The sequence below is a fragment of the Pleurodeles waltl genome, chromosome 12, assembly GCF_031143425.1.
Source record: "Pleurodeles waltl isolate 20211129_DDA chromosome 12, aPleWal1.hap1.20221129, whole genome shotgun sequence".
NCBI lineage: Eukaryota > Metazoa > Chordata > Amphibia > Caudata > Salamandridae > Pleurodeles > Pleurodeles waltl.
In genome coordinates, this window is record NC_090451.1 from 471,509,960 (window position 1) to 471,582,048 (window position 72,089).

Here is a 72,089-nt window from a genome sequence, read left to right on the forward strand (position 1 = left end):
CCCACGTTGGGAGGCCATCCCCAGCTGAGCCTCCGCCGTCTTCCTGCTCCAGCGTCGGATGTCCTCCCATCTCTTCCGGCAGTGGGTGCCCCGTCTCTGGTGGACCCCCAGGGTCCGGACGTCCTTGGCGATGGCACGCCAAATATCGATTTTCTGGTGGGCGCTGACCTATGTGACATGTACAGGGAGAGAAGAATAATCATCACCTTCTGCATGCTCGATGTGAGTGGCCCCCCCATCCCCACCCTTGCCATGTGGCACATGCTCTCATCTGTCATTTGATGCATGCCTCAATCGCTCCCCTCCCCACCATCTTTCATCCACCCCACTCAACACAGGCATTGGCCACAAAGCATGGTCCCAGTGTACTTACCTGTTGGTCTGGAGGACCGTAGAGTAGCGCATACTGGGGGAGGACCCCATCCACGAGTTTCTCCAACTCCTGAGCAGTGAAGGCAGGGGCCCTTTCCCCAGTCGCATGAGCCATTGTCTCTTCCAGACCGTGGTCACAGCAGCACTTGCAGTGTAGGTCCTCTCCTGTCGAAGATCAGGTATCGAGTGATTAAGCAGATAGAAAATGGCGGTCACGCCCGCGGCGGTGCGTACCGCGGCGGTGTGTACCGCGGCCGCCGGCGCACATCGTCATTGGCTCCTGAGACCCTTAGGGTTCAATGTTAACCAATGCTGCTTTGCGCCGCGGTCTTCAACCTCCTACCGCCACGGTGTGCCACGCCAGCGCATTGACCTCACATCCCATTGTCGCACTTCACAGGTCAGGCAGCCGCCATTTCAAGGGCCCACATGCCTTATTTTCTACTGCGTCACACATACCTAGGCCTTGCATCGACACTCATACAAGCCATTCAATGAATTGGGAATCGTGTTATGTGCAAGCTGTGGTTACGTACCTGTGGGTAGATTGACTCTGTGCTCGCTGTTGTCCTTCATAGGCAGATGAGTTACTCCATCACAACAATGATGGATATCCCGTCTGCCGAAATCTAAATCCCATAGAATATAATGGGATTTAATTTTCGACAGATGGGATATCCGTCACCATTGTGATGAAGTAACCCATCCTCTGAGTTCTAAATCAGGGCCAAAGTCTCCAGTTGAAAACCCTTGTTTCAGTAAATTCCATAGGGGGCAGGGAATAAATAAAGGAAACTGCTTGATGGGAATGAGGTGCATAACCTGCTAGACTGCCATATGTAACAGGAACAGGGAAAAATCAAAAGAAAGAATAAAAAAAGAAGTCAGAAGGGAGTGAAGCAAGGACCAATAGATGAACTGATGATAGAAAGGGATATTGTATGAATTCATGGACAGATTAATAGATGAAATAGTAAATGGGAATATGTAAGAGTGACGATATTGGTTACATGCATGAGTGAGTGACCAGCATATTCTTATTAAAAATGTCTTCCATATTCCTCTGAGGTCATCTGAACCGTCAGCCACTGAGTGTAGATTTAAATATAATACATAGGGGGTTATTCTAACTTTGGAGGAGGTGTTATTCCGTCCCAAAAGTGACGGAAAAGTGACGGATTTACCACCAGCCGTATTACGAGTCCATTATATCCTATGGAACTCGTAATACGGCTGGTGGTATATCCGTCACTTTACCGTCACTTTTGGGACGGATTAACACTCCTCCAAAGTTAGAATAACCCCCATAGTGTGGTTAGTGTAACCCTCTACTCTATGCGATTCATAGCTCAGCCTAAACCACCAGGTATGTCATTCTCACTTGAAATGATGTTGGGCCATGTGACCATGGAGTGTTTCAAGAAGTAAAGGAAGTTGATTTGACAGACAGGCAGCACACTTCAACATAACATGGTTCACACCGTAATGGATTTGAGCGTGGCTTATGGGGGGAGTGTTGTGGTGTCATGTATGATGATCAGATTATGCTTTTATCCTTCAATCTCTTGCTACATTTAACTATCTAGGGAGGGGAGGGAAGAGGTGTGAGGCAAAAATTATTTTGCTTTATAATATTTTTGTGTCTGACCAGAAGGATCTGGGTTATGAGTGAGCCATCTGAAAAGGGTTTTGTTTCTTGAATGATGAATAGCAGATTGCACTTCTGTTTGTGTGATGGTGTCGTTAAACTTGGAGTAGCATGAGAGAAAGGTACCTATATGGGCATGTCTAGGATTATTGTGGGGGAATTAGGCTCTGGTTTTGGGGGTTATGGGCACCAGTCATCTGATGTTCTAGTGCACTTTGTGAAGGCAATTTAATCTGTTTATTGATTGGTGCCATTCTTCAGCATCGGTTGGGGTAATGATGAGGCAAGGGGCCAGAGTAGATTGCAGGGTTCTGTTATTTTAGAATGTTTGAAGCCTTCCTTCAATGAAGCATGCAAAGTTGCTGTGATTGGCACTGTGGGCACATGAGAGTTCTTTGAAGCTGGAGTAAATGGGAATAGGGATCCAGTCAAGTCTTGGGTCAAGGGTTGCATGCATTTCCAAGGGCAGAAATGTAGGATCAGTCTTGTTGCCACATTGTGGATCCTTTTCATTCTTAGAGTAGAAGGAGAAAGCGCCTTAGGCAGAAGCATTTGCATAGTTTGCAGGTGAGTGCAAAATGTGTGTCATTTGCTTCGTGTAGTCATGCTAAGTGTTGGGGAAATTACATGAAATAATGCATAATTATGCAAAATTAAAAGCCCTCAGTTTGTGCATAAAAAGTTCAAAGAAATAAAAGCTCTACAAGCAACAGCCTCCTATTTTCTGTTGTTCCAGTGTTTTTGCATGCATTGAAATCCACATTCCACAATAGCTTTTTTCCTTCTGAGTAACAAAGGCTCTGGCAGAGAGACACTTATCTCTACAGCTAGATCTGAAAATTAACAGATTCTCGAGTCTGCTTTGCATTGCAGAGTAATACAAAATGTCAATTAATAGCTATTGCTTCTAAACCAGCCAAGACACAGCTCTAACCTGGAAACAGTGAGCACTACTAGCTACAAGCTTCATTCAAGCTACACATATGCTTGATGCAAGGAAATGTTTTAAACAAAGGGTCTCATTTATGAGGCCCTAGCAGCACACTACGCCACCGAAGCATTATTTTGGTGGTGCAGTGTGCCAGTCCATATTTACAAGGCCACTCAGAGGCACCTTGCATGGCTTTTCATGGCCTGGTAAATATGAACCCATTTCATGCATAACTCATGCATGATTCTATGGGTGTTGCTTGTGGTGTTCCCCAAGGAGCCTGAAGGAATCTGATGGATTCCCAGATTTACAAGGAGTGACACAACGGGAAGAAATATATTTTTTTCTCCATGTTTTTGCCTCTTTCTATGTGTGTTGCATTCTGCCTACATATTTCATTTTCTGATTCGTATATATTATGCAGTTGAGTGCTCCTTAACCAGTGATTGTAGGGAAAAGGCAGAGTGTACACTGATAAGCCCTTTCAGCATGAGCACTTTTTTCATATTATGCCACAATACCGTTTTTCCAGGGTTTCATTGACAAGTAGTTCACTTTTTCCCCTCAGTTTGCACTGAGCAGTGACACCTTGGACGTATCACAAAGCTCACGTCGATGGATTCCCAGCAACAGTATATTTGATGGATACTTATGAGTCAGTTGTAAGTAATTTGCAGTTTTTTTTAGCAATGGGAATGTGCTGGGCTCACAGCCCCTGGTTGTTAACTATAAAATAGGCACTGCTGGTTTTAGTTCATTTGATTAAACTTCACTCGTATGTTTATCAGATGCAAGCCTGTTAGGCATTACATATGTTTCTCTATCAAAATATAAAACTGTGTTTCAAACATTTTCTTGCATCGTATGCATAGTTTGAATGAAGGTTGTAGCTAACCAGATTGTAGTAGGATTCCAAGGTTCACATAGATTACATTAGGGGTGCATTATACATCAGTCTAACAAATATTAGCTATTATCATAGGGAATAAAGTAATTTCACACTTTAACACTTGTGGCCATATTTAATACAATGGATGTATTAATGGCTGATATCATGGAATGTCTTCAGCAAAACGTTGAGCAGCTGAGTTATATATATATATATATATATATATATATATATATATATATATATATATATATATATATATATATATCTGCGTGTGTATATATCATGCATAAAGGTACTCCCAACTTTAATTTCAATTCCATACACACATTAGTGTTGAAAACATAACTCCAATGTTAACAGCAGATATAAACGATTATGTTAGTCACATTGTGCTGCCCAGAACACTTTTGCAGGATAAATTAAATCTGATAATGGCAAATATTTGAGATTTATGGCACGCAAAGTGATTAAAGTATTTGGAAGTCATCAAAAGAGGCTTACATCTTTCTTAAAGTACTAGTCTGGCAGGAGCCTTCATGAATACATTCATAGAAATGCCCAAGGACTGTCTGTTTGATGCATTTTCAGTGTAATATATCAAAATAAGAGAGTTGACGAATTTTTCTAACATTGAGCATGGCAGGTGAAGATCTGCACAACTGTATTTCCTATTTCACAACAGATCCAAAGTGGAAGAATATCGTTCTCCAGATCCAATTTATTTCTAATACAATAGTGCCAGATAGAAGCAGGTGTGTCTTGTCGTCTGAGCAGATGACGGGCATTTATAAAGCGATTCATTTTCACATTAAAGAATCAATCATGTATGAAAAGAGTGTTTTAAATGGATAAAAATTGATTTCCTATCAATATAACTTCATCATCGCCTCTATATTGGCCAATGCCTGTGGAGGAACCTGCTATAAATCATGTAAGTGTTTTAATTTGATTGCAAATAAGGCGAGCTTAAGCAGTATTGACAAACACCCTTCCACCTGATCATTTAGTGCTATAAGTGGTTCTGGGAGTTTAAAAATGTATTTTATGAAAGAGAAAAAAATCATCTTCCCGGATTCAACTGTAAAGTGAATGCTCTTAATCTGCTTTTCTCAGCACTGCCCTGTCTCCTGTTTCAGAACTCTCAGGGGTGTGGCACCTGTTGGAGCCTTACACATGTGAGATATTATCATAAATACTCATCCTCAGAGGTCTACTGAACCTTTGGAATTGATGAAACAATCAGTAGTAAGATTCTAACAACCACAAATCAATAACATAAAACCCAATAAACAATATTAGACACCATGAATGATTCAACACTGAAACAAAACTCCAAGCTGAATAAAGTTTCAAAGCTTTCTTACAGTCCCAAAATCAGTGGTGGTCATTCCAACCCTGGCGGTCAATGACCGCCGGGTTGGAGGACCGCGGGAGCACCGCCGACAAGCCGGCGGTGCTCCCAAGGGCATTCCGACCGTGGCGGTAAAGCCGCGGTCGGACCGGCAACACTGGCGGTCTCCCGCCAGTGTACCGCCGCCCTTTTGAATCCTCCAAGGCGGCGCAGCTAGCTGCGCCGCCGAGGGGATTCCGACCCCCCCTACCGCCATCCAGTTCCCGGCGGTCCGCCCGCCAGGAACCGGATGGCGGTAGGGGGGGGTCGCGGGCACTGGCATGGGCACTGCAGGGGCCCCCGTAAGAGGGCCCCTACAAGTATTTCACTGTCTGCTTGGCAGACAGTGAAATACGCGACGGGTGCAACAGCACCCGTCGCACCTTCCCACTCCGCCGGCTCGATTACGAGCCGGCATCCTCGTGGGAAGGGAGTTTTTCCCTGGGCTGGCGGGCGGTCTTTTGGCGCCCGCCAAGGTCCGAATGAGGGCCAGTGTCACATAAATGGTGTGCAAAACTAAATTATAAATATACATGCAAACCAAAGGGTGGCAAAAGCGTCAGAGAATTTAACTTCCTAAACTTTAATACTGTTAGACACTCCAAAAGAATAATTTAGATTAGCAACAACACAATAAGCACATTAAAACCACATTTTGAAGCAGATGATGGTGACAACAGAAAATCATCAAAATACAGTTTTAGCTATTCAGTTTCAGATTTCAGGTTTCAGAGCTGGGCCATTCCTTACACTAACCAGAACTGAGACTTGCATGTGTGGGAACGGGCTAACACATGCGGGCAAAAGCAAAAATAAAAGAAGGCAACAATAATTTGGAAAACATCTATCTAAGGTTACTAACTATAGAATATAGCATGCTTCTCCAACCAGTAGCTTGTGAGCTACTGTTAGCTCTCCAGCTACCTGTGAGTAGCTCTCCTGTGTGCAGCCCAACACACCAAATTAGAAACGTTTGCCGGTTGAATTAATATATGTATACCAAAATTGAAAAATGTGTATTTGAGGCAAGGTGCGTGTATATTCAGAACTCATAATTTCAAAAAAATATTTAAAGCTGATATTTGAATGAGAAATCATTCAGCATTGAGAGACGTATTACAAACATTATTCCCTTTGTGCTAGTGTCCATTGCAGCTGTGGCCATTAGGTATCACCCTTATAGAGGTATTCCGAACTGACTAGGCTTTTTTTACATTACTACGGGGGCACTTTTTTGGTGTCTGGGACTATTTATTACACCAATCCCACCCTGATGCGCATATAGTTACAGTTTTTTGCTGATTTATATAGCAAAAGGTTTTGGAGCATTTTACCCAAGAACCAGTTCCACTACTAGTGTTGCACATTCCAAATCCTGTTTCCTTCCAATGGTAGTGTAGAAATAGATTTTGACAACAAAGAGGCTGAGTTGCCACAACTGTTCTTGCCTTACATAGGGTCAAAGGTTATTGGACTGGTTCAAAAACACCTATATATGAAGTAGCATTTCAGGAGTACTTTCTTGCTTACTCTGACATGCCCTTGTGAGCTTGTGAATGCCATGAAATGTCCAACTTACACTGTATATGGGAATTCCCATAATATTCACATTTTATTTCCATGTTATATGTTTGGGGGCAATTCACAAGGGATTTAGAAGTGCATAACATAATTCTGCTGGAGTACTACGTTAAATACTTCAAATTGTTTTTGTGACTAGGCTGCATATATGACAATAGTTTCATCACAAATACTGAACATAAAAAGTAGTCATCATAGTTCATCTATTTGAAGTTTCTGTTTTAATAATACTTGTTACTGTTGTGAGTTAGAGAGTCAGTAATTTTAAAATAAATCCTATCCAGAAGTACCATTAATTGATACAATCATTAACATTCAGAACACAATCAATATAGCTATCAAATGTCTATTGCCAATTGGGATACCAAACACCTGCCTTGGTCTGCTAAACAATATCACTTTACATTTGAAGACCCACAGGTCCATGTAACTCTTAACCTCTAATACATAGAAAGTAAAGTGCTGTAAATTAAAAGTCAGTTTCAACGGGAGGTGACAAATATACCATAAGGCCAGTTTGCAGCTCTGAATATAAAATAGCTGATAAAACAAAAGCTACACTTTAACACAGATCCTCATCATCATTTGAAACCAGGCAAGGTCACAGTATCAAAGTCATGGAGATGAATGGCGTGAGCTTCAATAAAAGCACAACAATGATGGATGACTACAACCTTAAAAAAACCTTCTTGCTACCTTCTGGTGAAATATATTTGTTACTTTAAACAGACTTTTATATCACACTGACAAAACTGAATCTTGCTCTTTAACACTATATAATACCCACTCATTCCTACAATACACTGTATATGTTAACATTACCTTACACCTTCTACATGTTAAAAATGTTGGAAATTCGTAAAACACTGTGATATCCCAATAAACGTCACTAATATTCTATATAAAACAAATAAATAATTAGTACAGATTGTAAAAGTAATTAGATCTGTAGGAACTTATCACTTAATTTAAATTAATGTGTGTAATCAAAATAAAATGCAATTGATTGCACTCCAGATAACCTGTATAATCTGTTTGAATATTGCTTGGTAGTGGAGATCAAACTTGCATCAACTGTTTTATCTGATAGCTGAGAAGATAGGTTTCATGAAACAAAAATTACTTGAGTTACATAAACCTGACTAAGGACATTACATCATCAAATGTTTTCTTTTCCAAATGGAGTTTTCCTTCTGCCGTTTGTGAGAAAGACTCAACAGTTTCCTATTGCTGACTTAGGGAAATAAGAAAAATAAACCCATTATTCATCAATTCTATGACAAAGGGCTGTAAAATAAAAACAGGTTTTTCATAAATGGGCCTGTTTTTTAACTGCTCAGGAATTATTATGTGCTGAAAATAATTTCAGCAGGGCCTTCTAGTCACGAGACCTGCCTGGATTCGAGCCTTGCCCTGCTAGAGCATTTTGAGAATTTTGGGAATCAAAAAAGAGACTTACGGCCCAGTCATGAGTACAGCAGTGCATGGACTGCCATACCTGTGATGGCGGTTGGGCCACCACAACCTTGGCGGTCCAACCTCCACATTACGATGCTGGCAGTCGGGCTCCCAGCACACTATTACCAGGATCATGAATCCAATAGGTTTGTGGCGATGCAAGTCATGGTCAAACACGGCGGTGCTGAGTTTGGCACTGCCGTGCTGATTACGACTTGCTTTTCTGCCAGCCTTTCCATGGTGGGTGGAAAGGCATGGACGGGGCCACTGGGGGTGCCTGCACTGCCCATGTAATGACATGGGCAGTGCAGGGGCCCCCTTGTCAGCACACTTGGAATACACACTGTCTGCCATGGCAGAAAGTGTGCATTCTGAGTCTGCTGCCGTCACACACAGAGCAGTGGCATTGGCCTCGACTCTCCCTGAAAGCCAATGCCACCACACTGTGTCTGCCGACTGGTGTGGCGGGAAAATCATAAGGCGGTGGTAGGGAGGCTGCTGGCTTGACAGCTTCCTCCCCGCCATTGTATTGGCGATCTAGCAGTCGGACCACCAACATTTTCCTCAGGGCAAATCTATCTGATCCACAAAGTAACCTCAGCAGCAGTGAAATCAGGCTTTGTCTCTATCTTTAAGCTTTTGAGTTCAAGATAACTGCCATAGTGGTGCTAGATGATGGCACACTAAATTTCAAGGGACATTCACCAGCCACAGCCTTGGACTGTGCCTCACCAAAGGATTTATCTTCCATTATGGAATAAGTCAGAAAATAAAGACTTTAATGGAGATGGCCAGTAGTGTATCCAACGTCAGAACTGTTGCGCTTGGCCCAAAATCATACCTGGATAATAGGCAACTGTGAACTCTTATTTCAATGTTGTTTTACATTTTTAGCTGCTTTATGCTTTAAAACAAATTCAAATCTGATTCTTCTTATAGATATTAATGCATTTTTCTCAGTATATGTTTTCACTTTTTTTTTCTTTTCTATAAATATATTTGAGAATGTTATTGTGTTGTGGTATTTAGATAACAAGTGTCGGTGCTGCTTCAATTTAACACGCTCTTCTCTGGGAGTGGCCTGCTGTTTGAGGCATGAGTACCAGGGATTGAGCAGAGCTTAACTCAGAACTGTGTCATGGTTTAACCACAATGGGTTTGTTAATTTGTTAGGGGTTACTAGTCACTTACTAAACAAATCAGCCAATTTCTGTTACACGTTGACAAGTGAGCAAGGTTTATGGTGATTATAATTGTTGATTACTTTTCATCTTTAAACAAGCAATACTCTTTCATTATCTGACAAGTTTCTCTCTCTGTTAGAATGTATTGGATCATTTAGTTTTATTGGAGGGACACATTGAATTTAAAGTCCCTTGATGTATTAATAAAAATTTAAGTTTCAACTAAAAAGTGCATATTCCTAAACAGATTTCAATTGTAGCTATTAACTGTATCCAATTGCAACTATCTACAAACTGACAATTTGGAGTAAGTGAGTGTAAGAACACTGATTGAAAACATATACTATGCAGGAGCATCAATACAGTCGCCCAAAATTAATCTGAAACAGGAGGCCATGATTTTCTATAGCTGAACTCCGCTACTATCAAGATATCAATTGTACTATTAACTGCAAGCTGCTCAACATAGTATAGATTTTTTCTTCTCTCTGGTGTTCCAACTGTATATTATATTCAGTTACTATGTTATCATAATGTGTCAGTTTCTGCTGAAAATATTGAAGTAATTGCCATTTATCCAATTTGGCTTCACAGATGCACCCAGAACACCCCATGTAAATAACCTCTGCTACTTGTTCTGAGATTCATCTTAGTGCATCTGCAACATGATTTGTTTATCTTTAGTTTTTCTCTTGTTTGTCCACGCGCTGCAATCTCTGTGTCCCACGTACCTCTACACCATGTTCCCGTAGTGCAGATCTTGTATCTTTCCTGCCCTCACACCTCTTTTTCTATTGGGAGCCTTCCTCCTCCTATAGGCTGCCCTAAAATCACGTATTATTCTTGGTCATAGGAACATCATGTATTTTGAACAAACCTAAGTGAGAAAATAATTTCTTCATGCACCAAAGTACATCTTCTTCTACTAACATTTTTGTAATGCTTTTCCTCAAGTAATACTAGAAGGTTGACAATGTATGTTTTTAATCTAGCTAACTTAGCCTATGTATGAATATGTGCAATGCTTCTCAAAGAGATCACACTTAGCTGGGGAGTAGCAGAGTGCTGAACAGGGAGTGAAGTACATGTGGTAGAGGACATCATGGTTTGTAATAGAAGTTACACTGGGTTAGCTAGATTTTTCTCTGTTGGGTTCTGTACAAACACCAAAAACATGTCACCTTTTTTCCAAAGTACAAAAATTACAAAATTATATAATTACAAAATGTAGGCAACAGACTACATTCCATTCCACCATATACTACTCAGAATGAGAGAGTGAATATCTTAATGGTAATTCGTCTACACTAATCACTCTTTCCTATTGTACCTTCATTTTCCTCCAGTTCCACATGTTATATTCTCCAATTTTTACCTGGAAAAGGACTGTGTCTAGTTCCAATAATCCCATGCAATCTCATATCATTAAACACCTCTGTGGGTTTCCAATTATACCATATTAAATTTTGCCATAACTTTATACAAGTGTTCTTCTCCTTGATTGACAGAGAATATGTGTTCCAACTCTTCTGATCTCATTCATCCACTTGGTGGCCTGTCTTCCTTCTAAGTTTACATAATGACTGAATGGGCCACCAGCATGCAGATGAATATCAATGTCTGGTTGCATATTGACAAATGTCCTCCATCGAAAAATCTACCCAACAAGGTCACCAATTATCGGAACACCTGGGTCGAGTCTCAGCAGTAATCCCATTGATTTTATACATACTGAGTGAACATTAAATTCTCATATTTCCTTCCAAGCAGCCTGCAACATTGCTACACTTTTCTCTTGGTGACACGCTTGTCGCTATTGTTTCATTGTCATTTGACTTTATCTTTGCTTGTTCATATTTCGGTGTCATTTTTATTTATATTAACCATAACAACTGATTTTGTAACGATAGTTAGAGTTTGGTAGTGTTATGTTAGCCATAGTCACTAGCCTTGATTTAAAAGGCCTATGTTAAATGAAATGTTGTGTTTCTGCTTGCTGTGCATAATAGTTTCTCTTGTTCCAGAAATTAAGTTCTGGCAGTGTACCCATTAACTATATTGTTATTGTTAGATTGTGTGTGAAGGCCATAAAATGTATCTTTTAATGACCTGAACAGTAAATCTTAGCACCTGTGCTTGAGAAGACTGAATGGAGAATAATACTCTCTTGTGTGATATCTATGAAAGTCATGTTGCTGAAAATCTCCCATTGTATGACTCATGAGAAGAGGGCCGATGCCTTGACACTAGGAGTTTCATAAATGTTTAGTTTTGATTGGTTCCTCCATGTGGGAACCATAGGCGTGCCTTTCTGGTTGAAATTCATGATTTACTTGTACATTTATTTTTGTGTTAGGCTGTTAGATTGGCTCCTTTTCATCTTTGGAGGCAGACATTCTTTTGACACTCTTGAAACTTCATGTTCCCTTTACTTTCACTTATGGAGTTAATCCCTGTAGAAAACCCTTTTCCTTTCCTTGATTAGAACCTTTATCTTGTTCTGCCTTGGAGGCTCTATTTTGCTAACACCTGCTTCTTAAACTTCCCTAGCTTCACGTCTGAAACCATAGCTTACTATTTGGGAATTCCCTTTGAGGGAAACACATCTCTTATGATTTGCCTACAATAATAAGGAAATAACTTGGCTTTGTATTTGCTGTTCTGATCTGCTTGGATTATATTGATGTATGCTGTAGCATAAATGATTGTTGACTAAAGACAAATTTGACTAAATTCACTTTGTAATTTGCTAATCATAAAACAAACCATTATAGTTTGCAAATCTAATACTTTCTCTCATTCTTGTGTAGCAAACCGTGCTTCACTGTTATTGATAAGGCAAGGAACTGTTGATGATTAGCCATAGTTTGAGTCAAAGATCCCTGTACTTGAACACAGTTGAGACTCAACTTTTGTACCAATGTTTGTGTGGTGCAAACCTCATCCTTATCGGCAAAATCACTTTTTGTCCAAATCTTTTGTCTGTGAATATGTTGAGATGTCTCCTGAAACAAAAGTAAATACCCATTAAATCCATGCATTTTGGAAAAAAGGTGTATGTACTTTATAAGCTTCATGTCTCAGACAAGGACAGGGAGCAAAGAGCAGCTACAGTTTGAATGTGTGAAAAAACTTACACCACCTGCTTCTGATGCCTTCCGATTCATTTACTTACACATGAATGAGAAACTCAAATCTTTAAATGTACAAAAAATACTTGTTCTGTTTTGGGTGTTCTGTACCTTTAAGAATGAAAACACTACAGGGTATTCTTGGAGTCTATTTCCTGCTTGGATCATCAGGATATGAAACTGTCTATGTGGCACCCTCCAGCATTGTATTTTACCACTGATTATCTTGTACTAGACAGATTTGATATTGCATAGGAAAACAAGAAAAACAGCAACTAGCAACCTGCCTCTTGTGAGGTATGCTCCATTATCAACATAGTCTTACTGAGGGAAGCAAAAACAAAATTGAACAACCAAATGTAAGGAACACCATATAATACAATTTTAGGTTTGGTGAAGCTAATACAGTGTTTGACTTGTACAAAGGTTCAGTAAACTAACTATGGCTAATTTGGAGCCCCATAGAAAATCGTATTCAGCACCCTACATTTGTCTATGTAGTATATTTTGCTGTGTACATGGAAGTGAAGGAAGACGAAATATGAAATTAAAAGGACAGACATCTTTGAAAGGAACGCTCTTCCTATGGCTAATACTAACACATAAAAAGGAATTTTACAAAAAGATTAGAGCAACATATTTTGGCATATATTGATATGTTACATTTTTTGGTTAGTAAATGCAAAGTAGAATTTTGAACTGCACATATATTGTGTACATGGAAAAGTGTGCACTAGCTACAAATAACAGGACATTCATATGTGTTGTTGATGGAATAATCTTTTACATTTGCCAGTTTGTGACAAAAATGGTACTATGTTATCTCCATAAAAAGGCACTAGGATAATGTAGGGATATAGACCACTCCAGGAAGAGTCCCCTGGGTGATATCGATAACCCCTATCCTGGTCCATTAAGCAAACAGAGATTTCCAAAAACGAATATGTATTTGTTGTCAACTGCCTATTGGAGAGACACCCCTTTTTGGTCCTAGAGTTCTAAAAGCCAGACATCCTACACCATAGAACTTGCTAATGGCTTCCCAATATTTAATAATTACAATTATGAAGAATTAGTGTTCTATATAACGCAGGGTCATCTGCTGGTTTGCTTCATAAGACTGAATGAAACCATCCTCAAACAAATAGTTAAATATTTCAATGAAGGGGACCTTTAGTATTTTGGAAAACAATTTAAGATATACACAGTAGAAAAACATTTTATCGAGTGATTTGAGGTTAAGTAGAATCTTATTAAATCCCTCTATTTCAATCTCTGGGAATGGAACCATCAAATAAATCATGTTCTTGTTCTGAAGATGAGGGATATTAAATTCTTCAATTAGCCTAAATACAAGATATTCTAGTGGTTCTGCTCATTTGGTCCCTGCCTCTTTGGGCAAGCAATGTAATGGCATGTTCTCCTCCTCATACAACTGCTGCCTACTTGCTAAGAATGAAGTATTTAATTGTCAAGATCAAGTTATCTGAGCTTTCTTCTTGCAGCTTTCTATATCTTGGGAGGCATAGTCTTGTTGATTTGTACCCTTTCAACTTTGCTCTATGGAGCTCACTTCTCAACTCTTTCTATTGCAGTTTTCCTTTGCCTAGGGATAAAAGTGGATGGGGGGACCATTGATTATGGCCTGCCGGTGGTAACGTCTATGACATAGGGTGTGGTCATACTCTAATACTCTTGTTGAAGTACGGAAACAACATCATGGAGAGTGCTTGGATTGAAGTAGATGTGATGGCATCCTGATAAAATGGAGGATGGGGTTTTCAGCCTCGTCACACCAGTTATGTAGAAATTTCTTCCTTAAGTACCAATACTATGGCGGTCATTCTGACCGCGGCGGTCGCCGCCCGCCAAGCGGTTCCCGCCGAAAGACCGCACCGCGGTCAAAAGACCGCGGCGGCCATTCCGGCTTTCCCGCGCGGCCGGCGGCCGACCGCCACCCGGCCCAGCGGGACAGCCCCTTCAACAATGTAGCCGGCTCGGAATGGAGCCGGCGGAGTTGAAGGGGTGCGACGGGTGCAGTGGCACCCGTCGCGATTTTCACTGTCTGCTAAGCAAACAGTGAAAATCTTTGTGGGGCCCTGTTAGGAGGCCCCTGCACTGCCCATGCCAGTGGCATGGGCAGTGCAGGGGCCCCCAGGGGCCCCACAGCACCCGTTCCCGCCATCCTTGTTCTGGCAGTGGACACCGCCAGAAACAGGATGGCGGGAAGGCGTTCGGAATCCCCATGGCGGTGCTGCAAGCAGCGCCGCCATGGCGGGTTCCCTGGGCCAGCGGGAAACCGGCGGGAAACCGCTGGCTTCCCTTTTCCGACCGCGGCTTTACCGCCGCGGTCAGAATCGCCCAGGAAGCACCGCCAGCCTGTTGGCGGTGCTACCGCCGCACTCCGCCATGGCGGTCATGGACCGCCAAGGTCAGAATGACCCCCAATGTGTTTTCTCTTTGCCTTTTCTCCTGGTTAACTGTCTTATGATTGACTTGACACTATTTACGAATGAAGAGGACTCAAAGATGGCATTTGATGTCCTAGAACTTGAGAAGGATGGGTAAATTACCAAAATGACACAGAATATATGTGTGCATTAAAAGGAGGTGAGTGGACATTGCACACATACAAGAGACACCCTCTGTCAGAAGCAAGCTTGAGAAACTAAAATGTAGATGGTTGAGCACATTTTTGGTACCTTACACTCCTTGTATGCCAGAGGCACATTGATCCAGTTGGATGTCTCAGTCCCATTTGAATTAATTAAGCATAGAAATAATGTTGAGGTTGTATACAGTACGGGAGGATAATTTGGATGGGTGTTTTTTGTAGATTTGTGAATGCCTATGTATTGAATACTGGTCAACCTGAATTCAGGTTTTGATGGCTAGAATGGTCCTTCAATTAATACAGTGTGTTACAATATGGGGAGGGTACTTTAATTATGAACCACACAGTCAGAGGGACAGTTCACTGCCAGCTTGTCAAGGTTCACAGGTGGCTTGCTTGGCTTCCAAACTTTCTGAATGGTTGACCAATTGTGCGTTTGCTGACAAATGGTGTACAATGCATCCAGAGGAACTGGAGTACTCAGATTAGTTGTATGGCCATACCTTACATACAAAAGCTGACTTGTATCTGTGTGACCCATTACATCAAGTTATAATGCTGCACTTTGAATATTTAAAGAAAATGATTTTGGATCATGGTCCAGCTGAGTTTACATTAGAATGAGGGATATTTCCTGCTAGAATCCCAGAGTAGCATGTACAGCCAGCTGCCCTATAGGATGCTTCTTAGGCTATCTTAGAACTGCTATCGTACCCTTCTTCAGCGACAAATGTAACAGTGAGAGGACTGCCTGTGCGTATGACATGCAGAGTAAGGAAAGTACCAGAGAGTGATAAAGTGTCTCGAGAGTATGTTGGGCACTCTAAAACTGTCTGGTTCAAACAGGTAATGTGTGATCTCCAATAACAGCAATATGGGCTGGAAAAGACACTATTGTTAATTCAGAAACAGAATATTTATGAAGCTTTATTTGAATTTCACTCTAATCTGTATATGCAGTGTAATTAAAAACAGGTGGATAGTCAAAAAGAATATGCTCTCAAGGAGCGATTGAAGATGCTAGTCCCAGACCAGCAGTTTCAGCTGGTTTCTTTGATCACAGTGAGGGAAATTACACCTACTAATAATTTAGTGTTGGCCAAATCTCCTAGCATTGATGGAGTGCTGCAGTAATTCTATGTCTTATAAAAAAGGTAGAACCAGAAAAGCAATCATAAATACCTCTGCCTGACAAAGAGCCACTGGAATTGAGTCTTACCAACCTTTATCCATGTGAAACATGGACTACAAAATTTTGGACAAGTAATTGGCTATTGGAAAATGGGTTATTGGTAAGGGCAGGTAGGTACCTACATTTAGCAATAGACCACTAATCTCCACTTAGGTCCAGTTAGGTCTCAGTAAATTAAACCCAGCTCAACCCTTGGTAGCTTGGCAACAAGCAACAAGGCTTAACTTAGGCGACAGAGTGTAAAGCATTCAAATATCACAAAACAGTAATTAAATAAAACACAGGAAACAGTTTAAAAATCCAAAACCAATTTATAAAAATAGATTATATATTTATCTTTAAAATGACACAAAAACGAATAAAATCGGATAAGGGGAACCAGAGATATGAATTGTTAAAGAATTATTGTTTTCTAGCGCCTAGAAACGAAAAGCGCCAATCTGGTCATCTGGTCGCACCTCGACTGGGGCAAAGTCAAAGTTTAAGGCCAACAGCGATGGAGCCTGGCTCGGCAACAGCCCGCAGGCAGCCTCGGTCAAAAGTTTACCTTCGCACTTAGGGGGTCATTCTGACCTCGGCGGTAAAAGGCGCTTACCGCCGGTCAGAAGACCGCCATAACACCGCCGCGGCCGCGGTACACCGCCACGGTCATTCTGACCCGCAACTGGCAAACTGCCAAAAACCCGACATCCACAAAAGTCCGCCACACCAAAGGTCAGCGCAAAACTGGCGATGAACAAACCTCCACCGTGACGCCAACAGAAATACGCCCATACCATTCCGACCCACAAATCCACGCGGCGGTCTTTCAAGCGCGGTATTCCATTGGCGGTACACACCGCTGCGGTCAAAATGCACACACATAGAAAACTCAGCCACATTGGTCAGTTTGTAACACGCACACCTGATACACATACCAACACCACTCCCACACACCCAACACAATATAAAACACACACCCACATCACCCACAAGCCCCTACGACCCGAAATCATTGACTAAGGCTAGAGAGCGAGCACAGAATAGACAATCCCACAACACAGAGGCACACAACACCATCACCCACACAGAATCCACGCACCAAACACCACACACCACCACACGCACCACACTCATCACCACAAACGCCACCCCACACCTCATCCACACCTCCCCATGGCACCCCAAAGACACCCCAGGTTCAGTGACGCTGAACTCAGGGTCATGGTGGAGGAAATAGTCCGTGTAGAGCCCCAGCTCTTCGGGGCACAGGTGCAGCACACCACAATTGCCAGGAAGATGGAGCTATGGCAAAGGATAGTGGACAGGGTCAACGCGGTGGGACAGCATCCACGCAATCGGGAGGACATAAGGAAGAGATGGAACGACCTACGGGGGAAGGTGCGTTCCATGGTATCAAGGCACAACATTGCGGTGCAGAAGACTGGCGGCGGACCCCCACCTACTCCCCCCGAATGTACCGCATGGGAGGAGGAAGTCTTGCACATCCTGCATCCTGAGGGCCTCGCAGGAGTAGGCGGAGGAATGGACTCTGGTAAGTCAAATCTTCACTACTGCTTCCCACCCCCACCCCACCTGCATGCCAAATCATACCCCCACCCTCACCCCCACCCCCATCACACCAACACCTAGCAAAAGGCCCACCATCACAACCCACACATCCCAACACCAAGCCCTGCATGCGACCACAAAGCATGGACACCCATCACCAAAGCATGCCCACTGCACACAGACATCACCCCCACAAGCCACCCTCACAAAAGCCGCCACAAGGAAATGCCTGCACTTGGGTACACGGACACCCACCCATCACACGAAATGCCACACACAGAAGCAATAACCATACCTTTATACCCCTGCAGGACCCGAACGCCACCACACCGCCACGGAGGGTACAGAGATGTCCATCCCAAACCCAGAAGAGGCCCCCAGAGATGACAGCAGCTCTGTCTCCCTGGAGCCAGATGACCAGCCCGGCCCATTGGGGACCTCTGGACAGTCGGTTTCCCACAGACAGCCACAGGCTACACCAGACCCAACCCCCTCTGGGAACACCAGCACAGCTCCCACCCAGCGGGCCCATGCCTCTGTCTCCAGGACACGTAAATCAGCGGTGTGTCCACCACTACAGGGCACCCATGTTGACCCACCACCCCAACAACAACAGGGACCTGGGGGCAGTGGTAGTGGGCACACCGTCCAGGGGACAGAGGCCCAGGAACACAGGGGAACTGGGAGGGCTGCTGTGCGACAGGGGGGGGACAGGCCCGGGGAGCCGACTCTCCAAGAAGCCCTCTCCTCCATCATGGGAGCATACCACCGCTCCCAGGAGACGATGGCGACGGTACTGGCCCGGTTCCAGGAGATCCAGGAACTGCAGGAGGAACGGTACATGGGGTTCAGGGAGGAACTGAGGAACATCGGTTCCGCAATGGGGACCATCGTCGTGGCCCTTACCCAGATCGTCACCACATTGCGGGACCATGTGGCACCCCAAAGGGCCCCTGTCACTAGCCCAGGCCAGGAACAGCCCACCACCTCCGCCGGCGCTAGTGGACAGGAGGCCCCCACACAACGACAGGCCACCAGAACCCCACCTCCTGCAGAAGAAGAACCACCCCTCAAGCGGAACCTGAGATCTCACAAGAAGACAGAGTAGGATTGCAAGACCCCCGCCAGCCTAAGATACCCCCTGATGTCATCCCACTGTCCCACATTGTCACCCTGTCCAACCTTGAACTGCCCCTGCTCCATCCTTCCACAGGCATATGGACAATGCACCTGTGCGACTGAGAACTGGACTCTGCCATGGACATTACTCCACCCCCACCCATCACCGTTTCACAATCATTTACCTATTTGTAGCATCACTTATTGCACTTAAAATAACAGGAGTCTGCTTGTATTCTTAACAAATGTATTACACATAACGGTGCAATAATGTCCAGTTACTTTGTGATTACAACATACCAATTTCAATAAGCTTTAGTCCATGGGCAAACAAAGCTGAAGTCAGGCAGTGGGTCATACAGCTCTGAAAAGGGGAAGGGAAAGTCACAAATCAGTTAACAGGAACTGGGGGGAAACACAGACAGTGGAGACGCATGAGGCCTTAAGTAAATGTAAAATGGCGTGGGTGATTCTTACCTGTGTGCTACTGAAAATATTGTTGTATGACTGTATCCCTGTTGTCCGTGTCGTCCCCATCGTCTTCCTCCTCTTCACTCTCCACAGGCTCCACAGCTGCTACAACACCACCATCTGGACCATCCTCCTGCAGAAAAGGCACCTGGTGTCGCAAAGCAAGATTGTGAAGCATACAGCAGGCCACGATGATCTGGCACACCTTCTTTGGTGAGTACATTAGGGATCCCCCTGTCATATGCAGGCACCTAAACCTGGCCTTCAGAACCCCGAAGGTCCTTTCTATGATCCTCCTAGTTCGCCCATGGGCCTCATTGTACCGTTCCTCTGCCCTGGTCCGGGGATTCCTCACTGGGGTCAGTAGCCACGACAGGTTGGGGTAGCCACAGTCACCAATTAGCCACACACGGTGTCTCTGTAGCTGTTCCATCACATAAGGGATGCTGCTATTTCGCATGACATACACGTCATGCACTGACCCAGGGAACTTGGCATTTACATGGGAGATGTACTGGTCAGCCAAACAGACCACCTGGACATTCATCGAATGATAACTTTTTCTGTTTCTGTACACCTGCTCACTTTCTTTGGGGGGAACCAAAGCCACATGGGTCCCATCAATGGCACCAATGATGTTGGGGATATGTCCAAGGGCATAGAAATCACCCTTCACTGTAGCCAAATCGCCCACCTCAGGGAAAATAATGTAGCTCCGCATGTATTTCATCAGGGCAGACAACACTCTGGACAAAACCTTAGAAAACATAGGCTGAGACATCCCAGATGATATGGCCACTGTTGTCTGAAAAGACCCACTTGCCAAAAAATGGAGTACTGACAGAACCTGCACCAGAGGGGGAATCCCTGTGGGTTGGCGGATGGGGGACATCAGGTCTGGCTCCAGCTGGGCACATAGTTCATGTATAGTTGCTCTGTCAAGCCTGTATGTAAGTATGATATGTCGTTCTTCCATTGTCGACAGGTCCACCAGCGGTCGGTACACAGGAGGATTCATCCTTCTCCTCGCATGTCCCAGCGGACGGTGCCTAGGAAGGACAACATGGAGCACAGAGTCAAGCAACCCACAGGTTCGTTCACACAGCTTGCACAGTACACAAATCGCTATGCATTGAAAGGCTTGTATGAGTGGCAATGCAAGGCCTAGGCCTGTGTGACGCAGTAGAAATCATGCCATGTGGGCCCTTGAAATGGCGGCTGCCTGACCTGTGAAGTGTGACAGTGGGATGTGAGGTCACTGCGCTGGCGTGGCACACCGTGGCGGTAGGCGGTCGAAGACCGCGACGCAAAGCAGCATTGGTTAACATTGAACCCTATGGGTCTCAGGAGCCAATGACGATGTGCGCCGGCAGTCGCGGTACGCACCGCCGCGGTACGCACCGCCGCGGCCGTGACCGCCATTTTCTATCTGATTAATCACTCGAGACCTGATCATCCACAGGAGAGGACCTATACTGCAAGTGCTGCTGTGACCTCGGTCTGGGAGATACAATGGCTGCTGCGACTGGGGAAAGGGCCCCTGCCTTCACTTCCGAAGATTTGGAGAGACTTGTTGATGGGGTCCTCCCCCAGTATGCGCTACTCTACGGTCCTCCAGACCAACAGGTTAGTACACAGGGTGCACGTTGAATGGGCTATGCCTGTGTTGAGTGGGGTGTATGTAAGATGGTGGGGAGGGGAGCGAATGAGGAGTGCAACGCACGAAAGATGAGAGCATGTGCCACATGGCAAGGTTGGGGAGGGATGGGCCACTCACATTGACCAGGCAGAAAACTGATGCGATTTCCTTTACCACCCTGTACATGTCACATAGGTCAGCGCCCATCAGAAGATCGACATTTGGCGTGCCATCGCCAAGGACGTCCGGGCCCTGGGGGTCCACAACAGACGGGGCACCACCTGCAGAAAGAGGTGGGAGGACATCCGCCGCGGGACCAGAAAGACCGCCGAGTCTCTGCTGGGGATGGCCTCCCAACGTAGGAGGGGTGCCAGAAGCCAATTGACCCCCCTGATGTCCCGGATCCTGGCGGTGGCCTACCCCGATTTGGATGGGCGCGTGAGGACATCACAGCAGACACAAGGGGGTGAGTATCAGCACATTCTGCTATCTTTGCGCGCAGTGAAGGTGTCTGGGTGGGGGAGGTGGGCTGTGGCTATCTCCAGGCCAGGGCGCATTCTGTAGGCTAGGCCTCTCCGTTAGACACGGCCCTGTGCCCCCGCCCCCCACCTCTGTAGGGTGCCAAGTACAGCTATCCATGGTCCGGCCTCACCCATGTGTGCATTTGTCGTCCATAGACCTGTAGGCCTAGTCACAATAACTGAGTAGTGTACCCCGCTTGCGCGGCCTAGTTCAGGGGGCTTCTGTGTCTCTCCTCTCCGACAACGGTGTTGCCGATGCATGCACTCAACCTGTCTTCATTTCTCCACCCCCCCCAATTTCTTTGTTTTCCTGTTCATGTGTGCATTAGCATCATCAGGCGGAGGAGAAGTGGCATCGGCGCACAAGGGAGCTGCATCTCACAAGGTCCCGGAGGGCCATACAACAGACTCCGAGTACACCAGTGAGACGGAGGGCGAGTGGAGCTCCACAACGGGGACCCGTGGAGACGTCAGCGACACCGACACGTCCTCGGAAGGGAGCTCCCTAGCGGTGGCGCTAACATCCGTGCCCACCGCCACAACAGGTACAGCCACCACCCAGCGCACCAGCCCCGCCCTCCCAGCAGCCCCTCAGCCTTCGCTCTGTGCCCGCTCGCCCAGGAAGGCGGGCATCTCCTGCGTCCCAGGCACCTCAGGCCCTGCCCCAGTTACCCCTGCTGCCCTCAGTGAGGAGGTCATTGACCTCCTCAGGACACTCATTGTTGGGCAGTCTACCCTTTTGAATGCCATCCAGGGTGTAGAAAGGGAGGTGCATCGGAGCAATGCATACCTGGAGGGCATTCATTCGGGTCAGGCTGCCCATCAGCGATCGTTCAACGCTCTGGCCTCAGCACTGACGGCCGCCATTGTCCCTGTCTCCAGTCTCCCTCTTCTGACTCCCTCCACCCAGTCCCAGTCTCCTGTTCCTCTGCCTATCCCATCCACACCATCAGACCAGCCTGCACACACCTCTACACCCAAGGGCAGCTCATCCAGACATAAGCACCACAGATCCCACAAGCATTCACCCAAGCAACATCCAGATGCAGACATGCCAACAGTCACTCCCACCTCTGTGTCCCCCACCTCCTCATCTCCCTCCTCCCTCCCTGTGACGTCTCCACCCACACCTGCATGCACACCACCATCAGCCAGTACTTCCATCACCAGCACACCCTCCATTACAGTCCGCACATGTGCAGTCACCACCCCCACTGCCATTTACACGTCCCCTGTGTCCTCTCCCAGTGTGTCTGTCACCCCCTCTTCCAAAGCACACAAACGCAGGCAGCCACCCACCCAACAGCCATCCACCTCACGACAGCCTCCGTCACAAGCACCTGCACCCAAAGACAGCACACTTGACTCTCCGACAACCACATCCTCTTCCTCCACTCCCATACCCACTACACCTACCCGTCCCTGTCCTTCCCAAGTCGTTTTCCTTTCCAACCTTGAGCTCGTTCCAATCACCGACCCACCCCCTCCATCTGGTAAGAGTAAAAAAAGCACCTCAGCCACCACCAGCACTGCATCTACTGTGACCATAGTGCAGGGCTACTGGAGTCCACCAGCTCCTAGGGCAGGAACATCGGCCAGCAGCAAGGGGACAGCCAGCCCACCCCCTGGGAAGAGGACAAAAAAAAAAAGGGCCGGCGCGACAAGACTGAGACGGCTGCCACCAAGGACAGTAGCCTTGCCCCGTCACCTGCCACATCATCCAAGGGAGGCAAGGGCCACAGAGCCTCAGCGAAGGAGGGCAAGGGCGGAGAAGTCACGCAGCAGGCGAGCTGCCCAGGAGGGCCCCACCAGCCCCATTCCGGTTGTGACGGACGACACCCACGGGCCCAGGACTCCATCACAGGAGGGCCCAGCGACCGCAAGGTCGGATGGCGACTGAGCGGGAAGTCTTGCCCAGGTCTGGCTCACTAGACACATGACAAGAACCGCTGAACAGGGGCCCGCCGGGAGGAGCACCGCTGAACAGGGGCCCGCCGGGAGGAGCACTGCTGAACAGGGGCCCGCCGGGACAAGAACCGCTGAACAGGGGCCCACCGGGACAAGAACCGCTGAACAGGGGCCTGCCGGGACAAGAACCGCTGAACAGGGGCCCGCCGGGAAGAGCACCGCTGAACAGGGGCCCGCCGGGACAAGAACCGCTGAACAGGGGCCCGCCGGGACAAGAACCGCTGAACAGGGGCCCGCCGGGAGGAGTACCGCTGAACAGGGGCCCACCGGGACAAGCACCGCTGAATAGGGGCCCGCCGGGAGGAGCAACGCTGAACAGGGGCCCGCCGGGACAAGAACCGCTCCGCTGGGGCCTTCATCTCAAGCACCGCTCCGCTGGGCCCCGCCGTCTCTGCACCGCTCCGCTGGGCCCTTCATCTCAAGCACCGCTCCGCTGGGCCCCGCCGTCTCTGCACCGCTCCGCTGGGCCCTTCATCTCAAGCACCGCTCCCCTGGGGCCTTCATCTCAAGCACCGCTCCGCTGGGCCCTTCATCTCAAGCACCGCTTCACTGGGCCCTTCATCTCAAGCACCGCTCTGCTGGGCCACGCCGTCTCTGCACCGCTCCACTGGGCCCTTCATCTCAAGCACCGCTCCGCTGGGCCCCGCCGTCTCTGCACCGCTCCGCTGGGGCCTTCATCTCAAGCACCGCTCCGCTGGGCCCTTCATCTCAAGCACCGCTTGGCTGGGCCCTTCATCTCAAGCACCGCTCCGCTGGGCCCTTCATCTCAAGCACCGCTCCGCTGGGCCCTGCCGTCTCTGCACCGCTCTGCTGGGCCCTTCATCTCAAGCACCGCACCGCTGGGCCCTTCATCTCAAGCACCGCTCCGCTGGGCCCCGCCGTCTCTGCACCGCTCCGCTGGGCCCTTCATCTCAAGCACCGCTCCGCTGGGGCCTTCATCTCAAGCACCGCTCCGCTGGGCCCCGCCATCTCTGCACCGCTCCGCTGGGCCCTTCATCTCAAGCACCGCTCCGCTGGGCCCCGCCGTCTTTGCACCGCTCCGCTGGGCCCTTCATCTCAAGCACCGCTCCGCTGGGGCCTTCATCTCAAGCACAGCTCCGCTGGGCCCTTCATCTCAAGCACCGCTCCGCTGGGCCCCACCGTCTCTGCACCGCTCCGCTGGGCCCTTCATCTCAAGCACCTCTCCGCTGGGGCCTTCATCTCAAGCACTGCTCCGCTGGGCCCCGCCGTCTCTGCACCGCTCCGCTGGGCCCTTTATCTCAAGCACCGCTCCGCTGGGGCCTTCATCTCAAGCACCGCTCCGCTGGGCCCTTCATCTCAAGCACCGCTGGCCCATTGACAGTGCCGGTTATGTGTCAAGCAGGGCTTCACGAAGCACTCTGGGCACCATGCCTCCTCCATTAACAGTGGAGTCGGTAATCCATCTGATGGACTGTGGCTTGGCACTTCCCAGGATGGAACAGTGGGCAAGCCACCCACTGTAGAGACTTGAGAGACTGTGGCTTTGCACTCCCCAGGATGGCACAGTGGGCAAGCCACCCACTGTAGAGACTTGTGAGACTGTGGCTTTGCACTCCCCAGGATGGCACAGTGGGCAAGCCACCCACTGTAGAGACTTGTGAGACTGTGGCTTTGTACTCCCCAGGATGGCACAGTGGGCAAGCCACCCACTGTAGAGACTTGTGAGACTGTGGCTTTGCATTCCCCAGGATGGGAGAGTGGGCATGGAGGCCCCTCGTGGATCTGGCGTCAAGGACTCATGTGGCTGAGGTGCCCCCCCTTCCCTTCCCCCTGAGGTGCCTGTAGTTTTATCATCTGATGCCCCAGCAGTGTTCTCTCCAATGGTATCTGGTCTCCTGTGTGGGCTTTGCCCATGTGTTTGTGCACATTGGCCCAAGGACTATGGAACTTTGACGGAATGTGCAGGACTTATTGCCTATGTATATATTGTTGACTATGTTCATTCCTTATTTTTGTATCTTTCATATAGCATATTTCCCATACCTTTAATGGAGCTATTTATACATATATTTTATAGATCATTTTAATTGTGTCTTTGCATTTTTCCGGTGGGTTTGGGGGGTGTCACTCTGACTTGTTACTCGGCATTGGGGTGTAGGTATTTGTGGTGGGGGGGTGGGTGTATGGCGCATGTGTGTGCCCGTAAGCTTTCCTCCTCCCCCCTCCCCTGTGTCGTAGGTGCAGTACTCACCTTTGGCGTCTGCGCCGGCGTTCGTACTCCTGGTAGATGAGCAGGTAGACAATAGCTGGTAGGATGTTTAATTCGGGTTCCATGCTGTCCTCTTTCCTCGTGGAGTGTGTATAGGTGAGCGTTTTCCCGTTCGTAGTCTGTTTCCGCCGTGTTTTTAACGGCGGGGCTCCCGCCCCGGAAAAGGTGGCGGATTGGTGAGTTGTGATAGGGTGGGCGGTACATTGTCTGCCGCCTGCCTGTTGGCGGTGACCGCCGCGCTGTTTGTCTGTCCCGCCGTGGCGGTCGGAGTGTTAAAGTGCCGGGCTGTGTTGGCGGTTCCCGCCAGGGTCAGAATTCCTTTTTTTGGACCGCCTGCCTGTTGGCGGGTTGGCCGCCACTTTATCACCGCCCGCCAGGGTCAGAATTACTCCCTTAGTCATTTTTCTGAAGATTTTCTTCAGCAGGACGAACCTGCCAGTCCAATCCGACCTCCTGGAACTCTTCACCGGATACGCGTCGCAGGAGTCCTCGGTGGAGATTTTTACCTTCAGACTTAGTTGTTTTTTCGAGGTGAAAATCCTTCGACCGGGGTAAACCTGGATCTTGATCCGACGTCCCTGGAGCCCTCCTCGGATACGCTGGCTGGGAGATCCCGGTCAACTTTCTACGTTCGGACTTAAGGGGTCATTTCAACCCTGGCGGTACAGGACCGCCAGGTCTGAAATGACGGAAGCACCGCCAACAGGCTGGCGGTGCTTCCAGGGTCACTACGACCGCGGCGCTTCCACGGTCGCACCGCCGGGGCCGGCGGTTTCCCGCCACAATGGCCCCGGCGGTAGTAATCCGCCAGGGCAGCGCTGCTTGCAGCACTGCCCAGGGGATGACGAGTCCCCCTACCGCCAGCCTTTTCCTGGTGGTTTGAACCGCCAGGAAAAGGCTAGTGATACGGGGAGTTGCGGGGCCCCTATGGGCCCTTGCACTGCCCATGCGACTGGCATGGGCAGTGCAGGGGCCCCCTGACAGGTCCCATGCGGCTTTTCACTGTCTGCTCTGCAGACAGTGAAATGCGCGACGGGTGCAACTGCACCCGTCGCACGGCCGCAACACCGCCGCCTCCATTTGGAGCCGGCTCCCATGTTGCGGCCCACATCCCCGCTGGGCCGGCGGGCGGAAACTCTGTTTCCGCCCGCCGGCCCAGCGGGGATGTCATAATGGGCACCGGGGGGAGTGCGGCCACATGCCCGACAATGTTGTAATGAGGGCCTAAGTCTCTTTTTTGGGAGATTTTCTTCACCGCAATGAACCTGCAAATCAGGCCGGTTGAGGCAAGCCGGCTAGAGTTGCCATGGCGGGTCGGTCCCTCTATGGAGCTTTTTTTCAAAAGTTCTCCAAACTCCTCCAAACTTCTGGATCTTTTCCCAGATGTTCCTTTGAGATTCTTTTGGGGTTCACAGCTCACCCCAAAGTTCCAGAAGCTCTGAGATCATCCGTGGGGGTGTGGACTACAACTCCCAGAATGCACCTGGCGCACACTCCTTTATGGCCACTGGACAGTGGTCAGCTGGTTGATTTCTTCAGGAGTTGGTGCAGGGGACTCTGGTTAGCAATTTTTCACCTGTAGCAAACAGGGAGTCCCTCCTTGAACCAGTTGAAGCCAGGCAAAGTCCTTCTTGTGGTGAAGCCCAAGTGTGCAGCTGGTGCAGTCCTTCAGAGTGCAGGGTCCAGGTGCAGGCCAGGGGTCCAGCAGGGCAGTTTTTCCTTGTTGGAATCTGATCGGGATGTGGTAGGGAACTGAGGTGTGGTTGCAGGTCTGCCAGTTTTATCCTTGCTCCTGGGTGAAAAACAGGGAGGTCCTGGTTCTCCAATCAGGGGCAGGGTCCTTCCCCCTGTGAAGTGTGGCAAAAATCAATCCCAGGAGGCAACATTCATCAAAAATCCATCACGGCTGAAAGTGATTTTTGGAAGTTACATCTGGCTGAGCCCGCTCAAAAAAAATGACTTACACCAGGCAGCGCTGGCGTAGGGGAAAATGGAGCTTGGGCGCCAAAAAATGGGGCAAGTCAGGCTGAGGCAAAATTTTCGCCTCAACCCGATTAGCCCCATTTTGTTTGACTCCCAACCCCCATTGAAATGACTCCTGTCTTAGCAAAGACAGGAGTCATGCCCCCTTGCCCAATGGCCATGCCCAGGGGACTTATGTCCCCTGGGCATGGTCATTGGGCATAGTGGCATGTAGGGGGGCACAAATCAGGCCCCCCTATGCCACCCAAAAATAAAATAAAAAATACTTACCTGAACTTACCTTAAGTTCCCTGGGATGGGTCCCTCCATCCTTGGGCGTCCTCCTGGGGTGGGCAAGGGTGGCAGGGGGTGTCCCTGGGGGCATGGGAGGGCACCTCTGGGCTCCTTCTGAGCCCACAGGTCCCTTAACGCCTGCCCTGACCATGCGTAAAAAAAATACGCTAAAGCGGATGGACGTCATTTTTTTTGACCCGCCCACTCCCGGGCGTCATTTTTGCCTGGGAGTGTAAATACGTCGCACATGCCTCGGAGTCATTTTTTAGATGGGAACGCCTACCTTGCATATCATTAACGCAAGGAAGGTGTCCACGCTAAAAAATGACGCAAACTCCTAGATCTTTGGCGCTAGACGGGTCTAACGCCAAAGTATAAATATGGAGTTAGTTTTGCGTCGGATTTGCGTAAAAAGAAACGACGCAAATCCGGCGCAAACAGAGTATAAATATGCCCCTTAGTTCCCCATGCTTCCTTATTGTTGTTTTTGGCCATGTGGCTGGTGGCCATTTTGTGCATTCAACCAGTGTGCCTTTATCTTCAGTTTGCATGGATTGATGTGATATCAGTGTATATTGATGTGCTCGGGATAATTGTAGTAAATGTAATACGATTCTGATGAACATTGCTTCTATTATTTGATTATTTTTTTTTTTGCTTTTTTTTATTTTGGGCCTCATTTGGCTTTTCCTCACAATATTTCCTCCCGTACAAACATTGGCAATTATTGATCACTTGTTTATTTTAAGTTTACGTTTACATTTTTTATTTATTTTTTAATGTTAATTCTTTTACTTTAATTTAAAATTTCAATTTTATTTTTTTATTTCAAATTTTATGTTATTTTTTTATTTTATCTTTTAAATTGTATTTTTTAATTTTATTTTTTTAATTAAATTTCTTGTTTTTTATTCTAATTTTCTACTTTAATTTTTTAATTTTTGTTTTCGATTTATTTAACACTTTTTATTCTTTCAATTTATTTTATTCTGCATTTTGCCTTAATAGATCCATCCATCCATCCACCAGAAGCGCACAGCTGCGCTACAGCATTCGGATTCTTTAGGTGTATAATAATTCCATTTCTTCCAGTACACCCTGGCTGGGGTACACTGCAATGCAGACTCATCATCATCATAATTCTCTTTTTGATGATATTCCAATTACCCTGGACCACCTTGCCTCAAAAGTTTTTTTAAAGAATTATTCCATTTACTTATGCACCTCACTCTGAACACCACAGGTGTCTCTTTTAAAACAGATGGAGATAAAGCAAAGAGCTATATCTGCATGTTGTATTGCCTGATTTGAAATGAAAATTTTTGGTGAGGTGTTGTAGTTTGACTTTACAATGTTTGATTAAATTGAAATTATTACTTAATTAATCAACCACACTAATAGTACATTTTTCTGTGCTATTTCAACCTGCAACAATGCCACATTTCACTAACTACATGTTTTTATTTGCTTGGTTGTTTTTAGGTGCACAAGAGAAGAGACATCACCCATAGTACTGACAGAGAAGGCCTGTACAGTTCTTTCAGTCTTCTAATCTCTTCCGCTTGTGTATCTTAGAGCTACTGCCAACTGAAAGCTTTAAGATAGCCCTAAGGAAAGTTGCTCCCAAGAAAGTGGTCAGCGAGAAGAAGCAGCTTTCCAGACAACAAAAGTAGATATTCCAGAAGTTGAAGGAGAACAGGAGGTCAAGCTTCCTGCTGAGCAAGAACCTCTTCTCTTAGAATCAATGTCTCCAAGATCTCCAGCAAGAAAAAGGAAGGGTACTGCTCACCACCTTATCCAAAGACCATTTCTGATGATGATGTTAGGGATTTAGGGCCTCATTTGGAGTTTGGCGGTCTGACCGCCAGAACACCGCGGTAGTGGCTGCCAAAAGACCACCATGTTGATGGTCATACAGACCGCTGTCTTTTGAGTTCCACAGCCAGGACCGACAAAAGACAGTAAAAATCCTGACAACACCAGGACTCTGGAGGGCAAGAAAGAGATGGTCCGATCACTGGCACGGCCAGCCCGACAATCAACCACCAAACCTATTACAAGTTGAAAATCGCCATGGCTGTCTTGCCCTGGCGGTCTTCCAATGAAGGTGTGAACTGCGACGGTCGGCAGTCCCCACAGTAATATACTGCTCCACATTGGATTGATTTGAGAACAACACAGCTGGCACACATTCACACACCCAATGCACCAACCAAACACATAAAATGCACCCTTCAACACACCACAGTCCTTTGCATCTTCCACGCCAAAAACAGAGCAACATCATAGCAAACCAAACCATAGATTAGGCATGCCGCCATCTCACAAAAAGCACATATCACACATCCTCACAACACCCCAACACACATATCTGCACTTCATCACACAATTTACCCCTGTCACCTCCTCATCATACAACACCTACAAATTATTTCCCTCATCACTTCTTTAACCCCACCATGTCAGCACAAAAATATCCTCGTTTCACAGATGATGAGCTAAGAGTCATGGTGGCTGAAATCATTATAGTGGAGCCACATATATTTGGAGCCCAAGTCCAGCAGACCACTATCGCTACAAAAATGGAAATGTGGAAAAGGATAGTCGACAGAATAAACTCTGTAGGCAGCTACCCGTGCACAAGAGATGACATCAGGAAGAGGTGGAATGACCTCAGGGGGGAGATACGTCCCACTGCCGCCAAGAACCAGCTGGCAGTCCACAAGACTGCAGTGGTTCCCTACCTCCCCCCCCAATATTCACATCATGGGAGGAGAAGGTCTTGGCCATCCTGCATCCGGAGTGCTTGACATGAATACCTGGGGGAGTCTAGTCGGGTAAGTCACATCAACAAACTTTGCACACCAAAATGTATTGGCATGCTTGCTCACTGATCACCTTTCCTCACCTATAATGTCCAGTGTCCACTTGTCCATAAAACTCTTTCTGGCCTCCAACATGCCAATCACACCCACCTGGGAGAACAACATCTCCGTATGGTGGGTGTAGTACAGGGATTGACAGCACTACATCTCCCAGCAGGAACTGTTCCACTATCACTAAAACCAGAACAGTGTAGCCCAATCCAAAATTCCCCCCTTTGTCAACTCCACATTGAAGTGTACTCACCTGAGGGGTTTGTTCAAACTGTACAGTGTGTGGCTAGGATAGGCCAAGACTAAGCCAAGCAAGCAATGATAATGTCACTCTACTCAGCCAATACTTTGTTATCTGCTACTAGGACCATTCCCTCTCTACTCAGCTTTTGCCATGTACACACCCTTGGAGATATTAACTGGATAGGGTATGGCTAGGACAGGCCAAGACAGCAATGCTAAGCCCAGCAGGCACTAGTAATGTCATTCCACTCAGCCAATACTCTGTTCTCTGCTAATAGGACAATTTCCCTCTCTACTCAGCCTTTGCCATGTACTCACTCATGGGGATAATAACTGGAAAGGATGTGGCTAGGACAGACCAGGACACCGATGCCAAGCCCACAGGCACTGGTAATGTTACTCCACTCAGCCAATACTCTGTTCTCGCTACTAGGACCATTCCTGCTCTACTCAGCCTTTGCCATGTACTCACCCATAGGGATATTAACTGGATAGGGTGTGGCTTGGACAGGACAGCAATGCCAAGGTCAGCAGGCACTGGTAATGTCACTCCACTCAGTCAATTCTCTGTTCTCTGCTACTAGGACCATTCCCTCTCTTCTCAGCCTTTGCCATGTACTCACCCATGGGGATATTAACTGGAAAAGGTGCAGCTAGGCAGGGCAAGACAGCAATGCCAAGCCCAGCAGGCACTGGTAATGTCACTCCACTCGGCTAATACTCTGTTCTATGCTACTAGGACCATTCCCTCTCTACTCAGCTTTGTCATGTACATGCCCATAGCAATATTAACTGGATAGGGTGTGGCTAGGACAGGCCAGGTCACCAATGCCAAGATAAGCAGGCAATGGTAATGTCACTCCACTCAGCCAATGCTCTGTTCTCTGCTACTACAACCATTCCCTCTCTACTCAGCCTTTGCCATGTACTGAACCATGGCAATCTTAACTGTACAGGGTGTGGCTAGGACAGGCCAAGACAGCAATGCTAAGCCCAGCAGACATGGATAATGTCACTCCACTCAGCCAATACTCTGTTCTCTGCCACTAGGACCATACCCTCTCTGCTCAGCGTTTGCCATGTACACACCCATGGCAATAATAACTGGAAAGTCTGTGGCTAGGGCAGGCCAAGACAGCAATGCCAAGCCCAGCAGGTACTGGTAATGGCACTCCATTCAGCCAATACTCTGTTTTCTGCTACTAGGGCCATTCCCTCTCTACTCAGTCTTTGCCATGTACTCACCCATGGTGATATTAACTGGATAGGTGCGGCTGGGACAGGCCAAGACAGCAATGCCAAGCCCAGCAGGCACTGGTAATATCACTCCACTCGGCCAATGCTCTGTTCTCTGCTACTAGGACCATTCCCTCTCTACTCAACCTTTGCCATATACACACCCATGGCGATATTAACTGGAAAATGTGTGACTAGGGCAGGCCAAGACAGCAATGCCAAGCCCAGCAGGCACTGTCTACTCAATGCAAAAAAGACTTGCTCACTGTGAATCTGTTACAACATCCATTTACATCAACTCGTTATGAAAGTGTAGTCACCTGAGAGGATGACTTATGTATGGTGCGTATAGAACTTGGTATAATATGACTGTAAATCCTAGGAGGAACAGTATCTATAATTCCAATTACCTGGACAGTGTCCACATTGACATTATGCTGCTGTCTGTTAAATCACAAAAGCAGGTTACCCACTTGGGAGATCATGGTATACTCTGTGATCTACCTAATCAACTACATCCACCTTGGCCAGATAAGGCAAGATGTTGATAGTGTGGACATGAAGGACAGCCCAGCCTTTGTGCCCGGTGAATGTAGGACAACTCAAAGGTACCAAGATTCATCATCTAAAGGTTTGTGGCAGGACACATATTCACAGTGCACTGACCACATGATGACAACTAACATATGCAACAACAAAGATCCACATTTGCCCGCATAATAGTCCAGTAGGTCTTGGGATAACCTAAGCCACATTGTGCACATTCACTGTTTTGACTGCACTTCTGGAAAGGTACGAGTCCATGAGCAGACATCTCAGTGCAAAGATTCTCAGACATCCCGTGGCAAGGTGACTTGAAATGGAATTGGACTGTTCCCAAATGTCAGGTCTATACAGTTGACAGGAGGAGTGCCTCTCACATAAGGGATGCAAAGCCAATATGTACATGGCGTTAGTCAGATGTCACTGTAAACTGTTGGTGGTAAATGTCACAATGCAAACTGAAATATAATGACTCTCGCTCCAACAGGTTGAACTGACACTGGGTACACAGACACCTATCAAGTCACTGCTGCTCCCCCCATGGATCAAGCCCTCAGTGAGGTGACCACTCCTGGACATATGTACGTTGAGGGCAGTGCAGGCCCTTCTGGGTAACCTGGTCAGATAACACCCGTCAGTGGGCACATGGTTCAGGGGACAGAGGCACAGGATAACAGGGAAGCTGGGAGGCCTGCTGTGCGACAGGGGGAGGAGAGGCCCAGAGAACCTACTCTTCATGAAACATAATAAGAGCATACCACCATTCCCAGGAGACCATGGGCAAGGCATTGGCCAAGTTTCAGGAGACACAGCGGCTGCAGGAGGGACTATAGCTTGGGATCAGGGAGGACTTGAAGTCCATTAACACCACCCTGGTCACCGTTGCAGGGGTGCTGGCAGACATGGCCAACACCATGAGGGAGACAGTGGCATACCACTGGGACCCTGACACCAGCCCAAACTATGAACAGCCTTCCACATCCACTAGTGGACAGGAGGTCCCGCCACAGGACCAACAGGCCACCAGCACCCCACCCCCTGCAGAAGGAGAACCACCGCGCAAACAGTCCCTGCGATCCAAGCAGAAGACAGAGAACATTGCCAGGACCCCTGCCAGGAAATAAGACTCTCCTGATTGTCACCCTCCTGTCCCACTATGTCACTCTGTCCACCTTGAACTGCCATTGCTTCACTTCCTGTGCCCCCTTGGACAATACACCTGTGATACCAAGAGATTGAACTCTATCCTGGACATTTCTCCACTATCCCCCTAGCCCCTTCAACATACCCCTATACACATTAGCCCAAAAATAAACACCCTTCAATCACAAAACAATCTGGAGTCAGTCTGTACTTTCACAAATGTATAATTACAACTTCTTCGACAAATATCAATTTTAATGTTCATTTGCACATACCAATGTATGATAGTTGTTGGGCAGCAGTAAACATAGCAGAAGGCAGAATGAGGTACCCAGATCTGTGAAAAGGAAAGCCAAAGTGAACTGTCAGTGTCCATACACAGAGGTTAAGAGGCTGACTTATACAATGTCCAGAAGTAGTCAGATATGAGATGAGCAGTGCCAGTCTCTTACTTGTGTCTCACTGGAAGCACTGCATGATAATGTTGTTTCGGTTGTCAATATCTTCTTCCTCTGCCTCCTCTTCCTCACTGTCCACAGGCTCCACAGCTACCACAATACCCTCATCAGGCCCATCCTCCTGCAGAACAGGCACCTGGCGTCGCAAAGCCAGGTTGTGCAACATGCAGCATGCCACGATTATCTGGCACACCTTCTTCGGTGAGTAGTATAGGGAGCCACCTGTTAGATGGAGGCACCACAATCTGGCCTTCAGGAGGCCGAAAGTCCGCTCAATAATACACCTAGTTCACCCATGTGCCTCATTGTAGTGTTCCACCGCCCTTGTCCTGGCATTAATCATTGGGTTCAGTAGCCATGAGAGGCTGGGGTGACCAGAGTCACCTGCAAATGTCGAGGGACATCTGTTAGACACACACTAACCCTTAGGGACTACCCCATACCCAGACACCTATTCATACTGTGTGGGGAACCTGGGCTCACCTATTAGCCACACACTGTGCCTCTGGAGTTGGCCCATCACATAAGGGATGATGCTATTCCTCAAAATGTAAGCGTCATGCACAGAGCCAGGATACTTGGCATTCACATGGGGGGATGTACTGCTCCGCCAAACACACCATCTGCACATTCATAGAATGGTAGCTTTTTCGATTTCTGTACACCTGTTCATTTCTGTGGGGGGGGGGGGCAAATGCCACATGTGTACCATCAATGGCACCAATTATGTTGGGGATATGTCCCAGGGCATAGAAGTCAGCTTTCAATGTGGGCAAATCCTCCACCTGGGGGAATACAATGCAGCTGCGCATGTGTTTCAGCAGGGCAGACAAAACTCTGATCAACACGTTGGAGAACATTGGCTGAGACATCCCTGATGCCATGGCCACTGTAGTTTGAAAGGAGCCACTTGCCAGGAAATGGAGCACTGACAGGACCTGCACAAAAGGGGAGATTCCTGTGGGATGGCGGATAGCTGACATCAGGTCAGGCTCCAATTGGGCACACAGTTCTTGGATTGTGGCACAATCGAGTCTGTGGGTGATAATGATGTGCCTGTCTTCCATTGTCGACAGGTCCATCAGGGGTCTGTACACCGGAGGATGAAACCATCTCATCATCTCGCCCAGTGGATGTGCCTTATGGAGGATAATGGTGAGCAGAGGGTCATGTACCACATAGGTTGCACAAGTGTTTTTGTTGTAATGTGAGTAAATCCATGTGTGGCATAGTTTGTCCGTATTTCTGCCCAAATATGCTGTGACGCAGTTAGGTGCCATGGCATGTGCCACCCTGAAATGGCGGCTGTCTGACCTGTAAGGAGGGACAAGGGAAAATTAGGTAATTGCGTTGGCATTGTGCAGCGTCGCGGTAGGCGGTCGAAGATCACCGTGCTATTCAGCATTGGTTATCATTGGGCCCTATGGGTTCCAGGAGCCAATGACGATGTACGCCAGTGGTGACGGTACGCACTGCTGTGGACGTGACCGCCATTTTCTACCCATTCACTCACTTGATACCTGACCTTCAACAGGAGAGGACCTACACTGCAAGTGCTGCTGTGACCTGTGTCTGGAAGCGACAATGGCTCGAGTATCTGGGGAAAGGGCCCTTGCCTTCACTTCGGAGGAGTTGGAGAGACTAGTGGTTGGGGTCCTCCCCCAGTACACGATACTCTACGGTCCTCCAGACAAACAGGTGAGTACACTGTGAGAATGATGCGTGGGCCATGAACGTATGGAGTGGTGTGGATGGAAGATACATGTGGGGGTGGGGGCTGAGGCCTGCATGTGAGGATGGTGAGTGTATGTGTGTCAGGGCATGGGTGGGAACTGGTGGGGAATGAGTATTCTGAACCGGACAGGGGTGTAATTTCCTTTCATTCTATACCTTTTCTCTAGGTCAGCGCCCACCAGAAGAAGGGTATTTGGCGTGCCATCGCCAAGGAAGTGCGGACCCTGGGGGTCTATCATAGACGGAGCACCCACTGCCGCAAGAGATGGGAGGACCTGCGCCGCTGGAGCAAGAAGACGGCGGAGGCCCAGCTGGGGATGGCCTCCCAATGTGGAAGGGGTGCCTGTTGCACCATGACCCCCCTGATGTCCCGGATCCTGGCGGTGGCATATCCGGAGTTGGATGGGTGCTTGAGGGCATCACAGCAGCCACAAGGGGGTGAGTACAGTCTCATTCAGCTGACTCTGCGTGCTTTACGAGGTGTCTGGGTGGGGGATGTTGGCTGTGGGTTCCCCTAGGCCAGGGTGAACTTGGTAGGGTAGGTCCCTTGTTAGGCAGGCTCTGTTGCACTCCAACCCCAATAGTGGTAGTGGGTATCTACAACTAGTCAGCCTCCTGTGGGTTCCAGGTGTGCAGCTAATGGTGTTAGGCATAGTCCCCCATGGGCAGTTGATTTTCCTACTAACTGCTAGTGCATGGCCTAATGCATAGGACTGATCCCTGTGTGTTGTGTCCGCCAACGGTAGTGGTGTTGATGGCATTGACCATGTGTCTCCTCTGTCTTTTCCCCCCTTCTTGTTTTGTGACCCTATCTTTGTGTGCATTAGCATAATCTGGCGGAGGAGCTGAGGCACAGGAGATGGAGGGTGCTGCATCCCACATGGCCCAGGAGGGTGAATCCACCGATAGTGAGGGCACCAGTGGGACAGAGGGCGAGGGGAGCTCCACGATGGGGACAGGAGGGACACCAGTGACAGCGACTCCTCCTCTGATGGGAGGTCCCTTGCATTGGCGGGCACCTCTGTGCCCACTGCAACAACAGGTACAGCCGCAACCCCCCTACCAGCACCACCCTCCCAGCAGCCCCTCAGCGTGATTCCCGTGCCCGCTCACCCAGGAGGGTGGGCATCTCCTTCGCCCTGCTGCCCTCAGTGAGGAGGCTATTGACCTCCTGAGATCACTCACTGTTGGGCAGTCAACCATTTTGAATGCCATCCAGGGTGCCGAGAGGCATTTGCCGAAAACAAAAGCATACCTGGAGGGTATTCATTCTGGCGTGGCAGCCCAACAGAAAGCATTTCAGGCTCTGGCCTCAGCACTGATGGCAGCCATTGTCCCTGTGTCCAGCATCCCCCCTCCACTTCCACTACCCAGACCCAATCCCCTCTACCTCAGCCTATCCCAAGCACACCATCAGACCAGCATGCACACACATCAACACACAAAAGTGGCTCAGGCAAACATAAGCACCACACATCCCACAGGCACTCACACAAGCACCATACCCATGCAGACACACCAACATCCACTGCCTCCACTGTGTCCCCCTCCTCCACCTTCTCCACCTGCCTCCCAGTCTCGTCTCCACTCACACCTGCATGCACTACATCCTCAGCCACTACCTCCATCACCAGCACGCCCATCACTACACACCGCTCATGTGCAATCACCACCCACACTACCATTCACACGTCCCCTGTGTCCTCTCCCAGTGTGTCTGTGAGCCCTACTCCCAAAGTACACAAACGCTGGCACACACCCACTCAACAGTCATCCACCTCACAACAGCCTCCAACCCATGCACCTTCACCCAAACTCAGCAGACGTACACCTCCTATAACCACTATCTCTTCCTCCACTCCCGAACCCCCTCCATCTTCCCCTCCCAGTGTGTCCAAAAACATTTACCTAGCTAACCTGGTGCTCTTCCCTACACCTCCCCCCGTCGTTCTCCAAGGGCCAGGATGTCTAGATCCCAGGCCAGCACCTCAGCCACCAAATCTGCATCCGCTGTGGTCCCTGTTACTCCAGTACGGTCAAAGGGGGCACATGTCAGAGCTGCCAGTGTGCTACCGATGGAAAAGAAGGACCACCCTGTTCCACCACCTGCAAATCTCAAAAAGGGACTGGCTTCAAGCAGGGTACAGTCACACCACCCACCCAGCAAGGCCTCGCACAAACACAGTGACAAGGTCCCTGCAGTGGCTGTCAAGATGGGGAAGGGCCACAAGCCAAAGAGCACATCACCTCTGGGCACGATGTCACCTGGGGAGGGTCTGGTGACCATCAAATCATCAGGGATGGCAGCCACATGCACCCCAGTCACCACGCCGTTCCGACCGCCCCCTGCACCGCCACCTGCACCTCAACCTGCACCGCCACCTGCTCCGCCACCTGCACCGCCACTGCCACATCGTCAGTCTGCAGCATCCTCCCCAAGGATCAGCCATCCGAGGCTGCCAGAGACGGTATGGTGTCCCCATCCACCCCATCAGTCATTTGCACCATGGCCTGCACTGACAGCATCTCCGCCGCAGCCACCACCTCCTGCACCACCATCAGCACCACCACGTACACAGCCGATGCCACTCTGTCGGACGTCAGGCCCATCCCCAGTGTGCAGCCATCAGAGTCTGCAGGTGACGTCCTGGACCATGGACACACCACTTGAGACACCACCTCCAGCACTGACACGAACCAGCAATAGGCAGCCTAAGTCGCCACAGGATGGAGGGTGCGTCTGCCTCCATGGAGTATCATGCTACCTGTTCCGGGTACATCGCGTGGCTGTGACACACAGGTGAGACGAAGTCAACATGCCACACGCCAGGAGCAGCATCACTGGGCACCATGCCCCCTCCAGAACCAGTGGAGAAAAGCATCCACTAACACAGTCCTTGGCAGGATGAAGCACTCTGGGCCCAAAGCCTCCTCCAGAACCAGTGGAGAAAAGCATCAACTAACACAGTCCTTGGCAGGATGAAGCACTTTGGGCACTAGGCCCCCTCCAGAACCAGTGGAGAAAAGCATCCACTAACACAATCCTTGGTAAGATGAAGCACTCTGGGCACAAAGCCCCATTCAGAACCAGTGGAGCAAAGGATCCACTTACACTTTCCTTGGTAGGATGAAGCACTCTGCGCACAAAGCCTCCTCCAGAACCAGTGGAAGACGCCACCCACTTAAGAGACTGTGGCTTTGTACTCCCCAGAACCAAGCAGTGGGCAAACCACCTACTTGAGAGACTTGAGAGACTGTGGCTTTGCACTCCCCAGGACCGAGAAATGGGCAAACCACCCACTTGAGAGACTTGAGAGATTGTGGCTTTGCACTCCCCAGGACCAGGCAGTGGGCATGGAGCCCCCTCGAGGTGCAGTGGCGTCGTACCATCATCCAGCTGAGGTGCCCCCCTTCCCCTTGAGGTGCCTGTTTTTTTCCTACCTGATTCCCCTGCAGTGTTCTCTCCGTTTTGAGGCAGGTGTCATGTGTGGGCTTCGCCCATGCTTTTTAGGACCACTGGTCCGCGGACATTTAATGGGACAGTGTACAGACTTGTGTACTTGCTGTAAATATTTGTGTATACTGATTATTTACTGTTCTCTTGGGCTATCTGATTGTTTGAATATTACACTAGTTAAACTCATTTCGTTTGGTCCTTGCGTTCTTCCAGGGGGTGACGGGGTGTAACTTTGATGTTATTGGATATGTGTGTGTGTATGTTGTTGTGGGTGGGGGTGTTGCATTTTGCGTGTGTGTGTGTCACTCTCTTTTCCATCTTACCCTCCCCTGTGTGCTAGGTGCAGTACTCACCATGGTCGTCGCCACCGCCGTTCATACTCCTGGTAGATGAGAAGATACACCAACATTGTTAACACTTGTAGTTCGGTCTCCATGTCGTCCTGGTTCCTCGTTGAGTGTCGAGTGGTGGGTGGTTTCCCTTCCAAAGACTGTTTCCGCCGTGCTCTGGATGGCGTTGGTACCGCCTCGGAACAGCTGGCGGATTGGTGCCTTGTAATAGCGTGGGCGGTACATTGTCTTCCGGCTCTCTGTTGGCGGTTACCGTCACGGTGTTTGTTGCTACCACTGTGGCGGTCGGAGTGGTAAAGTGGCTGTCTGTGTTGGCGGTTTCCGCCATGGTCGTAATTCCATTTTTTTGACCGCCGGCCTGTTAGCGGTATTACTGCTGCTTTATCACCGACTCCCAGGGTTGTAATGAGGCCCTCCATGTGCAAAAAAGTAAAAGTCAGTCACTCAACGTGTCCCTAGCAGTTCACATCATACATGTCGGACATGAAATGTGTTATGTCATGTGAATCACTGTAAACATGATACACAACACATGACAGGGATGACACTTGCACATTTGTGAAATGTTGACGCTTTGCTTATCGACATATGTGTACAAAGACCTTTCTATGGTCAGCTAACTCACATCCACATTACTCTATAAACTGTCTGTGATACAATGCCCAAATCACCGTTTACATGTGTGGGAGAGGGTGGTGGCTGTACCCCCAATAATGGTGTCACATCTGCAGGACCACATACCTACACTGTAACTGAAACAATTGACCTACATGACAGGACACAGCCAGCACGTAATGTTTGGAACCACATCACCTTTATGTTTGTGACGCATCAAAATATATGTCATAATTGCATAGTATACCTCTAAAATGGTGGCTGCCTAACCTACTCAACTGGACATTAGGAACCGCCCACGACCACCAGCGGAAGTTGTCATTGCGGTAGGCAGAAGCCACAATAGTAGACACTGTCATAGGATAACATTACTGTCTCTGGTGGTCTTGACCCAATGGCAGCATCCACCAACGGTGATGGTCAAGTACGTGGCACACGTGACTGCCATTTTTGACTGATCCTCTAACTTGACTCCTGAAACTGTTGCCAGCAAGAGCTCCATGACCTGAGCTGCTGTGTACCTCCTCTGGGAGCAATCATGCTACATCCTACAGGTGATAGGGCCCCTGACTTCTCACCTAAAGAGCTGGAGAAACTGGTGGAGGAGGTCCTACCCCTGTATGAACAGTTCTATGGTGCACCAGAGGAGCAGGTAAGTGCACCATGTGCACACTTTTCTCTGTACCCCTACTTATTTAATCTTTAATCATCCTAGGCTTGAGCTTAGTTTGCATGATTGTGTCTGCAAAGCCCTGTAGGTGCTGTCAGTGTGCATAAATGGTAGAGTCAATGGGCATGTATCTATGTCAATTGATATTTTTTTAGTCCTGAGATGTGGTTAGTGTGCATTGAGTATTCCCTGAACCAAATTGCGTTTGATTCACCATCTCCAGCCTAATCTTGCCACTAGATGTCTGTAATGTGTAGTCACATGTGGTTGCTTGACATGTAGGGTTGAATGTATGTTGTATGTAGTAGTTGGCCACCATTGGTGCTCCTTCTGTGTTTGCACAGTGATCTCCGGCCATGTTGGACTGTTGTTCTGAAGTCAAGTAATTACTCACTCTGCCCCTTGGCTCGGCATATCGGCAGCCAATGTACATTGGCTGCTAGATCATGTACTATGATACATGTGATGTTTTTGGACATTGTGTATTATGTAGGTATGTCTGCACAGCCTGAAGAGAAGGGGGCCTATATATTGTCAGTCACTCCATAACTGGACATCCGGGTTGGTATTGATTCTCATTCCCACAACAAGTGTGACACAGTGTCCATTCCATGTACCCCTTGACAGCACGTAATGGGGTCAAATTGTGGCTCACAGGCAATATGCAGTTTTTGAGGCCATGTTCACTGATTACTCTGCAATTTGCTTTGGGGGCATGGTCATAAACTGTGACTGATGTGCTCATATAATATCTGACAGTGTAGGTCACACAGTCTTAACCTATGCCTTGATGAAACTGCCTTTTTGCCCCTTTCATCCAGCTCTGATCTGTCCAGTGCATGCACATAATATATTGGACATTGCACATCTGCATGCAGTGTGCTGTAGAGTGATGTGGCATGATATTGGACTCTGCTGTTATGGTTATGAGACTGACCGCTTACAATGCAGGACCAGGTTTCTGTGTCAGTACTATAGGTTTTGTGAACACACATGTGAAGATGTGTGTCCCTAAATGTTGATGTGACACACAGACCCCCACCACCAGAACAAGCAGGTGCCTGTAGCTGTATCTGCACATGTCGAAACATGCACAGGCTTGCCTTTTTGTGTGCACAACATGTCACACCCTTCAAATGTGGTTCAATAACAATGGGTCTGTATGTAGGCTTTCTGTGAGATGCCAGGACTGTATGCAGCAGGTGACATTAAGTAGTAGTGAATGTCTTTGTGCATTGTTTGCAGTGTGCTTTACCTGTCAACTGCCACATTGTGATATTTGTTCCATTGTGTTATTGGTTAATGTCATGTGATTAGCTCATGTCCCATCCAAGCCACTGATTTTCTACCTGGTCAGTGCAGGCCTTGAGCTGGAGACTGTGTATACTGCTCCCTAATTTGAAGTGTTTGCAGTCATGTCCCTGAGTCCAATGCATGCTGTGTGCCACAGGTAGGCAGAATGGTCAGGACAGGATGTAATTTACTTGGTGCACTGACATGTATGTGGCTAAACCATTTTGTATGGGACTTTTGGACATAATATTCTTTCTTGTCATTTGCATCCATGCAGGTGAACACCCATCAGAAGAAGGGGATCTGGCGTGCCATTGCCAAGAAGGTGAAGATCCAGGGGGTCCACCGCTGGTGCAGCACCCACTACCGGAAGAGGTGGGAGGACCTGAGACACTGGGCCTGGAAGACCATAGTGTCCCAGCTGAGGACGTCCTCCCAACGAAGAAGGGGTGCCCATCTGCCATGACCCCCCCAATGGCCCGCATTTTGGCTGTGGCCTATCCAGCCTTAGATGGGCGTTTGATGCCAGCACATGAGCCACAAGGGGATGTGTACTTAGAATGATCATGATTGAACCTTTTGCAGGTTATTGAACGAGGGACAGACTGCTCCCCCTGACAATGTAGCATGTGTCATGTGTCACATATAGTCTCAGGTCAAATTGGTGTGTTCATCCATTTTGTTGCTGGGACCTAGGGTTAAACTATGGTGAACCCTCAGTCTAAATGCCCAGCATGAAGCATACATGACTGTTTATTGTTCAGATATCCTGTTTTGACTGCCCTGGTGTTTGTTAGTTTCTACAACAGATCACTCCTGACAAATGTTACAGTCCAAAGGTAAGTAGGATATGGGTCATTGTTCCATGCCATGTGTCAAGGGATATGTGTAGGTTGACATCTTCAAACAAGCTGCAGGTTTTCTCCATTGTATATTGGGTGCTGGTGCCTCACAGCAGTCTGTGATGCATAGGTGTGTATCATACATGTGACATGACTTACATGTTAAATTTTGTGACTTATAGCATACTACTTTTCCTTGGTATGTGGGGAATGTGCATTGCCACGGTAAATGTCATCAGTGTAGTACAAATACCTTGTGCCAGCCTGTCTTCATGTGCTCCATTCTCACTAGAATACATATATGTGCAGTAGATGTATGGCATGTGCTAGTCATGCTTATGTGATAATGTTGTTAAACTCTAACATGTATGTTCATGGGGTCCTGTTGTCGTTATGACACATCTGCAAAGATTGGCCAGTTACTGTGATGCCCCAGACAGGACTGTGTCACCATGATATGTAGTCAGACAGGAACATTAATGCCTCATACTATGTCTTAAGTCATGTGCAACTGCAGTAGCTAGGATGGACATGACAGGTAGGGGCAGTATGGATGCATCATAGATTGACTTGCATTGATGTTGGCATGACATGTGTTAGGGCTCAGGGAATTATCCACATACGGATGCCATTCTTGTCATGTCTGATATGCGGATAGTGATGTAGATTGTCATTATACAACAATTTGGTTTCATCCTGATAGTGACTGCTAGGTGTGTGACCCTCCTTCCTGCATGGTACAGTCATCTACTACACCATCATTCAGAAGTAAGCATGCAAATGGGTGTGAGACATTGGTGGGGGTTATCCTGGACCTAAAAGGGCCATTTTTGTGTGCAATCTGGAGACATCTCTCCACGAGTTTTGGGACCTGACTTCATTGTTGTGCCATGCAAGACCACATGTGGTGCATATCTGGATGACCTTGCTACTACCACCTTGACTAATTTTTTAACTATATGACTTGTGGGGCTGTACATTTGTAGGAGGCTGGCCTGCTTTGTAGTGGGTACCTTGGGTACTTACACCTTACACCAGGTCCAGTTTTCCCTTGTTAGTGAATGTAGTAGTGGTCTAGCAGTTTATGCTGATAGAGGTAGCTATAGCAGAGCAGCATAGGGTGAACTAGGAGACATGCAAAGCTCATGCAATACCACTTATAGTCACACAGTACTTATACACAAGTAAAGACAATACTCAGTGTTACCAAAAAATAAAGGTATTTATTTGGGTGACACAGTACCAAATACATCTTAGAGACAATACTCCTTCTGGAGGTAAGTATTATACACAATATATACACTAGACACCAAAATTAGACGTAAATAGTCATAGAACAATGGAAACAGTAGGAAATCCTATAGAATGCAATGGGAGAAAATAGGTCTAGGGACAACACAAACTATATACTAAAAAAGGGGAATGTGAATCACAAACTCCCCCTAGACAAGTGCAGTGTGTGCAGAATCACTGGGAGAGTAAAAATACAGTAAAGGTAAGTAAATTACCCAACCCCAGAGCCCAGAAAAGCAGGAGTAAAATACTGCAAGTTTCCTTAGGACACACTACACCTTGTTTTGGGGATTTTGCAGCAGCCAACCAAGCCTGCAACGAACAACTGCTGGATTATTGGACCTGAAGACCTGCAAAGGAAGGGGGGGACCAAGTCCAGAAGTCGAAAGAAGTTCCAGGAAGGACAGGAGCGCCTGCCAACCCAGAAGAGGGTGCAAAAGAAGAGTCCCTGGTTAGTACAAGACTGCAGAAATGCACCCTAGGAAGATGCCGATGGGTTCCTGCATGATGCAAAAAATGTTGCATGGCGTGAGATTGTTGCAGATGAGATTTTGTGTTAGAAGGCGCCAACAAGCCTTGGCTACGGTAAAAGTGCATTTTTCATCAAAATGGCACTGGATGGACCCAGGAGGAATCTGGGTGCCTCAACTCTATGTGAGGAGGAAGAGGGGGCTCTCAGAACTTTAGAGAGCCCTCAGGAGGCCAGCCAGCACCTCTAGAAGCTGCAGGATCTGGGTTCAAATGAGGTGCAAAATGCAGTTGATGCAGCACAATAAAAGAAGTTCCCACGCAGCCGGAGAACAACTCAGCGAGTTGAGCGTTGCAGGGTGGAGTGCTGGGGACCTGGGCCAGGCTGTGCACAAAGGAATTTTTCAAAGAGGGCACAAAGGCCTCAGGAGGTGAAGAAGATACATTACACAGGGGTACTGTCGTTCTCAGGGAAGGCAAGGTCTTACCTTCTCCAAATTGCGTCAGCAAGACCTCTGGACAGTTTATGTTGATGATGTCCACCCTCTGTGTCCTTAGGAGCACGCTCATTGCCATGAAAGGAGTCCGAGGGTACCGGTCATCACCTTGGAAGGCGCCTGCTTGGAGTAGAGGAGTGATTCCGTCTCTCCACTGGAGATTTCTTTGGTTCTTCTGGTGCAGGCTTAAGACATGGAGTCCCCAGAGCATGCGCACCATGGAAACTGTTGCAGTTGCTTACTTGGAGCTGAGGTTGCTGAAGAAAAGTGTCTCTTGTAGACACTTTGTTGCAGTTACAGCATTTCTTGGAGAAGGCTGCAGTTGATCTGAGGTCAGAAGAGTCTGAAGTGGCTGCAGAGGATTCCTGAAGGAAACTTGCAAGCAGAATCTGAAGAGAACCAACAGGAGAGACCCTAAATAGCCATAAGAGGGGGATTGGCTACCTTATCAGCTAAATACCTATCAGGAGGGGTCTCTGATGTCACCTGCTGGCACTGGCCACTCAGAGGCCTCCAGAGTGCCCCCATACCTTGCAAAGCAAGATGGCTGAAGTCTGGGACACACTGGAGGAACTTTGGGTGCCAGCCCTGAGGTGGTGATGGACAGGGGAATGCTCACTCCCCATTCCTTTGTCCAATTTCCTGTAAGAGCAGGGGACAAGTGGTCCCTGAACCGGTGTAGACTGATTTATGCAAGGAGGACCCCATCTGTGCCCTTCAAAGCATTTCCAGAGGCAGGGGGAGGCTGCCCCTCCCCAGCCTTAAACACCTATTCCCAAAAGGAAAGGGTGTATCACCCTGCTCTCAGAGAAAATGCTTTGTTCTGCCTTCCTGGGACTGGGCTGCCCAGACCCCAGGAGGGCAGAACCCTGTCTTTGAGGTGGAATCAGCTGTAGCTGCGTGCAAGACTCAGAGAGCTGGTATGGCAGTACTGTGGGTCCATGGTGGAGCCCCCAGGATGCATGGAATTGGCTCCCCAATACCAGATTTGGAATGGGAAGGATAATTCCATGATCTTAGACATGTTACATGGCCATATTCGGATTTACCATTGTGAAGCTACTACATATAGGCATTGACCTATATGTAGTGAACGTGTGTAATGGCGTCCCCACACTCACAAAGTCCGGGGAAATGGCCCTGAACTATGTGGCGGAACCTTTGCTAGTGCAAGGGTGCCCTCATACATAGTAACATTGCACCTAACCTTCAGCAAGTGAAGGTTAGACATATAGGTGACTTATAAGTTATTTAAGTGCTGTGAAAATGGCTGTGAAATAATGTGTGCATTATTTCACGCAGGCTGCAATAGCAGTCCTGTGTAAGGGTTTGTCTGAGCTCCCTATGGGTGGCAAGAGAAGTGCTGCAGCCCATATGAATCTCCTGGAACCCCAATGCACTGGGTTACCTAGGTACCATATACTAGGGACTTATAAGGGGGGTCCAGTGTGCCAATTGAAATTGGTAAATTAAGTCACTGGCATACAGTGACAAATTTAAAAGCAGAGAGAGCATAAGCACTGAGGTTCTGATTAGCAAGGTCTCAGTGACACAGTTAGGCACTACACAGGCATACACATTAGGCCACAAACTATGAGCACTGGGGCCCTGGCTAGCAGGATCCGAGTGAGACAGACAAAACATACTGACATAGGTTTTTATCTATGAGCACTGGGGACGTGGCTAGCAGGATCCCAGTGACACAGTAAAAACACACTTAGACACACTCACAAACAGGCCAAAAGTGGGGGTAACCATGCTAGAAAGAGGCTACTTCCCTACAACATTGTTCTGAGGTGTCCTTTGTGACATGGCTGATTGCATGTCACCTAATCCAGGCATGGCATGCTAGTAGCAGTGTTGTCTGCCTTTACTTACCAACATCACCTATTGTTGAGACATCATATTGTTGGAAGTTGGATGTGTGCATAGGCTTGTGTGAATGTAATTGGAAGGTACCTAGCAATGGTATCCACATGTTGGATACTGGTTCCATGTGGAGGGCTCCATCTGTCACAAGTTTGATGTGGAGTGGTCACCTAGTTGTGTAATGGTTAGTGTGATAGCTACACCTCATCCATGCTGTTGTAGTTATCTGTGAGCAAGATTAGCCCAGGTGTCACCTTTGTAATTCAAGGTGGCATGCATTGTGTTGTAGTAGCACTTCATGGTACCACTTTGCAATCTCTCTATGTGGTGGGCTACTTGACATAATGGTATGTTGTGTCTCTCAGAGTTGTGATTGATGTGTTATCCTGTACATATTATGACCTTACTTCACTTTCTTTTTGCAGCATCAGCACCAGCAGGTGAAGGAAACAGGACTGAGCCAAGTGGGAAAGCCTCTGGCCATGGGACCAAAGGTCACGAGACCACTGACAGAGAGGGGCCCGGATCTGGCTCAACATCATCGGAATCCATCTCCAGTGGCCACTCCCTAGTGGTGGCGGACCACAGCACCATCTTTGTCCACCACCCCTCATTCTATCACCACCCTCCCTGTTGCCCCCCCACCCAGTTGGATGTGCCCACTTATCCAAAAGGGTGGGCGTCTCCATTGTCAAAGGCATCTCTGCCCAGCCCCTGTTAGCCCTGCTGCACTTAGTGAGGATAGTATTGACTTCCTGAGGTCAAACTCTGTAGGTCAGGCGGCCATCGTGAAGGCCATCCAGACACTGACATGCCAGATCCAGCAAGGCAATGCATTCCTGGAGGGCATTCACTGTGCAATCTCTGGCCTACAGAGATCATTTCAGGCTCTGGCCTTGACACTGGTGGCAGCCAGTCACCCCTTGTCTTTTGTCCTCCCTCCACCTTCCTCTTCCTAGTCCAAAACCCCCCTTCCCCAACCCACCCAAAGCACACGGACAGACTTGCATGAATCCATGTCAACAGACAAGGCTAGCACACTCAAACACAAGCACCACAAGACACACCACCAGCACACACACAAACAATATCCACCTGCAGACCCTGAAACAGTCAGAACTTCCCCTGACACTGCCCCAACACACAGCATCACACACACATCTGGCACACCTACAGACACTGCAACACCAGTCAGTAATCCAGCCAACACACCTCTCATAACCGCAGATACCACCCCAGCAGACACTCAGACATCCTCTCCAGTCACCACACCAGCAGACATCACAACCACAGATACCAACATGCAGCACATCCACCATACCTGCAGTTACTATCCCAAGAGACACACACCCACACGCCATGGCATCCCCCAGCACCTCTACCCCCCCTAGGTCCCCTATAAATAGCCACCCTCATTCATCCACCCAACATCCACCCACCACATATGAGCCCAACTCCCACAAACATGCAACCAAAACAGCTACACCTACACATCGGACAACCACTCCCTCAACCTCCAAATCCTGACCCCCTCCTGACGACCATCCCCGTGTGTCAAATAAACTTTTTGTCTGCGAGCTTGATCTTGCTCACTCCTGTACCACCCCCAAAAGGTCTGTTTCCCTCCCCAAGGCCATCCCTTCTACCTCCAAGACTTCTCCTGTCCCCCTGCAAGCACCCATGCCACTCCCCTGCCTGACAACTCCTCCTGAGAAGGTTACCCCCTCCCAAGCCCAAAGACAAACTCTCCCTCCCAAGCCCAAACCAAACCCAAATCCCCCCTTCCAAACTCAAACCCAAGCCTCCTTCTACCACCCTTCCCAATAATCCCAGATTTAACTGCCTGCCCCCTTGATGCTCCTACCTGTGGAGGTTACATGGCAGTCAGGAGTCAATTAGGGGCCCAACACTGTGGGGGTCATTCCTACTCTGGCGGTCTATGACCGCCAGGGTAGGTGACGGAGGAAGCACCGCCAACAGGCTGGCGGTGCTTCCGGGGGCATTCTGACCGCGGCGATAAAGCCGCGGTCAGAAAAGGGAAGCCAGCGGTTTCCCGCCGGCTTCCCGCTGCCCCAGGGAATCTTCCACGGCGGCGCTGCAAGCAGCGCCGCCATGGGGATTCCGACCCCCTTCCCGCCAGCCTGGTTCTGGCGGTTTTCACCGCCAGAACCTGGCTGGCGGGAACGGGTGTCGTGGGGCCCCTGGGGGCCCCTGCAGTGCCCATGCCACTGGCATGGGCACTGCAGGGGCCCTCTAACAGGGCCCCACATAGATTTTCAGTGTCTGCGTGGCAGACACTGAAAATCACGACGGGTGCAACTGCACCCGTCGCACCCCTTCCACTCCGCCGGCTCCATTCGGAGCCGGCATCCTCGTGGAAGGGGGTTTCCCGCTGGGCGGGCGGGCAGCCTTCTGGCGGTCGCCCGCCAGCCCAGCGGGAAACTCAGAATGACCGCCGCAGTCTTTTGACCGCGGTACGGTCTTCTGGTGGTTCCCGCTTGGCGGGCGGCGACCGCCGCCCGCCAATCTCGGAATGACCCCCTGTGTCTTTTGGGCAACCTTCTTGGACTGGCCATTAGGCCTTGGGCTTTATTTCAAAAGTTAAAGTTCAAGAAACCCAACCAGTTGGTGGTGTTTTGGGTACACCTTTGTCCTGTTTTTCCTTTGCTAGGTTTCTGTTGTTCGTGGCTGACATAGGTTGTGTGCCTATAGGTGTGTGTGTTTGGGATGCTTGCTGCTCCATGTGGTGTAGTTTGCAGTATGTGAGTTTGTGTGCTGTGCTCTTGTCCCCCAAGGGAAGGTTATGTGTTGTGTGATGGGTATCTGTGGGCTGCTGCAATGTTGGTGTCATGGCATTGTGTTGTATGTGTTGTAGTATGTGTATCTTTTTGTCTTGTGTGGAGTGGGCATGTTTGTTGAATGACTTGTCCCCTGACATGGCTAATGTCATCATGTTGTGTGTGTGGTCTTGAATTTTGCCAGTGCAGACCTGGAGTGTGTTGAGTTGTGGTAGTTTGCTTTGCATTTGAGTGCATATATGTCCATGTAGGTGTGTGTCCCTTGCAGCTGGTTGTTGTAGGGTATGTCCCATGGATTGTGACTTGTGTGTGCTTTGTTGCTGTACCCTTCCCCCATTGTGTGACTGAGCAAGTCAATTGATATTGTATTGTCACAGAGGAGGGGATGGTATTGGGAAAGCTATAGCCATGGATATGGACAAATGGGGCCTAGTCAACTGACTGACACAGATGCTGCTTCTTTTTGAGGTTGTCACGCAGGAAGTTAGCAAGCAGGACAGTAAAATGGGTCAAGTTATCCTGTTGTTGCATCTGCACCAGGAGCAGCTCAAGGTGTCTGAAAGGTTTGCACTCGGAACTGTGAATGAAAACTCAGAGGTGCGTGTCTTGGTTGAGAGCCTAAGCTATTACTTGACTTGTAATGCAATGCTGCAAAATGACATTATCTTGTCCAAAGAGTAAATCTATGCCACCCTACTTGATCCAAGCTACAAACAAATCTTCCCACTTTCATTTCTCTTTCTGAAGAGGATGTTTTAAAATACAAGAGGTGGATTGCAGCATAAACCAGAGGACTGGAAGAAGAATGTCTGGAACTTAGAGTCCCCCTCTGCAGTTCTGGGCTGCCACTTTCAACTTCCAGAGAGGGCAGTCTTGTCTCACAGCAGCCAACACCAGCAACAGGAACCCAGGCAACAACAGCATCAAAAGAATTGGACCCAACCTCTGCATTGGCTTGGTTTCAAGTGGCAGGTCCCAAGTCCAGTGCAGAGGTGAAGGCAAAAGAGTTTGAGTAAGTGGCAGCACCAATGACACAAACGACGATGTTCCAAGAGTATCTGGATGACCCAAAACAGGTTTATGTGGATCAAAACTCATTGGTGTATTGGTATGGGAAGTGTGCCAATGGCCACAGCTCAGCAGGCTGGCAATAAGGTATCTGGCTTGTTCTGTAGCCAGTGTGTCTGCTGAATGTGTGTTGAGCGTAGGTGGGCTGGTGCAGTTGTTACAAAGAGAAGGACCAGTCTCTCAATTCAAAACTTAGAGAGATTAACCATGATCAAAATGAACCAGCATTTTATACCACCTGATTGCACAGCTCCCGAAACACCACAGGCAGAGGAAGAGGATGATTGATCAGAATCAAATGTGTTTGCTGACCACCAACTGGGTGAACCAGCGGAGTTTGAGGACAAACTCTACTTCCCAGACTGGGTATGCCAGAACCACCATAGAACTTTTTAATCGTTTTTCATTGAACGTGTTTCTTTCTTTCTCTCTTTCTTTAAAAAATAAATACAAATAGCTTGTGTAACTATATGTTTATGTCAGATTTATCCTGCCCCACCATTTTATAGCCACATACCTGGCCAGATTGGATTTGGACCTGTGTGCAGTGAAGAAGCCCCCACATTCCCTTCAGGATAATGGAGACAATACCTGCCTCCATCACATCTCATTGCCTATCCTATTTTAGCATCACCTAGAAAGGATGCCCCGGAAGATCATTGATTAAAAGACTGTCAGTGCCAATGCCAAACTTAAATTTGTTGCTACCATCAAAGGGGAGATAATATGCTGTATCAACTACAGTGCTTGGATTGGAAGACATAGCTACTAACTGTTGCACCAATGAGTGGTGATATATTAAGTGACTGTGAGTGATGATGGATGATGTACGTTGTGGCAGACAGTGAGGGAGAATGTTCAACAAATTTGTAAACTTGATTTCGATGGTTTGCAATATTTGGGAGGTGATGGGTGGTAATTTTTTCTTGAAACTAATTTTCCTTTCAAACTTAGTGAAATGTACCTGCAGGATCTACTCATTTTTCTGGTTCCTCAGAGACCAGACCAGTCACTTTAGTTACCAAACACAACTTTACACAATCACTGTTTCTCTATTTGTTCTTCAACAGCAGTGCAATACCCAGGTCTACTTTGCTCGGTTTAGAACTGGGACGGAGTTACACTGAATCAGGAGGAGGAGGACGGAAGGACTCAGGGTGGAACTACCTCAACAGCTACAAGGAGAAATGTATCAATATTAAAGAGAAATCATGATGATGACGAAGACTCAGAGTCCTAGTGCTCACTCAGCTCTGTGGACTGGAGAAAGGTGCATTGATTTGGGAATTCTTGCTGAGTGTGTGTTTGTTGCATTGCTGTCTCAAACGGGAAACTCCTCTTTATGTTCTTTCTCTATCTCTGAGTCTTTTTGGTACACTCCTGACTCCTCATGAAGCTTCCCTTGCTTCCCTTTGTCCTTCTCCTTTACTCCATAACACAGTTACTGTTTTTTCAATATGCAGGCCTTTTCTTAGTCCTCTCTTGTACAAACAAAACACGGCAAAAGCTCAACATTCTAGCTTTACTACCAGACAGGTTCAGGCACCCAAGAGTGACTGACATCCCATTCAGAATGGACATGCATCACCCAATTTGGCAATAAAGTATCATTTTCCTTTTAACAATCATAATTTTTTAAACTGGGTCGGTTAACTTCAATCCTCCATATTTTGTATTTTTCAAACATAAAAGACATAACATTTAGATATACACTATCTTGGGGCTCTCTGGGTAGAAGTACTGGTTGCAATGCATTTAACTGAACTGTATCATACTTATCCCTTTATCGTTTCCTTCCACAACAGATTGATGATGGTGTGCTGCTCAGTGCCCCAATGAATACTGCTGTGATATCTTTTGTGTAGTGTTTGTCTTCATCACACCTTTCCCCAAATCCCCTTTCCTAGCCATTCTTCGAGCCCCTAGTCCTCTTCCCCTGGGTTGTGTGATTTATTGAGGTGTGACTTAATTTACACCATAAACGGATCACACACTTGCTGGGGAGGATGTGGTGAAAGCAACACCAACTCACTGCTTTACCTTCTATTATCTGAGCAATATTCTACACCGGTCCCATCAATATTAAGGCCTTGTCCTTTGTCCAACCACTCCTGACTCTGAGCCAACTTTTTCTGACTCAAGGATTTAATTTCCTAAGTTTAGTTTTCATTATATACTAGCTCTTCATTTCACAGAAGAAGTTGATATTGCTACGTTTTATTGCCATCTCAGGTGTTCTTTGTTGTGTGTCAAATATTATCATTGTGCTAGTCTGGTCTCAGTCTTCCTAAAGTTATGATATAAAATATGACCCACTAACTATCTGTTTTCTTTCACTCTAGTTGACAGTGATGGATAACCCTTTGATTTATCCTCCAGTTGGAGTTTGCATAGATGGGAGTGGTACCTTGTGCCTTCCCTGTTAGCGCACTAGCCTGCTATTACTACTACCACCCCCTCAAGTTAAGATGCCACCTTGGGAAAACTCTGCATTAGGGAGACTGAGGTATCAGCCCTCGCTTCATCTATTCAGGTAAGAGAAGTGAACATCTTTAGTTAGCAATTAATATCTACTAAAGAAGATGCTGTTTGTGAGAATCTAGGTTTTTGTATGCAAATTAGGTAATGGCTAAGCCTGGACAGAGTTAGCATAGCCGCAGTATGTGGAACTCTGCGAAGTTGAGAAAAAATTCTGTTGCTCTATGCGGAGGTCCGCTAGCAGGCGGCGTTTCTTACTGCACTGGTTTGCATGCTGTTTAACGTCACTAGCAAGGCAAATATGTCCTCTCGTTGGAATGCTCACGCAAACAGCACCACGCGGTTTGTCTAGGCTAGGCCATCTTGTTTTTTTTGCTTGTTATGGTTCAGGGGCCTACTTTTATATCCATTTTTATCTCTCCCATCCCAAACTTTTAAAACATATTTTCCCCCAGTTTATTTTTATTATATTACCTTTTCTCTTTTCTGGTTTTATATTTTAACATTTCTCCTAATTATTTGTGTTTTTTGCAACTTTTTTACATTTTCATTTTTTTGCTTTACTTTCTTTTTTTTACCCTAATCCTTCCTAATTTCTCCCCCCTTTACCCAGCACTATGGCAAAGCAGGGGAGCAGCAGTGCCACTACGTACTAGTGGGCTGATATCCTGGACCGCGAAATGGACCTGCTTGTCCTGCTAGGTGCTGAGGTTGCGGGGCTCAGGGAATAATAATTATTGATTAGTTGTGTTCTATGCTAATAGTTTCTTCCCAAATAGCAAGGATGCTGCTCACATGCAGCTAAGTTATATTTATGTTACAAATATAATATTATGTGATCGTCATCTAGACAGGTGCTCAATGCTACCTAATTGATTTTGTTTTTTGCACTTGCTTGGGCTGATTAAGAAGTAGTGCAGAGACTCCTCATATGCCATGTTTAAGATTATCAATGGTTAATATTAGTATTAGTGGGCTTGCATGTTCCCTCTCTTCTCTGTGTCTCATACAGTGCCAACTGCCAAGCAATTTCCCAGTGATGTGTAGTAGTTTTGCATGCATCTGTATACTGAGAGATTGTGAATGAGATGAGAGCTGTAGAAATCACTTATTGCAGTTTCTTAGTAATTCCAAAATGTATTTTAGGAAATTTGGAATAGGATTAGGAACTTTGGAACAGGATGGTCCATGATACCATTGTTATTATTATACAGGCACTCTGAATCTCTGATATAGAAATGTTACTGTGTTTACCTTTTCCTTTAAAATACAAATATTCTTGGAGAATTATTTACCATTAATCTTTTTCAAATTTTTTTTCTTTCATCATCCAGGGGCTCCAGCATATCAACACCTCTTCGGCAGTGCCAGGGCAGCTGCCCGCCACCATATAATGACTAATGCCCCCCCTCAGAGATCATGTTCCAACGCAGTGTCCTTCGGGAGTTGGTGCTGTTAGAGGCCCATCTGGCACATATGGAGGGGTTCCTCAGAAGAATCCTGGCCCGCCTTTAGTGCTCTCTTCTGCCCCTTTTTTAATCTTTTTGTTTTGGTGGGTGGGACTTGTTGGTGGGTGGAGAGGGTGGGAATGGGTTTTTACAAGACTTTTTTTTGTGTTATTCTTTTCACCGTGGACAGATGGACAGTATTTTTTTTTTTAACATTGGTTGGGGACGAGGACATTTGTTTGGCAATAGGGGTGGGCCAGTTGTGTGTGGAATGGGTGGGTATTTATTCTTTTTGTTAGGGATGAGGGAAAATAAATAGTTATAAATAGTTATTTACAGTTCTTTATACCTAAAATCTTTTTTGGGGTGTTTTACTTTGCACTGCTGCCTTTATGCAGCATGTTTTTCAAATCTGCTGATAGTGTATTCCTTTTAGCGCAGCATCTTGTAAAATCTGCTGATGGTATATACCAATTATGTAAGCGGTTAGGTAACCTTTTCCTAATATTCTCCTACTCTCTGCAGTGCATTATGCAAAATGTGACCAATAGGAGTGGGCTGAGAGATTTGTCATTGCCAATTACATTGCCTAAACTAAAAGCACAACAGTGTTCCATAATTCTTTTTGCCTGAATGGATTTCTTAAGGTTCCATGGTGGTGTACTAGTAGCATGCTAGTGCACTAAAAGTAAAGGTATTGGAAGCGAGGTCCTACTTCACCTAGATTAACTCAAATGATGATCATGCAAACTGAGTTGAGGTTGCTTCTACAACGTCCTCCCCACCAAATGTGTGATTAATCAATGGTGTAAATTATTAAGTAACACCTCAATAAATAACTCAGCCCGGGTGAAGAGGTTTAGGAATCTGATGAATGGATGGGAAAGGTGTGACAAAAAGACAAACACTGCACATACACAATATTCATCTGGGAAATGATCAGCAGCCTGTTGTGGGAGGAACAGAAAAACACAAATATGTATTACACAGATACATTTACATTCTGTCAGCCTCAGTGAGACCCACGTTGTTATAATAGACGTCTAAAAATGTTTGTCACCAATGTTTGCAAAATAGTACAAATAATTATTCTTGGGGTGAAGCTAACACACATAGTCCAAAAATAGATTATTGAAAGAAAAATTATACTAGTCCTTATTGCCAAATTGGGTGGTGCATCTGCAATCTTCTTGGATTGCCCCGTCAGATCTCTTGGGTGCCTGCATGAAGCGGTCCAATAAGGTAAGCATGAGTGTTATGGTGCAGGAGAAGAGAAGGCCTGCGGATTGTAAGACAAAAATTATTATCATGCTATTGTAGAATCAAGAAGGATTGAATGGAAGATAAGCTTTATGAAGAGTAGTGCACCAAGAAGACTCAGAAGTGGCAGAGCAAGAGTAAAGACCTTTGAAATCATTCATTTTATGACTGATGTGTGATCAATTAAGTGAGTGCAATTACAACAACCAAATATCACTAACAAGTGTCTGCATATATCGGGCTGATCAAACTTGCAACTGTCATGCTTATCATAAAATTTAGCCTTTAGCACGTGCATAATGTGACATTTTCATCCATCACATCTGTCTCATCCAGTTTCCTACAGCAGGCCCCCCACCCAACCACATAGTTTTAAGTTTGAGCCAGCCAGCAGACACACAGTAGCATTGCATTTCCCAAATCAAGTAATCGATGCACCTCTCACCATCAGTCCACATATTGGAGTAGGCCTCTTAAACATATCCTCACATCATTCATGGTGATTTCCTTGAAGTTCATAACTTTCTTCTTCTTGCAGCTGATTAAGTTGTCAAATCTCGCTCTGATTAGTTCCAATGTCTTCCAGACTCAGATTAAATATTATTATGTCTAACGTCATACCAACTGCTCCCAAGAGTCACAGTCTACTGACACAATTGACCTGCAGTGCATAGCTACGCTTAATAACAAGAGAAACATTGAGTAGTTTTTTTCCTGGACTAGAATTTTGTTTGGTAGCTAAATGGACTGGTACGTTCTTCTTTGACAAATGTGAACCAGAAAACAAAGCACCAGAAAACAAAGCACCAGAATGCAAAGCAGTGTGAAAATGCCATCACACAAAATTAGCTAAGTGTCAAGGGGAAGTGAAAAATTTGCTTCAGGAAAAAAATTATCACCCATTATTATTATGCCAGCAACACTGTAAATCAATCACGGCACAAGCACGAGCCAGTGTAATAATATAGTTAAACAGTATAAACACCCACTCTCACTATCGGCCACCACTAGACATGAGTCACACAAACCATCGCAACAGTGAAACAAGTATCCCTCATATCAATCGTTGAGGCATATAGAATTACTTACCTGTTCAAATCAAGCATAGTGGCATATTGCTGATCCTCTTTGATTCAGGAAGAGAAACACACATTGGCCAATATGTTTTAAATCTGGGCCAGTCCTGCTAGGGGACAAATAGAAAGGATAGATAAAGAATGGAGGCAGGCATTGTCTCTCAAATCTACTTGAAGTGATTTTGGGGGGTTTAGGGGCTTCTTCAATGTGCCCCGGTGTAACTCCAATTCTGCCATTTATGTGCCTAAATCAGTTGCTGTTCATAAGTCATTTAGACAGAAACAAACAATATAAAATAATAAGGTTCTCCCAGCTACCTTTGTTTTTTTCTCAAAGCAGTTCATGAATAGCAGAATAGCTGAAAGTAAAGTTCTATGGTGCCCCAGGTCTACGCAGAGAATTAGAGTTCATCCTCAAACTCAGGTGGTTTAACTAGAAGAACAGCTAACACACTTCCATGACCTGAGTCTGACCAATCACCCTCATCCACTTCCTGTTGTACTTCAGGTATGCTGTAATTTGGTGGTATAAAGTGCTGTTTCATTTTGATCATGGTCTCTCGATGTTTTGGGGTGAGAGCCTGGTCCTTCTCACTGTGACAACTACACCAGCTGTACTGAACACACACTTAGCAGACTCACTGGCTACAGGGCAAGGCAAATACTTTATTGCCAGCCTGCTGAGCATTAGCCATGGGCGCCTCCTCCCATACCAATACACCAATGGGTTTTGATCTAGAGAGACCGCCGTTGGGTCAGCCAGGAAGCCCTGGACCATCCTCTCAATAGCCATTGGTGCTCTACATTTCTCAAGCTCTTTTGCCTTTGCCTCTGCAGTGGATTCAAGTCCTGCCTTTAGAAACCAATGAAATGCAGATTTTGGGGCTGCTGCTCCTGTTCCTGTTGTTGTTGCTGGTGCTGATTTTGGCTGCTGTGAACCAGCAGCACTGTCCGCAGGCTTTATGGGTGTTGTCGGCTGCCCTCCAGAACATCTGCCCGTGAGTGGGCCTCTAATTTCCAGGCATTCTTTTTCAGGTCTCTGGCTTGCTCAGCAAACCATGTATTGTAGGTTGAAACATCCATGTCTGAAAAAGGAATGGATCTGGCCAGTAATTATTTGTACCGTGGGTGAAGAATTGTGGAACAGATGTAATGTTTGGATGACACAATGGTGGTCATTACAACCCTGGCGGACGGTGTTAAAGTGGCGGTAAGACCGCCAACAGGCCGGCGGTAAAAAAATTGGAATTATGACCGTGGTGGAAACCACCAACAAAGACAGCCACTTTAACACACCGATCGCCGCGGCGGTACAGACAAACAGCTTGGCGGTCACCGCCAACAGACAAGCGGAAGCCAATGTACCACCCACAGTATCACAACCTACCAATCCGCCACCTTTTCCGGGGCGGATTCCCCGCGGACAAAAACACGGCGGAATCAGGACTTCAAAGGGAAAACGCTCACCTCTACATACCCCACGAGGAATCCTGCCAGCCCTTATCTTCTTGCTCCTCTACCAGGAGCACGAACGCCGGCGGCAAAGACAACGGTGAGTACTGCACCTACGACACATGGGAGGGGGAGGGAAAAACAGGGACACACACATGCAACACCCCCACCCTCACCCACTACAACACACAAACAAATACATATTTATACATTATAGTTACACCCCCAAACCCCCCGGAACAATGCAAAGACAAAAGGAAATGAGTGTAACCATTGTAATATGTTAAAATCAAGTAAGCAAAAATATATATATACACCATAAACAAAATATACACCAAGCTTAGTAGTCCAGGTGGTGCTCCAATGAAGTCCGTGGAACACTGGGCCAACACGGTATGGGCGAGGCCCATACAAGATTCCCGACCATGACTGAGAGAACACGGCAGGGGCATCAGAGAGCAAGAAAACAGGCACCTCAGGGGGAGGGAAAGGGGGGGGCACCTCAGCCGGTTGAGTGCACAACGCCAAATCCACGAGGGGGCCACATGCCCACTGTTCCATCCTGGGGAGTGCAAAGCCACAGTCTCTCAAGTCCCTACAGTGGATGGGTTGCCCACTGTTCAATCCTGGGGAGTGCAAAGCCACAGTCTCTCAAGTCTATACAGTGGGTGGGTTGCCCACTGTGCCATCCTGGGGAATGCAAAGCCACAGTCTCTCAAGTCTATACAGTGGGTGGGTTGCCCACTGTGCCATCCTGGGGAGTGCAAAGCCACAGTCTTTCAAGTGGATGAAAGTCTCCACTGGTTCTGGAGGGGGCATGGTGCCCAGAGTGCTTCATCCTGCTAAGGACAGAGGTAGTGGATGACAGTCTCCACTGGTTCTGGAGGGGGCATGGTGCCCAGAGTGCTTCATCCTGCTAAGGACAGAGGTAGTGGATGACAGTCTCCACAGGTTCTGGAGGTGGCATGGTGCCCAGAGTGCTCCATCCTGCTAAGGACAGAGGTAGTGGATGACAGTCTCCACTGGTTCTGGAGGGGGCATGGTGCCTAGAGTGCTTCATCCTGCTAAGGGCAGTGGTAGTGGATGTATCTCTCCACTGGTTCTGGAGGGGGCTCTGTGCCCAGAGTGCTTCATCATGCTCGTGACGGACTCAGTAGCATCAGTGCCCTTGGCGCTCATGGGCCAGTGATGCTTGTAGCGGCAGTGCCCTTTTCAGCGGTGCTTGTAGAGGTGGTGCCCTGTTCAGCGGTGCATGAGGCGGCGGTGCCCTGTTCAGCGGTGCTTGAGGCGGCGGCCTCTTTGCAGTGACTCAGCTGCTGGCGGCCCTCTCTGTCCCAGTGGGGCTTGTGCTGGCGTCCTCTCTGTCCCAGCGGGGCTTGTGCTGGCAGTCCTCTCTAGCCCAGCAGGGCTTGTGGTGGCGGTCCTCTATGTCCCAGCGGGGCTTGTGCTGGCGGTCCTCTCTAGCGCAGCAGGGCTTGTGCTAGCGGTCCTCTCTAGCCCAGCAGGGCTAGTGCTTGCGGTCCTCTCTGTCCCAGCGGGGCTTGTGCTGGCGGTCCTCTCTAGCCCAGCAGGGCTTGTGCTGGCGGTCCTCTCTAGCCCAGTGGGGCTTTTGCTGGTGGTGGCCTCCTGGGCAGCGGGGATGATGGCGGTAGCCTCCTGGGCAGCGGGGATGATGGCGGTGTCCTCCGCCGTGCTGCTCTTCCCAGACTTTCCGGGTTTCTTGTGGCCCTTCCCCACCTTGGAAGGTGTCACAGCTGACTACACACTCCCACCGGGACCCCAGGGAGCGGCTTTGGTGGCTGGCGTCTTCCCCCTCTCCCGCCGGGCACTGGCCAACTTTTGATGCTTGACAGGTGGGGGACTGTCCGTGCTGTGGCTCTGTGCCACACTGGCTGCCCTGGTGGCCAGTGCACTCCAGATTCCAGTGACTACAGGCACCACTGGTCCCAGAGATGTTGTGGCTGAGGTGCTAGGTTGGGACCTGGAGAGTCGGGCCCTAGGACACGGACGGGGTGGGGGAGGTGTGGGAAAGAGGTCAAGGTTGGACAGGAAAAGTTTTTGGGAGACACTGGGATGGGTAGCTGGAGGGGGTTTGGGAGTGGAGGAAGAGGTTGTGGTTGTAGGAAGTGTTCGTTTGGTGACTTTGGGTGAAGGTGCATACGCTGGAGGCTGTTGTTAGGTGGATGGCTGTTGGGTGGGTGTGTGCCTGTGTTTGTGTATCTTGGGAGGTGGCGTCACAGACACACTGGGAGAGGACACAGGAGACGTGTGAATGGTAGTGGGGGTGGTGACTGCACGTGAGCGGGGTGTGGTGGTGGGTGTGCTGGTGATGGCAGTAGTGGCTGTAGATGTAGTGCATGCAGGTGTGAGTGTAGATGAGACTGGGAGGGAGGAGGGAGACGAGGAGGAGGGGGACACAGTGGAGGCAGTGGATGTTGGTGTGTCTGCATGTGTGTGATGCTTGCGTGAGTGCCTGTGGGATGTGTGGTGCTTATGTTTGCCTGAGCTTCCCTTGTGTGTTGACGTGTGTGCATGCTGGTCTGAAGGTGTGCTTGGGATAGGCTGGGGTACAGGGGATTGGGTCTGGGTGGAGGAAGTTGGAGGGGGGAGGCTAGAGACAGGGACAATGGCTGCCATCAGTGCTGAGGCCAGAGTCTGAAAAGCTCGCTGAATGGCCGCCTGGCCAGATTGAATGCCCTCCAGGAATGCATTGGTTTGTTCCAACTGCCTTTCGACACCCTGGATGGCATTCAAAATAATAGACTGCCCAACAGTGAGGGACCTGAGGAGGTCAATGGCCTCCTCACTGAGGGCAGCAGGGGTGACTGGGGCGGGGCCTGAGGTGCCTGAGGCGAAGGTGGTGCCCACCCTCCCGGGTAAGCGGGCACAGGGCAAAGGCTGAGGGGCTGCTGGGAGGGCGGTGCTGGTAGGGGGGGGTGGCGGCTGTACCTGTAGATGCGGGGTGCACAGATGTTGTCACCACCACAAGGGAGCTCCCATCAGAGGACGAGTCCGTGTTGCTGGTCTCAGCTCCTGTCCCTGCCGTGGAGCTCCCCTCGCCCTCCGTCCCACTTGTGAATTCAGACTCCGTAGTGGCGCCCTCCAGGGCCATGTGGGATCAATCTCCCTCGTGCTCCGGTGCCACTGCTCCTCCGCCTGATGATGCTAATGCACACAAGAACAGGGAGACCACAAAAAGGGGGGGACGACAGAAGAAAGACACGTTCAGTGCATGCATTACCGCTACCGTTGGCGGACACAACAGACACAGAAGCTCCCTGCACTACGCCACGCTTTTGGGCTCCACTGTTCAATCCCTGGGAAATGGCCTACTGGGCTATGGACGACATCTGCACACATGGATGATACAGGGGCATGACTATGTGTACTTGGCACTCTACAGAGGTGGGGTGCCACCTGGGATGCCTTACGGAGGGACCTTGCCTACTAAACTCGCCCTGGCCTAGGGAAACACACAGGCCACCCCCCCCACCCAGACACCTCCACTGCGCGCAAAATCAGCAGGATGAGAGTGTACTCACCCACTTGTGGCTGCTGTGATGCCTTCAAGCACCCATCCAACTCGGGGTACGCCACCGCCAGGATCCTGAACATCAGGGGGGTCATGGTGCGACGGGCACCGCTCCCACGTCTGGAGGCCATCCCCAGCTGAGCCTCCGCTGTCTTCTTGCTCCAGCGGCGAACATCCTCCCATCTTTTCCGGCAGTGGGTGTTCCGTATGTAGTAGACCCCCCAGGGTCCGGACGTCCTTAGCGATGGCACGCCAAATCTTTTTTTTCTGGTGGGCGATGACCTACATGAATTGTACATGGGGAAAAGAAAAGTTATTACCAACTGCACCGTCACAGTCATTAGCCCCCATCCCTACCCTTGCCATGTGGCACATGCACTCACCATCGTTTCATGCACACCGCAATATCCCCCCCCTTTTTACATTCACCCTACTCCACACAGGCATAGCCCATAAAGCATGCTCCCAGTGTACTTACCTGTTTGTCTGGAGGACTGTAGAGTAGCGTGTACTGGGGAGGACCCCGTCCACGAGTTTCTCCAACTCCTCCGATGTGAAGGCAGAGGCCCTTTCCCCAAACACTCGAGCCATTGTCTCTTCCAGACCGAGGTCACAGCAGCACTTGCAGTGTAGGTCCTCTCCTGTCGAAGATCAGGTATCGAGTGATTGAACAGATAGAAAATGGTGGTCACGTCCGCGGCGGTGCGTAACGTCACTGGCTCCTGGGACCCATAGGGTCCAATGTTAACCAATGCAGCATTGTGCCGCGGTCTTCGACCGCCTACCGCGACAGTGTACAACGCCAGCGCAGTTACCTCACATCCCATTGTCCCACTTTAAAGGTCAGGCAGCCGCCATTTCAGGGGCCCACATGGCTTCATTTTTAAGTGCGTCACACATACCTAGGCCTAGACTCAACACACATACAGGCCACTTTTCGGATTAGGATTCGTGTTCTGTGTAAGCTGTGGGTACGTACCTCTGAGTTGTTTGACTCTGTGCTCGCTGTTGTCCTTCATAGACACCGTCCGCTGGAACATGTGAGGAGATGGCGGCATCCTCCGGTGTACAGACCGCTGGTGGACCTGTTGACAATGGAGGAAAGACATGTGATCATCACATACAGGCTTGACCGTGCCACAATCCAGGAACTGTGTACCCAGCTGGAGCCAGACCTGATGTCAGCTATTCGACATCCCACAGGAATCCCCCCTCAAGTGCAGGTGCTGTCAGTGCCCCATTTCCTTGCAAGTGGGTCATTTCAAACAACAGTGGCCATAGCATTAGGGATGTCCCAGCCTATGTTTTCCAACGTGTTGTCCAGAGTGTTGTCTGCCCTGCTGAAACACAAGCGGAGCTACATCGTTTTCCCTCAGGTGGAGGATTTGCCTACAGTGAAAGGTGATTTCTATGCCCTGGGACATATCCCAAACATCATAGGTGTCATTGATGGGACACATGTGGCTTTGGTCCCCCCCGCAGGAGTGAAAAGGTGTACAGAAACCGGAAGAGATATCATTTCATGAATGTGCAGATGGTGTGTTTGGCAGACCAGTACATCTCCCATGTGAATGCCAAGTTCCCTAGCTCATGTCATGATGCCTACATCCTGCGGAATAGCAGCATCCCTTATGTGATGGGTCAACTCCAGAGGCACTGTGTGTGGCTATTAGGTGAGCACCTGGAAGCAAGACAGTGGGAATGGTTGTCTGGGTCTGGGTCTGGGGTTATCCCTACAGGTTAGTGTGTGTCTAACAGTTGTCCCTCACCATTTGCAGGTCACTCTGGTTACCCCAACCTGTCATGGCTACTGACCCCAGTGAGGAATCCCAGGACAAGGGCAGAGGAACCCTACAATGAGGCCCATGGACGAACAAGGCGGATAATCGAGCGGATCTTCGGCCTCCTGAAGGCCAGGTTCAGGTGCCTCCATATGACAGGTGGATCCCTATTCTACTCACCAAAGAAGGTGTGCCAGATCATCGTGGCCTGCTGTATGCTTCACAACTTGGCTTTGCGACGACAGGTGCCTTTTCTGCAGGAGGATGGTCCAGATTGCGGTGTTGTTGCAGCTGTGGAGCTTGTGGACAGTGAAGACGAGGAAGCAGAAGAAGAGGACATGGACAACAGGGACTCGGTGATCCAGCAATATTTCCAGTGAGACACAGGTAAGAATACAAACCTGCCTACTACATGTACTTTAACACTACTACCTCTCTACAGTCTGTCGTTTTCATCCAGTGTATGGTCACTGAGTTGTCACTTTCCCTTACGATTTCACAGATGTGGGTCCCACTGTGTGACATCTGCTTTGATTCCTCATGGACTAGAGATGTGTGACATAGGTATGTTGACATTACAATTGAAAGATCTTTTTGCCACAGTAATTGCTAATACACTATTCTAAAATCACAGATTGACTCCAGATTGTTTTGTGCTTCAAGGGTGTTTATTTATGTGCAAAATATTGTGGGGGTTGCAAAATTGTGAGGGTTGATGGTGGAGGAATGTCCATGGCAGAGTCCAGTCTGTTAGTCTCACAGGTGCATTGCCCAAATGGGCATAAGAAGTGGAGCTGGGGCAGTTTAAGGATGGACAGGGTGACAAAGTGGGACAGAAGGATGACATTCAGGATGGTCTCATTTCTTGGAGGGGGTCTTGGCATCGTTCTCTGTCTTTGCCCTGGATATCACGGTCCGTTTGCAGGGTGGTTCTCCCTCTGCGGGGGTGGGGTGCTAGTGTGGTGGTCCTGTGGCGGTGCCTCCTGTCCACTAGCGCCGGCGGAGGTGGTCGGCAGTTCATCGTCCATGCTAGTGTCAGGGGCCCCTTGTTGTGCCACAGTGTCCCTCCTGGTGTTGACGAGTTCCTTCAGCACCCCTACGATGGTGCCCAGGGTGGAATTGATGGATCTGAGTTCCTCCCTGAAGCCCAAATACTGTTCCTCCTGCAGACGCTGGATCTCCTGAAACTTGGCGAGTACCGTTGCCATCGTCTCCTGGGAGTGGTGGTAGGCTCCCATGATGGAGGAGAGGGCCTCGTGGAGAGTGGGTTCCCTTGGCCTGTCCTCCCCCTGTCGCACAGCAGCCCTCCCAGTTCCCCTGTGTATCTGTGCCTCTGTCCCCTGGACCGTGTGCCCACTGCCACTGCCCCCAGGTCCCTGTTGTTGTTGGGGTGGTGGGTTAGCCTGGGTTCCCTGTAGTGGTGGACACACTGCTGATTGACGCGTCCTGGGCACAGAGGTATGGGCCCGCTGGGTGGGTGCTTTGCTGGTGTTTCCAGAGGGGGGAAGCTCTGTGGTGGCCTTTGACTGAGTCAGGGGAACTGACTGTCCCGAGGTCCCCGATGGGCCGGGCTGGTCATCTAGATCCAGTTGGACAGAGCTGCTGTCATCACTGTGGGCCTCTTCTGTTGGTGGTGTGGACATGTGTGGACCCTCCTGTCCGGTGACGTTGGGTAGGGGTCCTGCAGGGGTATAAAAGGATGTTTATTACATCTGTGTGTGGCATGGTGTGCAATGAATGGGTGACCGTGTACCCCAGTGCTTGCATTCCTGTGTGGGACCTTGTGTGATGATGGTTTAGGGGGGTGTATGGGTTTGTGCAGTGGGCATGCTTTGGTGATGGGTGTCCATGCTTTGGTGTTGCATGCAGGGCTTGGTGTTGGGATGTGTGGTTTGTGATAGTGGAACATCTGTGAGGAGTTGGAGTGATGGGGGTGAGGGTGAGGGTGGGGGTATGTGATGGCATGCAGGTAGGGTGGGGGATGTAATAGTCAAGATTTGACTTACCAGAATCCAGTCTGCCATCTACTCCTGCGAGGCCCTCAGGATGCAGAATCACCAAGACCTGCTCCTCCCATGTTGTTAGTTGTGGGGGAGGAGGTGGGGGTCCTCCGCCAGTCCGCTGAACCGCAAGGTGGTGTCTTGAGACCACGGAACGCACCTTCCCCCGTAGGTCATTCCACCTCTTCCTGATGTCATTCCAATTTCTTGGGTGCTGTCCCACTGCGTTGACCCTGTCCACTATTCTTCGCCATAGCTCCACCTTCCTTGCAATGGAGGTGTGCTGCACCTTTGATCCGAATAGCTGTGGCTCTACCCGGATGATTTCCTCCTCCATGACCCTGAGCTCCTCCTCCGGGACCCTGAGGTGTCTTTGCCGTGCCATGGGGTGGTGTGGATGATGTGTGGGGTGTGTGTGTGGTGATAAGTCTGCTGATATGTAGTGGGGTGTTGTGTGAGGTGCGTGGAAGTTATGTGGGTGATGGTCTGGTGTGCCTGTGGACACTAGTATTGTTGATGGTGGTGTCTCTCTCTGTGCTTCGTTCTCAATTGTTGTCATAGGGGTTTGTGGGTGATGTGGGTGTATGTTTTATATTGTATTGGGTGTGTGGGAGTGGTGTGTGTATGTGTATCAGGTGTGTGTATTTTGAATTGTCCAATGTGGCTGTGTTTTGTATGTGTGTGTGTATTTTGAGCGCGGCGGTATGTACCGCCAATGGAATACCGCGGTTGAAAGACCGCTGCGTGGATTCCTGTGTCGAGATAGTGTGGGCATATTTCTGTTGGCGTGACGGTGGAGGTTTTGTTTTCGCCAGTTTATCACTGACCTTTGGTGTGGCGGACTTGTGTGGGTGTCTGAATTTTGGCGGATTCCGTGCTGTGGGTCATAATAACTGTGGAGGATTTCCGCGGCCGCAGTGGTGTGTTGGCGGTCTTCTGCACGGCGGTAAGCGGCCTTTACCGCCAATGTTGTAATGAGGGCCAATGTCTCTTTGCAGCCTTGCATTAACAGATAAGAGAAGGATTAAGCTCTCTGACAACTCCTGCAAATCTGTTTTTCCTCCACACCTGCGTACATTTCAGACACCTCCTTTAGCTGTTTATGCAGCATATACACCAATGGACTAGCTTGGCCCACGGTACAGTCCTCCTTGTTGACTTCCCATGTGAACATTTCAAAAGAAAGCAGCATCTCTGTCAGGCATTTGACCAGGAACATTGGTCCATCTCAATGATCATGCCTCTCACAGTTGCATCCCATATTTGCATGACAAATTCATTCATTGGTCAGTACTGCTCAAACAAACGTTGCAACAAATAGAATTCAAACTTGTTGGCACTTCCGGTATGAAGGCTTTAACTGGAATTCTATTATCACGCTGGATAATTGTCAACAATTTGTAGGCTTTAAAGGAATGACTAAAATGAATGAAGATTCTTCTGCATGTGAGCGGTAAGTTGTTGACCCGGATTCTTTTTTAAGGAAGTCCTGCACAATGATGTTTATCCAATGCACCAAACACAGGACCCTGAAATAGCCACCATCTGACATGATATTAACTATATTACTGCCATTGTCTGTGGCAACAAATCCAATGCTAAGCCCTCTGGGACCCAGCCACTCAAAGACCGTGTTGTTAAAGTTATCCAAGATGTTTGCTACTGTATGGGATTTCTTCATGGTGAACATAGCTACTGTTACATGCCTCCAAGCACCATTAAAAATTCCAGCTATGTCAACACCATCAGATATCATTTCTCTAGCCTCCACAAAAGAGATCCAGTGTGCAGTGATGAACATGTAATCAGTGGCTTGGCAACTGGTCCACATGTCTGTCATCAGGTGGATTGTGTGGACAGCACTCTGCTGCAGAGCTTGTCCAACCAATTCCAGCACATCGTGATGTAGTGCCGGAACAGCAACTCTGGCAAAATAGGTCCAGCTGGGAACCTTCAATTTTGGGCAGATAGCCACCACAGTTTCTAGGAAACCCACTCCTTCCACAGAAGAAAAAGGGAGGAGATCCAACACTAACATTTTAGCCAGCTTTCCGTTATGCAAACATGCAGTTGGTGGTTGCATTCATACTGCCTAAACATAGCAGTAATAGTTGCCTGGATTTTTTTCTGTGCTGGTGCTACTAATGCAGATGACTTAGAAGGTAGTAGTAGGTTCAATGTGTGTCTCAGGGGGGCAGCCACTGTATGTTCTTGCCCTGGTGTTTTGACCTGACTCTGAGTCTTCCAGTGAAATTGCAAAATTGCTGATACTATACAATACTACTGCATGGCTGGAGACAGGGTTGATTTGTGTAAAGAAAATGTCACCCTCTTCTTCACCTTCGACCAAGATCGGATCAGATTCCCTGCTTTCAATACCTTCACTAACACCAGTTGCAGGCTTTTGTCCGCTAAGGTGAACCTCCCAGCAGATTGCATGGTGTTTTCTCAAATGGGTTGTTTGGCATCTGGTTCCATAGTTTGTACCAAGCTTACCCCGACTAACACTTGCTTGACAAATGGAGCATATGGCAATGTTTGGCTCCTCTTCATTAACCGTAAAGAAGTCCCAAACTGGGGAGATCAATTTTCTAACACTTGGGCCACTGCCTATGTCTGAATAAATGGCAGTAGGTTGCCGTTGTTTTGATGATGTTTTCCTCTCTGCAGTGCCTTCTTCTACTGAGGTGGCTGTGGATGTAAGTCGCACCCGGGGCCTTGTGAATGGTGGAGGTGGTGGTGTCTGTGACACATCCCTTGGAGCATGTTAGGAAGATGGGGTAGTGTTTGACTCCACTGGGACTTGGATAGCATCCATAATGATTGACTCGTCGTCAGACTTGTCCTCCTCCTCTTCTTCATCCATTATTCTAAGGCTTTCAGGAACCTCCCTTTTCACACCTTGCCTCTCCTGGTGTTTCTTAGACTAAGGTGGCATCCAAGTGCAGTATAGATCATCAGAAGGGGGGCTTGAAGAAGAATAACACACAAAATGGCTGCCAGCCACATGGTCAAACAACACCTAGCAAAGAGGCATGGCCACCGTAAAAAAAAAGTAGAACACATGCAGGCCTAAAGCACACTGGCTAACTGCACAAAATGGCAGTCAGCCACAGGGTCAAACAACAACCAGCAAGGAGGCATGGCCACCACAACAAAGAAGAACACATGCATGCCTAAGGCACACATGGTTGCCTACACAAAATGGCCACCAGCCACATGGTCAAACAACAACCAGCAAGGATACACGGCCACCACAACAAAGAAGAACACATGCAGGCCTAAAGCACGCACACTGGCTGCCTACACAAAATGGCCACCAGCCACACAGTCAAACAACAACCATCAAGGAGGGATGGCCACCACAACCACAAAAAAAACATGCAGGCCTAAAGCACACTGGCTTCCTACACCAAATGGTTGCCAGCCACATGTTAAAACAAAAATCAGCAAGGAGTCATGGCCACCACAACAAAGAAGAACACATGCAAGCCTAAAACACACTGGCTGCCTACATAAAATAGCCACCAGAAACATGGTCAAAAAACAACCAGCAATGAGGCATGGTGTCCACAACAAAGAAGAATACATGCAGGACTACTGGCTGCCTATACAAAATGGCCACCAGCCACATGGTCAAACAACAACCAGCAAGGTGGCATGGCCACCACAACAAAGAAGAATACATGCAAGCCTAAAGCACACTGGTTGCCTACATAAAATAGCCACCAGCTACATGGTCAAAAAACAACCGGCAATGAGGCATTGCCACCGCAACAAAGAAGAACACATGCAGGACTACTGGCTGCCTACACAAAATTCCACCACCCCTACGGTAAAACAACAACCACCAAGGAAGCATGGCCACCACAACAAATAAGAAAAAATGTAAGACTACTGACTGCCTACATAAAATGGTCACCGGCCACATGCTCAAACAACAAGTAGGATGAATAGAAAACAAAAAAACACATATGAGTATAGGACTGTAATTAACTATACAAAAAGAGCCCCTGGGCACATGGATTGGGTAACAAAGACAAATGGTGGCCTATGACAAACACTCTCACGCAATGGGCAGACAAAGGAGGCATGGTAGAGGAGGATAAAAAACAGCATTAAGTCAGTAATTCGAAAAAACAAAATTAAACAGGCTAAAAATGTTACAAGAGCACAAATCATAGAAAGGCATCAAGTACTATAACCCCACCGTACACTGTTTGCAGAAACAAATGTGAAATATCGCCAAACAACATTTTGTTATCTTTAATCCAATGCCATCTATGGTGTTTCAGTTCCAGAGACACCATAAACAGTTGTTTCATCATGCGCCCATGTCTAGTACTTGGCCTACAGCTGGAAGTCCTACTCTATTAGCAGGCTAAGCCACTTAACATTAACATAGTGAATTAAATGAATTTTACAAATTTACAAAACAAACCATGGACAAAATGTAGTGAACTGTAAAACATTTTTCCTTATAGAACACAAATTATAAATAAAACTATAACTAGGCCCCAAATGCAGGCCACCTACCACAATAAAGTTACTTGTGAAATCTCAAATATAACAAAGTCCTTACATCCAATGACATATCCAGAAGACTAAAAAAAGTAATCCTTCCAGCTCAAAATCCAAGAGAAAAGTGGCCAGGAGATGGACAAAGCAGTGGAAGGAGTTTTCTGGAAAGGAACGGGATGTTGGAGTCTCTGGCGCACTTCTTGTTGTTTGAAAAGAAAAAAAAATGTAAAAAGTACTGCTCGCACAACATTATCAACACGAGCAGTCAATCAGAGAAGATTTTTCACACACAGTTGTAGATTTTAGCTGCTTCAGCTTCACCAGGTTGCAGCAGCAGTTGATCACGCTCACTCACACTCGCCTACATCACATAGATGCGCCAGAAGTCACTGGCCCAGCGCTAACACTCAAAAGTGGGTAAAAAATCTTGTTTGTGCTCGCGAGAGAACTTCTCTCACAAGCAAAATGATAGTAAATGTGGGCCAACGGGGGAAAAATACAAAAATACTCTGCTACTTTGAGTCTATTGATAACTCTGTGTTGTCCGAAGAGTTGCTGAATTCTGCAAACTCTGCCAGCGAAGCAAAGTTTTTCACCTAGGCCTAGTAATGGCAATCATCCTCTAGTGGTCAATAAAATTACAGGAGGCATTAGAGGAAGGGTATGTAAATGACATACACTTTTTTAGCAGAGTAAAAAAAAAGCTGGCTACACTAAAAGACAGCAGTGCAAACTAAAACACCAAAATAAACATTTGAGGCATGAATGAAGTAAAATACATTATTCACCTTTAATTTTTACAAACACAGAACCCACCGTTTCCAACAACAACAGGCCCACTCCTCTCCCCAAACAAATGACCCTATCCCCAAAAGTCCAATAAAAGTCCATAGTGAAAAAAAAACAGTCCCAACTCCCTGCACACCCTCTCCGCCTACAA